Source organism: Heteronotia binoei, chromosome 7 (assembly GCF_032191835.1).
Source record: "Heteronotia binoei isolate CCM8104 ecotype False Entrance Well chromosome 7, APGP_CSIRO_Hbin_v1, whole genome shotgun sequence".
NCBI lineage: Eukaryota > Metazoa > Chordata > Lepidosauria > Squamata > Gekkonidae > Heteronotia > Heteronotia binoei.
Genome location: NC_083229.1, coordinates 12783917 through 12854439, shown reverse-complemented (window position 1 = coordinate 12854439; position 70523 = coordinate 12783917). Strand labels below are relative to the sequence as shown.

Below are 70523 nucleotides of genomic sequence, written 5' to 3'. Positions count from 1 at the left end.
AAACATACTTCCTGGAGCTTGCCACTAACTCACTAACCCTGAATGCCCCAAAAAAGGCCACCAAAGAGGCTGCATGAAACAAAACAGCCTCAAAATGAGATGCACAAACTGCACTCCAAACCCCTTTCAAACCCCTAAGAATCCCAGGAGACATAGGGCATCGGGTGTCAGGATTAGGCCCAACCTCTCTGGACCACCCTTCCAGCATCTTTCGAACACGAAAATCTGTGTTTCCTCCTTATACTCCAACACCTTGCTAGCAAAAGCCAGCGCAGACAGGCGTCCCCTAATCGATCGCATGGCCAATCCCTTACCATTTAAGGAAACACAGTAATGGAGCAACTGCTCCACCGGGAGGGGCCAAACAATGTGATACCCTTCCTCGGCCCTAAAGTCTTCAAACTGCCGCACAGCACGTTCGTAAGACTGGTGCTAGGCGCAATGGCTAGGCCTATCGCTCAGCAGGCCTCGGCTCTCCAATCAGCCATAGCTCCTGGGGCATTGGCGCCACCTCTTGATCGGCGTCCGGGGCCAGCTGACGAAACTTCTCCATCTATTTACGAGAGAGAGCGTCAGCCACCCCATTATTCACCCCAGGAACGTGCTTGGCCAAAAACAAAATATTAAGCCGCAGGCAACGCAGAGTGAAGGCCCTCACCAACCTCATAACCCGTCGCGATTTGGATGAAAGGGACTTAATAACATGAACAACTGCCATGTTACCACACCAAAAATGAATGGTGCGATCAACCATATTGCTCCCCCACAACCAAACCGCAACTAAAATGGGGAAAAATTCTAAAAAAGTGAGATCCCTGCACACGCCAGCCAGCACCCATGAATCCGGCCACACTTCCATGCACCAGTAGACCCCAAAACCCAATGACCCAGCAGCATCGGACATGACCTGAAGTCTCATGTCCTCCCTCCAAAAAGAAACCCCGTTAAAGGCTTCCAAAAACTCCTGCCACACCTGCAGGTCCTCCCTCATGCTGCTGGTAACCCTAGTCCTATGCTGGGGCAAACGAAGGCCCGCCATAGCATCACAAAACCTGCGCAAAAAGGCCCTTTCGGGGGTAACCACTTTGCAAGCAAAATTAAGGTGCCCCACTAACTGCTGAAGCTCAAGAAGCGTAACCTTCTTCTTGAGGAGGAAAGTCCTAATCTTACCCCTTAAATCCTCCAGCTTCTGACCAAGAATCCTGGACAATTGCGTTAGGGTGTCCAACTCAATACCCCAAAAACACAAGGCATTGGGCCGGGCCTTCCGTTTTCTCCTCGGCTAATGGCACACCCAACTCAGTGGCCAGCTCTATAAAACCAGACAACAACTGAGCGCAACGTCCAGTACCAGCAGGACCCACAAACAGGTAGTCATCCAAATGATGAACAACATCCTGCAAACCCACTTTCTCACGCGCAGCCCATTCAAGGAATGTGCTGAAACACTCGAAAGCTGCACATGATACAGAGCAGCCCACAGGCAAAGCCCTGTCCGTGTAAAATTGCCCTGCAAAAGAAAAACCCAAAAGCGCGAAATCATCCGGATGGACAGGGAGAAGGCGAAATGCAGATTTGATATCGCATTTTGCCAGCTCAGCCCCCTGACCACAGCGTCGAGCGACGCCCATGGCCTGATCAAAGTATACCTAAATGAGCAAAGCTCCCTGGGGATCCCATCATTAGCAGAAGAACCCTTGGGGTAAGAATGGTGGTGAATCAAACAAAATTCACCAGGCGCCTTCTTCGGGACCACCCCCAAAAGGGAAACCCTAAGGTTAACCACCGGAGGACTAGCAAATGGGCCCAAAATCCTGCCCTCAGACAGCGCCTTGGCAATCTTAGCCTCCACTATATGTTCTAAACCATTAACCGAACTAAGGTTCCGAGACCAAGTTGAAACCTGAGAACCCTGAAAAGGAATTCTAAAACCCAATGTAAAACCCTGCAACAGATATAAACTATCGGCCCTACGTGGGTACCTGAGTAGCCACCGTTCAAGAGGTCCCAGATTTATCGGGCTGGGGCCCTTTTCCAACTTGGGAAGAACCCCCACTCCCTCTCTGTCTCTTCTGACCCTTCCGTGGCCGAACTCTTGGACAGTTATTAAAGGAGTGTGGGCCGGCGCACAGGGGGCATTCATGCTTGAACTGGCAAGCTTTCCGGTTACACACCCCCTGTGAGCCAAACTCCCAACAAAGCAAGCGGGGTTGAACCGCCTGCCCCGCCGAACCGCGGGAAGATGAAGAAGAAGAAGAAGCCTGAGAGGAGGAAGCCTCAGCAACTAAATGGCTGCTGTCAGAGCGGTTGCCCAAGTTAGGCCAAGCTGGTGACATCACCTACAGCCACAACTGCTGATGTATCCGATCCCAGGGAAGGGAAGGGTACAAGGCGGCCCTCATCCTGAATTCCTGGTCATATTGAATCCAGGCCGGGCTGCTGAACATCGTATACCCTTTGTATATGATGTCCATGTACTGGATTAGCGCTGCCGCCCGCCAGGGCTGAGCATGCGCTATCACCCTTGCATAAATAAAAAAAACCCCGGAAGCCAATTGGCCCAGGTCCGATCAACCTTCCTCTTCCTTAGCTTCTCCTTCTCCTTATTGTCAAGTTCCTCGACTTTTTTTTCCAACGCCCGAAATAAAAGGGAGAATATATCTACATATTCACCTTTTAGTATCTTATCTCTTGTGGCCGGCAAAAGGTGAAACTGAACCATACGGGGAAGGTAAACCCCAACCCCCGGCTAAGGGAGGTGTGACCCCCAACTGCCCTGCCCCCGGCCAATTCCCCCACGATCCAAACTGACCCTGCAACCAAGCCCAGCTAGTCTGAGGCCCCGCACCTCCAGCAGAAGTGGCTGCACTCTCAGAAGCCACACCAGCGCCAGCAGGTGTAGCTGGACCCCAGGCCCACATGGCCAGACAAGCCCTGTGCAAGCCTCAGCACCATCACCAACCTTACCTGGAAGTCCGCCAGGTACCAAAGCGGTACTTGCACCACCCGCTCCAGAAGAAGTGCCAGCTCCAGCATCCAGAACACCAGAACCCAAAGTTCCTCCGGGAGCAGCCGTGGACCTGCCTTCTAAAATAGATAAATGAGTCAATATATCGGCCTGAAAAGCCATCTTTGAAACAAGCCCCTTCTTAGAACCGGACGATGGTGGTAACCCAGACACCTGTTCAAGGGCACACAGCCTCGCAAGAATAGCCGCATTCACCGGTTTGGTGTGGCGAGCCGGTTTGGTGTAGTGGTTAAGTGTGCGGACTCTTATCTGGGAGAACCGGGTTTGATTCCCCACTCCTCCACTTGCACCTGCTAGCATGGCCTTGGGTCAGCCATAGCTCTGGCAGAGGTTGTCCTTGAAAGGGAAGCTGCTGTGAGAGCCCTCTCCAGCCCCACCCACCTCACAGGGTGTCTGTTGTGGGGGAAGAAGGTAAAGGAGATTGTGAGCTGCTCTGAGACTCTTCGGAGTGGAGGGTGGGATATAAATCCAATATCATCATCATCATCATCATCATCATCATCACTTCATCCTCCCCCTCCTCATCAGAAGATGAAAGAGGTGGGGGACGTTTCTGCGGAGGCTTAGGAGCCTTACGTGCAGGCTGCTTGCCCTTAGACTTTCCTACTCCTTTACGTCCAGACATTCCCCTAATTAAAAAGGAATGCCAGCAAAAGAGGAAACAAAAAACACAGACCCTAAGATGGCCACCCCTAAAATCACCACTAAAATGGCCGCCGCCCTGGCACAGGCTGAGAGCCTGTAAAATGGCCACCCCAAAGAAGAAGGAATGGATAAAAAATGGCCTCTCAAACCACCACCTAAGATGGCCGCCGCCTTAACACAAACTTAAATGTTTTTATAAAAATGGCCGCCCCGCTCCCACCAAGAAGAAGGAGCAATGGCCGCCAGCAGAAGACTCACCAGGAAGATCACCTATCCACCCCAACCTTAACAGCAACCGGAGAGGCTCTAGCTTTGAGGATGATTCCTTCAGTAAAGAATCAGACCCTAGTGGTCTCACCTCTGCCTACCAACTAATGCAGCCCTTGCTTAGCCTCTAATCACCAGTAACTTTAAAGAACGGGGGGTGTGTGTGTGTTTGGCGGGGAATAAAATATTACCGCTCCACCTACAACAAAAGAGCCCCCCAGCCTTCGCAAAGCAAAGGCAAGATAAGCCCCCCCCCCCCCCCCCGCTATCAACACGACCACACCAATCAATCCGACAACGCTCCTTTAACAATCTGCAGATCAAAAGAACCAGGCCCCAAACGGCCTTGCCTGAATCCCTCATTGCTGGCACGGAGCGATAGAAGCACGCTCCTTTACTGCTGAGCAACGTCGAGGGACTGACAAGAGGGGGTGGAGGGCCTCAAGAGGCACGTTCAAACCCCGCCCCCTAAAGTCACACCTGAAGCACGCGCGAAAGTCCACTCTCCCGTCCTGGGAGGCAAATGGCCCTCAGCAGCCAAGCCGCGAGGCGGCAGGCTACCGAAGACTCAATTTTTATCAGATATCATTAAGTATTTTATTATATTTTATCAGGGGTTTTTTTTGTGTGTAGCAGGAGCTCCTTTGCATATTAAGCCACACACCCCTGATGTAGCCAATCCTTCAAGAGCTTATAGGGCTCTTAAGACAGAGATTCTGTAAGCTCCAGGAGGACTGGCTACATCAGGGGGCATGGCCTAATATGCAAAGGAGTTCCTGCTACAAAATAGCCTTGTATTTTATGCATTATTTTAAAATATATATATATATTTTAAAAAATCATTATGCTACCTGCTCTGGATACATTAGGCTTCCCAACCCTCCCGCCCTGGCGGGGGACCCCAGGATTTCCAGCCTCTTCCCCCACTCCCCAAAAAAACGGAAGCGGGGGGAGGGGGAAACGGCACCAAGGAGCATGGCGAGCCGCCCTATCCCGGAGCGGGAGACGCCGCCGCGCCGCTGCTGCCCCCTCCCCGCCCACCGCAGCTGCTCCTCCGAGATGGGCCCAAGCTGAGCCCAGCTCGGAGGAGCAGCCACGGCGAGCGGAGAAGAGGCGGCAGCTGCGCAGCAGCATCGCCCGCTCCGAGACGGGGCGGCTCGCCACACTCCCCGGTGCCGTTTCTCCCCCCTCCCCCCTAGCTCCACCCCAGTGTCTCCTGGCTCCACCCCCAAAGTCTCCCGGCTCCACCCCCAAAGTCCCCAGATATTTTTGGAGTTGGACTTGGCAACCCTAGGATACATGGAGACCAGGATACAGACCCAATAAACAGGCTAGATGGCCATCTGACAGTAATGCTGATGCTGTGAACTTAGATCATGAGAAGGAGGGCAGGAGAGGTTGCATCAATGCTCAGTTCTCGTGGCCTGTTCTTATACTCACAGGCAGGGGTCGTTTTGTAGAAAAAAATAGGCGGTGGAGCTCATTAGCATAGCTCATTAGCATATGCTGCCCCCCCCCAGCCAAAAGCAACCTAATGCAAGAAAGGAGAGCTCTGGGTGAGGAAGGCCTGCAGGCCTCGCTTGCCTGGGGCTCTCCTTGCCAGTCAAAAGGCCAGCAAGGCCACTTGGCACCCCAAATCACATAAGAAACGGAGAAGGTGTGATGTGGGCTTCTGCAGGGATTAATGAGGGCTGCTGGGGGGCGTGGCAAAGCCCCTGGTGACTGGCTGGCTGCCCACTCTCCTAATCCAGGGACCATTATGCGGCTCCACCTACTATTCAATGGACAAGGTAGGTAGGTGGGGAGGAAGAGGGGGGACCTTCAGAAAGGTTCAGGAGCTGCGCTCCTGTGAGCTCCTGCTGAATCTGAGGCCTGCTGACAGGGAAATGCCAATCACCACTTTGGGATCAGGCAGACATTTTTCTCCAAGTCAGTTTGGCCAGGGATCCTGAAGATTTTTTTTGCCATCTTCTGGGCATGGAGCAGGAGTCACTGGGTGTTTGTGTGTTGGGGGGGGGGAGGTGTTTGTGAATGTCCTGCATTGTTAGGCGATTGGTATAGATGACCTTGGAGGCCCTTTCCATTTCTATGATTCTATGATTTTAAATCTATCACCTAGGAGATTATTCTAAATCTTAAGCAAATGGGTTCATACTGGGTCAAGAATGTCCAACAGAAGCGTGGAGTTTTCAGCTTTGATCGGGCAAATCACCTCTGGGGCTATGGGGGCCAAAGTAAATGCCAGCCTTTTCATTAGGGTTGCCAAGTCCAATTCAAGAAATATCTGGCGACTTTGGGGACGGAGCCAGGAGACTTTGTGGGTGGAGCCAGGAGCAAGGCTGTGCCAAGCATCATTGAACTCCAAAGGGAGTTCTGGCCATCGCATTTAAATGGACCGCACACCTTTTAAATGCCTTCCCTCAATTGGAAATAATGAAGAATAGGGGCACCTTCTTTCAGGGCTCATAAAATTGAGTCCCCTAGTGCAGTCTTTTTAAAACTTGGAGGGTATTTTGGGAAGATGCATTGGATGCTATGCTGAATATTTGATGCCTCTACCTCAGAAAACAGCCTCCCCAGAGCCCCAGATACTCGCAGATCAATTCCCCATTGTACCCTATGGGAATCGATCTTCATAGGGAATAATAGAGTGCCCAGCAGATATTTCCCCACCACCACGCTTTCTAATGACCATGAAGCGGGGGGAGGGCCTCCAAACGGGGGGATCCCTTGCTTCCACCTGGGGATTGGCAACCCTACTTTTAATCCATCATTGCTGAACAGGTGTTTAGCACTTTAAAAGGTAAAGGAGATGACCTGGTACATTCATGAGGATCTTAGAGCCGTGCCCATAGCTATTCAGCATCGTTAGATTTAAAACTTAAGAGTTCTGAACGCTAGATTAATATGCCACAAACCATCCATTTTGCAGCACAGGGGGAAAAAATGAATTCCCAAGATTTCAGTCCTCAAGCTACATTAGACGGCCAGGCCCTCACTTGAAAACATCTTTGCACTCTTTACAAATATAAAGCTCAACTTTCTCTTGAGACATAAGACCTTAGAAGCAATTTCCTCCCCACTTAAGGGCTTTCAGGAATATTTTGGGAGAAGTGGAGGATTTCCAATGCTAATGGATGCCCCCTCCTGGATGTCTGGTCAGTGCATCTTGATGCAGAATCTGTGCCCCACCCTGTTGAATCAAGCCAAGTATCTCTTCATTATTCTCTAGCTTGGATTGGATAATCTGCACTGGATGGAGAAATTCAGAAAAGCGATCGAGACCAAGATCTTAAAATTCTGAAGGGAATGCCTGAAATCCTTTTTTATCCATTGCGAGACAGGGGTTTCAACTGGAAAAAGGTAGGAGCTGGAAGCTTTTGCTTGGTTTTGGATTCTTCTTCACCATCTTTCTTTCTTCAGCCTTTTCTTTCTAAGTTAAAGTATACTGTTCAGTCCCTGAGTTTTAAGATAAACCTGAGAACACAGGGATAGTTCTCCTTCTATGCAAATTGAAGTCTAACCCTTCCTAAATGCATTCATTTCCATGCCTCCCTTGAAGGTTCCATTTCCATTCTTTTTGTTATGGCCCTCCACTTCCAAAACTTCCACTGGAAATTTCTCACAAGTTCCTTATTCAGCGATGAATTCCTTTGACAGATTCTAGAGTAGATCCAATTCATACTGAACATTCTGGAAGTTTCTCTACATCATTTGTGCATGTATATCTTACTATTCTTGCAGTGTAAGAAGAGGAGAAAGATCTGAAATGTGGGATCTAAGATGAGTATCAAGCATCGATATTTCGAATAAACAAGCTTTTGTTTAAATCAGACTCATTTTATTGATAATCCAATACTTGCTCCAAGGAACGATACCTTGGAAGTGATACAGAATTTCACACAACGCACAGTCTTATAGGCGACTTCAAAGGCAAAGTTGCAGATAGCTTCAAAAGCATCACACACTGATGTGAATTGCATAGAAGGTTCAAAGGGTACTATCAACTATTCATTTGGGTACTACAACTTCTCTTGGCTCCCACACATTCCTTGCTTGCTGATAAGACATATGGATGGGAACTCGTGGGAGAGGCATTTTACTTACAATGACAAGGTTACTTGTATATCCTGAATCACTGAGAGTTACCAGGTGCGGGGAAGGCTTTGAAGGAGAGTCTTTATGCAGAAAAGGAAAAGAGTGCAGAGAGGGGGGATAGATGAGTATAGAATGAATATCGATTCAAGAACCAGAAATATCATGCTTGACAATGAGCCCCCTTGCACCATGCACTTACTGGTTTGTGAAAATCTATAAAAGGGAAGTATTTCGAAGGCTTTGAATAACAGAACAATTGATATTGAAGAAACCATCTTCAGATCCTACAGGACTGAAAAATTATGAAATCAAAGGAATTAAAAATGGTGCAGTGGGGGGAAAGAATAGTTCTACTCCATTACGCTGCCCCTGTACATTTTACCTCCACTTCTTCAGTAACAGATAATAGTATCAAGCAATTCCCATAGCAACAGAATTTCTCTCCACCATCTCCAGTTCAAAGGACCAGGCAGTAGATGATGGGAAAGACCTTTGCCTGAGACTCTGAAGAACTGAGGCCACTCTGAGTTGACAATACTGACCCTTAAGGACCCTGATTTGGTATAATGCACCTTCATGTGTGGGGGAAAAAAAAATCAGCATTTTCTCTGATACCGGATTTTCATCTGATCATCCTCAGCCTATCATTGCTTCAGTCTGGCATAGGATATTCATGTTTCTGTAGGAGGATAATTTTGATCCCAATTGAAAATGTATTGTTATATTCATTCATATAGATGGAAAAGCACAATAACAAAATAATTAAGAACATACAGAATGAAACTCGTCAATTAAAACCTAGATAGGGTTGCCAATCCCCAGATGGGGGCAGGGGATCCCCTGGTTTGGAGGCCCTCCCCCCACTTCAGGGTCATTGGAAAGCAGTGGGAGGGGGGATAGAAATGTTTGCTGGGCAATCCATTATTCCCTATGGAGACCGATTCCCATAGGGTATAATGGATAATTGATCTGTGGGTATCTGGGTCCCTAGGGGGTGTTTTTTAAGGTAGAGGCACCAGATTTGCAGCATAGCATCCATCGCCTCTTTTCAAAAGACCCTCCAAGTTTCAAAAAGATTGGATCAGGGGGTCCAATTCTGTGAGCCCCCAAAGAAGGTGCCCCTATCCATTATTTCCAATGGAGGGAAGGCATTTAAAAGGTGTGTGATCCCTTTAAATGTGATGGAGTTCAGTTATGCTTGTCACAATCTTGCTACTGGCTCCATCTCCAGTGTCTCCTGGCTCCACCCCCAAAGTATCCCGGCTCCACCCCAAAAGTCCCCAGCTATTTCTTGAATTGGATTTGGCAACCCTAAATCCAGACCACCATGAAGGAACAGGGCTTGTAAGCCTTTTCCTATACCTTGAGGTCGGCCCTTGAGGTGGGAGTGGAGTTTGGAAAACCTTGCAGTCCTCCAGTGTCTCTGGTTGGTGCCTAGGCCTCTTTCCCTTTGCTTGCTGCAGGGACTCCAAAACAAACTTCTGCTGCCACCAGTGACTCAGAGGATACATCCTGCAAAACAGGGTCGTACCGGGTTGCGGTGTCTTCCCACATCAACCTGCCCGCTAGCAAGGAGCTGAATTCCCACAACCCTACATTTCCAAGTTATCACACTGCAGAGATGGTGAGCTGACCGACTTCCCCTCCAAGTTGCTCTGCTTTTTGTAGCAAGACTGAATAGGTGTGTTGCTGTTGCTGTCAGCTTGTATGCCTTGAAGTTTGCTTTATTACCTGAAAGGTTTATTTACTGTGAACTAACCCTGCAAATCCTTACTTTACTAACACCAGTGTTACAGGGGAATGTGAAGGGTGGACGGGGAGGGGTGATGAAGGTGCCAAAGGCCTTTGAAGTAGAAAACATCTAGCTAGTTCCCAGGCGCCTGGCCGGGACGAGCAAGGCCACAGCAGGGGAGGAGAGACAGGCTGTGTATGTGGGAAGATAACAGATATGGGAACTGGTTACTTTCAGCAGAAAGGCCCCAACTTTATTATGAGAAGTGATTTAAAACCCCTATGCTTTGATGCATGCCAGTAAATGCCTATGCCTGTGTCCATTTTGCTATTAGTATCAATGAACCTGCGTAGTGAGTAGTATTGCTGTATCTCAATAAATGGAAACTTTGTTTTGAACAAAGACAAGTGTATTCCTTCTTGGAACTTCAATGCCTCTGCGCTGACAGTTGCCAAGATCCAATAAAGCATTCAAAGTACGTTAAAATGTACTAAAAATTAATCAATTGATTAAAAAAACCCTGACCTGGATAACCTAGCCAAGCCCAATTTTATCATATCTGAGCTTCAGTAGGAAGCAGGATCGGATCTACATGTTTTTGAGGGAGGGGGGCAAAATTAAAAAAACGATGCCCCCTTTTGGGCCATTCTATATTATGGTCCCATAGAATACAATGGACTCCATACCCAATTTGGCACCCCCCTCTCCGTTGGCTCCTGGGGCAAGCACCTCCCTCTGCCCCCCCCCCTAGATCCGGCTCTGGTAGGAAGGTTCAGTAGGATCAGAGTCCCATGATGGGGCTGTGAATACTGGGATTGGGCTGTAAATACTCCATGCGATGGTCCTGAATGTCCAGACCCTGCAACAATTCCAGAACCGCCTAAGCCAGAATGGTGCTTTCACTTCTCAGATCAAAAAGACCTGTAAGCACGGACCTGTTCATAGCAGTCAGGGAATCGGGGGCAAAATAACTGCATCCCTGTCGACTTGGGAACGTTCAGTCTGGAGAACAGGATGCTGAAGGAGGACATCATCGCTCTCTTCCAGTATTTGAAAGGCTGTCGCTTAGAAGAGGGGCAGGGAGCTGTTCCTGATAGCACCGAAGAACAGGACTCACAGTGACGGGTTTAAATTATGGGTGGAAATGGATGTGGGGGTGGGAGAGATATACAGAAATAGTAGTTCAGCAGTGGAGCTGGCTGCCTAGGGAGGTGGTGAGCTTTCCTTGATGGGCAGGGTTCAAGTAACAGCTGGATGAATGCTTGTCAGGGATGCTTTAGGCAGATTCTGCATTGATCAGGGGGTTGGATTACATGGCTTGCAGAGAAGAAGAAGAAGATATTGGATTTATATCCCACCCTCCACTCCAAAGAGTCTCAGAGCGGCTCACAATCTCCTTTACCTTCTCCCCCACAACAAACACCCTGTGAGGTGGGTGGGGCTGGAGAGGGCTCTCCCAGCAGCTGCCCTTTCAAGGACAACTTCTGCCAGAGCTATGGCTGACCCAAGGCCATTCCAGCAGGTGCAAGTGGAGGAGTGGGGAATCAAACCCGGTTCTCCCAGATAAGAGTCCACACACTTAACCACTACACCAAACTGGCTCTCCACATAGAGAGTCCTTCCAGCTCTATGATATTATGATATTATGAAATTAACCTCACCAGTAACCCATTTTCAAATCGAATGATCTTCAGCTGTTTATTCACAAAGCAAGATTTTAATCTCCCGTTGTCTCCTTTCTCCTAGGAGAAGTGTAAAGACAAGAATTAAAAACAAGAATGCACAAAGCCAAAATTGAGCATCACAACCAACATCAACATGTCAACTCTTTCCATGATGGGTGCTGCCCTGGAACATTTTAAAAACTGTAATTATACTTACCCTTCTTTCCCAAATGTCAGTAAAAATTACGATTATATTTCAGAAAACATTTCAACTCATAACTTTTCTGAGAATGGAAGAGAAGAGAGTTTTGTCGTTCACGTTCCAGAAGTTATTTCTATCCCTTTATTGGTCATCTGCATTTTCGGAGTCTTGGGGAATGGAATTGTCATCTGGCTTCTCGGCTTCCGCATTAAGAGGAATCCTTTCATCACCTACATCCTGAACTTGGCTGTGGCTGATTTTGGAGTCCTCCTGTCCGTTATAGTTGAGCTTCTTAGCTTGCGGTTTATATCTAGTTCTGTTTTTCTTAACATTTACAAGGTCTTCTTTTTCCTGTCCCTAGCAATGTACAGCGCTAGTCAATTTCTCCTGACGGCCATCAGCATTGACAGGTGTGTGGCCGTCTTCTTCCCTTTTTGGCATCAGTGCAAGCGACCGCCGCGTTCTTCCACCATTGTGTGTGCGCTCACATGGGCCCTCTCCATCCTGCTTACTGCAATGACCATCGCTTTCACACATTTTAATCCATGGGAAAAAAATATCGGAAGCTTCTGCCAGTTGATTTTGAATGCCGTGCTTTGCCTCCCAGTCATGACTATTGCTGCCATGGCCCTGTTCCTCAAAGTGTGTTTGAAAGAACAACAGCACCGGAGGGGAAAGCTTTTGACCGTCGTCTGCCTCACCCTTCTCTTCTTCCTCCTTTTTGCTTTTCCATATAATGTCATCTCCATCCTCAGTGGTTTCAATCATGTATCAGTGAACATAAAACGTGTCGCAGCTCTATTAATCTGCTTAAACAGTGGCGTCAACCCAGTCGTTTATTTCCTGGTTGGGAAACCATGGAAGTCTAGAAGTAGGGAGAGCATGAAGATAATCCTCCAGAAGGTTTTCAAGGAGGATAAAAGCTGTACTGAGGATACCCAACTTGAAAGCTGGGTATGATGCCATTCCAAGAGCCAAAAGCTTCTTAAGAACATAAGAGAAACCATGTTGGATCAGGCCAATGGCCCATCCAGTCCAACACTCTGTGTCACACATAGGAACGTAAGAGAAGCCATGTTGGATCAGGCCAAATAGCCCATCCAGTCCAACACTCTGTGTCACACATAAGAACCTAAGAGAAGCCATGTTGGATCAGGCCAATGGCCCATCCAGTCCAACACTCTGTGTCACACAGTGCCCAGACAACCCAGGTGCCATCAGGAGGTCCATCAAGACACTAGAAGCCCTCCCATTGTGCCCTCGCAAGCACCAAGAATACGGAGCATCACTGCCCCAGGCAGAGAGTTCCAACAATACCCTGTGGCTAATAGCCACTGATGGACCTCTGCTCCACATATTTATCCAATTTCCTCTTGAAGCTGGCTATAAGAACATAAGAGAAGCCATGTTGAAATTCTTCCTTTGTCACAGGCAGGTTCCAATGTGGTGTTCAATTGCAAAATGCACAAAGAAAACCTGTAGGGTGGACACATTCCGTTGCAAAGTCTTTTTAAAATTAAAAGTCCTTCTCTAGACAGTGCCTGGCATCTTTTGAAGAAGAATCACACCACTGCAACTGGAAAGAAAAGGGTTAGCATGACAGCAGGGCTCTTTGGCAATCCCTTTTCTCTTCCAAAAACACCTGAAACCTTCTCTCTGAGTTGAAACAAGCAATCCTCCTACAGCCATGTAGAAATGTTCTGTTCCATAAGGTAATGGAGCAGAGGTCCATCAGTGAATATTAGCCACAGCGTATTGTTGGAACTCTCTGTCTGAGGCAGTGATGCTCTGTATTCTTGGTGCTTGGGGGGGGGGGGCACAGTGGGAGGGCTTCTAGTGTCCTGGCCCCACTGATGGACCTCCTGATATGAACATATGAAGCTGCCTTATACTGAATCAGACCTTCGGTCCATCAAAGTCAGTATTGTCTACTCAGACTGGCAGCGGCTCTCCAGGGTCTCAAGGTGAGGTTTTTCATGCCTACCTGCCTGGACCCTTTTTATTTGGAGATGCCGGGGATTGAAACTGCTTACCAAGCAGATGCTCTACCACTGAGCCACCGTCTCTCCCAAATGGCACTTTTTTGGGGGGGGGCACTGTGTTACAAAGAATGTTGGACTGGATGGGCCACTGGCCTGATCTAACATGGCTTCTCTTATGTTCTTTCTCCTATATTTTTATGTTCTTCTCTTACATTCTTACATTTTGTAAGACAAAACTATTTTAAAAATAAGAAAGAAGCTGAGATGTCAGACTTGAGCCTCATCAATGAAGTCAATCACTTCCCATTTCCAGAAATTCACAGTCCCCCTGAGGGAAAAAGGTGACCATAAATTGGTTATCCTTTGAGGTGCTACAGGATTATAAAAAGTGGCCAAACATGGGGAAGAGCTATGGTTTGGTGGTAGAACACCAAACTCAAGGGCCTCTTGATGGCACTTGGGTTTTTTGGCCTCTGTGTGACACAGAGTGTTGGACTGGATGGGCCGTTGGCCTGATTCAACATGGCTTCTCTTATGTTCTTATGTTCTAACTCTACTTGCCCTTTGTGGCTAGAGCTACATGTAGGACCAGTCCTGAAGAGAACCAGTTTGGTGTAGTACTTAAGAGTGGCAGCACTCTAATCTGGAGAACCAGGTTTGATTCTCCACTCCGCTTCCACATGAAGCCAGCTGGGTGACTATGGGTCAGTCACAGTTCTCTCAGTACTCTCTCACCCCCACCTACTCAACAAGGTGCCTGATGTGGGGAGAGGAAGGGGAGGTAATTGTAACTGCTCTGAGAAGCTGTTTTGAAACTCTGTCAGGTAGTGAAGGGCAGGGTATAAAACTAACTCTTCTTCAGGTAGTGGAGGGCAGGGTATAAAACCTCCTCTTCTTCTTCTTAAATCTTTATAGAATTCCGTTTATCTGCATTTCTGCACTGTACCACCAGGGATGCAAAATCATCACCAATCTATATTGGATGTGTACAGTTTTATTATGCAAAGGAACTAACCATATATGCCCTGGCTATTGACAGTCCCCATCATTGATATCTAAAATTTACAGCTCAGCTAACATCCCTGTTATTGTCACTCCTTGCTGAATTGGTTGATCATTTTTTTAAATGTTTGTTATGTTTTTGTCTGTATTTTCAACTGATGCATTGCCTGTGCAAAATACTTGATTGAACATATGTGAGTTGTGCATGACTTCTTTTGGAACCTTGAATAAAACTTCGTTGGACTCAAACTTTATTCTAGGAAAGGGTATACTGTTGTTTTAACCGAGTAGATTCACCTGGGGTCAATAAGGTCAAAGAAAAGAACGGAGTTTTCAGCTTTGATCACACAAATCACCTCTTGGGCTATGGGGGCCAAAATAAGTTCCAACCCTTAATCTATCATCACTGAACAGGTGTTGGGCGCTTTAAAAGGTAAAAGAGATGATGCTGTGCGTTCACGAGGAACTTAGAATCTGTGCTCATAGCTGTTCAGCGCCAATAGATTTAAAACTTTGGGTTAAGAACATCAGATTAATATGCCACAAATCATCCATTTTAGAGCACAGAAAGAAAAATGGAACTCCCAAGATCTCCATTCTCCCAAGATCTCCATTAGACTCCCAGACAATCGCTTGAAAATACCTTTGCACTGTTTACCAATGCAAAAAGCAACTTTCCCTTGAGACATAAGATCTTAGATGCAATTTCCTCCCCTCATAAGGGCTTTCAAGAACATCTTGGGAGAACTGCAGAATTTCCTATTTTTAATGCATGCTCCTTCCTGGGTATCTGGTCAGTGCATTTGGATGTAGACTCTGTGCCCCACCCTGTTGAATCAAGTCAAGTATCTCTTCGTTGTTCTCTAGCTGGGGTTGGGTAATCAGCACTGGATGGACAAATTCCTTTAAAATCAAAAAAGTGATCAAGACCAAGATCTCAAAATTCTGAAGGGAATATCTGAAGTTTCTTTTCCAAGTCTCTCTTAGTTGTTCTCTAGTTGGGGTTGGATGATCAGCATTGGATGGACAAATTCCTTTAAAATAAAAAAAGTGATCATTAAATTTTTTCTAAATTCTGAATAGAATGTCTGAAGTATCTTTTCGTCTATTTTGAGACGGGATTTGGACTGGGAAAAGGTAGAAGCTGGAATCTTTTTCTTTGTTATCAATTCTTCTTTCCCATCTTCTTTCTTCAACCTTTTCTTTCTAAGTTAAAATATACTGTTCAATCCTTGAATTTTATGGTAAACCTGGGACCAGTTTTGCACTATGCTTGTTCTGGGGTGGAGAGCCCTTTTGCTACCGGGGCTTCTCTCTGTTGTTGCACAAATTGCTCTGGAAGAAGAAGAAGAAGATGACATTGGATTTATATTCCGCCCTTCACTCAGAGTCTCGGAGTGGCTCACAATCTCCTTTATCTTCCTCCCCCACAACAGACACCCTGTGAGGTGGGTGGGGCTGGAGAGGGCTCTCACAGCAGCTGCCCTTTCAAGGACAACCTCTGCCAGAGCTATGGCTGACCCAAGGCCATTCCAGCAGCTGCAAGTGGTGGAGCGGGGAATCAAACCCGGTTCTCCCAGATAAGAGTCTGCACACTTAACCACTACAGGGGAAGAAGGTCTATGAGAGCTATGGCTGAACCAAGGCCATGCCAGCAGGTGCAAGTGGAGGAGTGGGGAATCAAACCTGGTTCTCCCAGATAAGAGTCCGCACACTTAACCACTACAGGGGAAGAAGGTCTATGAGAGCTATGGCTGACCCAAGGCCATGCCAGCAGGTGCAAGTGGAGGAGTGGGGAATCAAACCTGGTTCTCCCAGATAAGAGTCCACACACTTAACCCCTACAGGGGAAGAAGGTCTATGAGAGCTATGGCGGACCCAAGGCCATTCCAGCAGGTGCAAGTGGAGGAGTGGGGAATCAAACCCGGTTCTCCGAGATAAGAGTCTGCACACTTAACCACTACAGGGGAAGAAGGTCTATGAGAGCTATGGCTGACCCAAGGCCATACCAGCAGGTGCAAGTGGAGGAGTGGGGAATCAAACCCGGTTCTCCCAGATAAGAGTCCGCACACTTAACCACTACACCAAACTGGCTCTAGAGCTGCAAGTTGGTGTGCCTCTATTCTGCAGCAAGTGGAATACATTTATCAGCGTATCCGCTTGCTGCAGAATAGCAGCATGCCAACTCGCAGCTCCGGGGCAATTTGTGCGAAAACGGAAAGAAGTCCCAGTAGCAAAAGGGCTCTCCATCCTGGAACAAGCATAGTGTGAAATCGGTTTAAGTAAACAGGGATAGTCCTCATTCTATGCAAAATGAAGTCTAACCCTTCCTAAATGCATTCACTTCCGTACTTCCCTTGCAGGTTCCACGCAATTTGCAAAAAAAGCCCACCCCTCAATTTCCATTACATTTGTTATGATCCTCCACATCCAAATCTTGTTGGGAATTTCTTGCAAGTTCCTTTTTCAGGGATGGGATGTCTCGCAAGACATGAAATCCGAGAATCCATTTCCTCCACACTTAAGGACTTTTTATGGCAACCTCTGGAATAATAGGTTTTGCCCATCTCTAATGGGTTCCGGTTATGCATTTATGGGCCGTGCATCAAGATGGTCCATCTGTACTTCACCCACGCTGCCAGAAGAAAAAACTATTCCTTACAATGAAGGGATCTTTGAGTCTTTGAAGCTTAAACCGTGAGGTCTTGTTTGTCTCTAAGATGTTATCGGACCTGAATATAACTGTTCTCTTGCAGACCAACATGGCTTCCTTCTGAAACGATTTCTCAGACAGGTGCGTTTTTGGAGATGTGACTAATGCTTGATGGGGAAATTTTCTTCAGTCCAGAGGAAAGAACATGATGGAGATGCCATGTAGACCATCTTCTGTCTCTCACTGAGACCCAGGAAGTCCTAGAAGCTTCTTCAGCACTATGACAACAACCTGAGTTCAAGGATACAGAGGTGTCTACTGGGTGGAATGGTGTACTTGATGTGGGTTCTTCCACAGCAATCATAGCTTGCGTGGAATCAGAGTCCCATGACGGGGCTGTGAATTCTCCTTGTGATGGTCCTGAATGTTCAGAACCTGCAACTTTCTCAGAATTATCTAAGTCAAAGATAACAACAGAAGGACTGCTTTCACCTCTCAGATCAAAAAGACTCAAGAAGCAACCTGTAAACCTGGACCTGTAGATAGGAGCAGCCAGGAAATCCCGGGCAGAATAAGCACATCCCTATCAATGACTCAGATTCGGCAGACTGCCTGATACAGATCACTGGTGAGTTGTTCATTCTGTTTGGTAGGCTTTTTTTTTTGGGGGGGGGGGTGGAGGGGTAACTTAAGAGTATTTCTGCTGCTCTGTGGGAGATATACCAGACAGTTGTGTGTGGGGTTAGAACATTTAGCCTCCGTCCCTAGTAAAAGGCTGTGTCCAGTTTCTTTCGAATATCTGGTGAAGAAGGTAAGACTCTGCATGCGATCCCTTTATGTTGCTGAATTCATCTCCTTGGGTGCTCTACATGTTCCTTTTTCTTTTCTTTTTTTACCCTATTCCCCCGAGTGTACACAACAATGACTACTGCAGATTTGTTCCCTCCCCTTCTCTCTGAATCAGAGACTCAGAGCGGCTTACAATCTCCTTTATCTTCTTACCCCGCAACAGACACCCCATGAGGTGGGTGGGGCTGAGAGAGCTCTCACAGCAGCTGCCCTTTCAAGGACAACCTCTGCCAGAGCTATGGCTGACCCAAGGCCATTCCAGCAGCTGCAAATGGAGGAGCGGGGAATCAAACCCGGTTCTCCCAGATAAGAGTCTGCACCCTTAACAACTACACCAAACTGGCTCTCACTTCCTATAAGTTCCTCAGCTTCAACCCGTAAGTCCTTATAGTAACCAAAACAAAGCCCTACCATTTCTAGATTTATCTGCTCCTCTTCCTCCCTTGCTTCTTTCTGTTGTCTGTACTCTGCTTCTCCTTTTCCACTCCTTTTGTCACGTGCCTCTGCTTGAAACATTTATGTTTTGTATGTGCATTGTGAGTTCAGATGCCAATATTTGTGTTTATTTGTGTTTGATGTGACCTATAGTCAGATGCCAATATTTGTGTTTATTTGTGTTTGATGTGACCTCTGGACTCTTCCCTTTAAGCAGGTCCTGAAGCCTTGATTGCGGGGACAGCAAGCAAGAGGGAAGGATAAAATCATAGTGACCAAGCTTCTGAAAAGGGGAAGAGGTGAGTGAGCAATTATGAGAATTTATTCAGCCACAGAGAAAGGAAACTAGGGAGGTAGACTCTGTCCAGAGTACTGGATATCTACATAGATAGATGTTCACTTTAACTTACAGAGATGGAAAGTGCAGCTGACTACAGTGACTCTTGCATGTTTTCCAGGCATTTGCCTTTTTAGCCACCGCATCACACTGTTGACTCATGTTCAGCGTATGATCCACTAAGATCTCTAGATCCATTTCGCACATACCACTGCTAAGACAAGTCTCCCCCATCCTATAACCTTGTTGTGCATATTCAAGGTGAAGAATGATGCCCTTTGATTCAAATTAAATTCATACTAGCCAGAGTACTGTGTGCAGTTCTGGAGGCCTAATCAGTTCCAGATTAAATCCTGTGGCGACTCGTAAGCAGTCAAAATCTTGGGGGGGGGGGTGTTGCAAATTATCTCAGAGTCTGAGCACTTGCCCCCTCCACGGCCCCTCCCCCTGCAGCCTGCAGGCACCTTCTCAAAAGCCTCTTTGACAAAGCTGCGGGGGAGAGGCAGAGAGAGGCAAACTTGGCCACAACGCCAGCAGCAGCCTCACCAGACAAGTTAGGCAAAGAGTGGCTCCAGATGCTGGCTGCACATTCAGGCTCAGATGGCTAAAAGTAGGGGGGGGAACAGGGGGAAAGCTGGCTTGTGGCCCCTAAAGGCGTGGGGGGGCCCATAGGCAAGTGCCTCCTTGGCCTGTTAATCCAACCCTGGGTCTAACTTCAAAAACGACATGGACAGAATGGAGCAAGTGCAGAAGAGAGTGACAAGGACAATCAGGGGCCTGGAGTCCAAGCCCTTGAAGGAAAGGCTGAGGGATTTGGCGATGTTCAGTCTGGAGAAGAGGTGGTTGACGGAGGATAGGATTGGTCTCGTTCAATATTCGAAAGGCTGTTTCTTAGAGGAGAGCAGAGAGCTGTTCCTGTTAGCATAGGGTTGCCAAGTCCAATTCAAGAAATATCTGGGGACTTTGGGGGTGGAGCCAGGAGACTTAAGGGGTGGAGCCAGGAGACATGGGGGTGGGGCCATAAGCAAAGTTGTGACAAGCACACTTGAACTCCAAAGGGAATTCTGGTCATCACATTTAAATGAACCACATACCTTTTAAATGCCTTCCCTACATTAGAAATACTGAAGTATAGGGGTACTTCTTTTGGGACTCTTAGAATTAGACCCCCTAGTCCAATCGTTTTGAAACGTGTGGAGCTTTTTGAGAAGAGTCATCAGATGCAATGCTGAAAATTTGGTGTATCTACCTCATAAAACAACTCCTCCAGAGCCCCGATCAATTCTCTATTAAACCCAATGGGAATCGATCTCCATAGGGAATAATGAAGTGCCCGGCATTCATTTCCCTCCCCCCCCCCCATTTCTGATGACTCTGAAGCAGGGAAGGGCCCCCTCCCACCTGGGGATGGGCATCTCTACTCTTGAGTTGCTGAACTTCCAACTTCTTCAAAGAGACAGAGCAACCAAAGGTTCAAGTTTACCTTTCCTATGCAAACGACCTCTAACAAGATTGTGCTACCAACAGAGGTTCTGGGCTGCTTTCACAGGCACTCCCCTGTGCTGCATAGGGTGGTGGTGGGCTCCCCTCATGGGCAGCCATCGAGCAGCAGCTGAATGAACCCTTGTCTGGGATGCTTTAGGCAGATTCTGCATTGATTGGACTGCACGGCTTGTAGGGCCCCTTTCAACTCCAGGACCGATTTCGCACTCACCGGAAGCCGCTCTCACGTTTGTCTTCTCAGCGCGGCTTCCTTCCCACTATCTGCCCCGGGGCTGCAACAAGCGTCGGAGTTTTTGTGCAGCAAAGAGAAACTGGTTTTTAGCGGTTTCTCTTTGCTGTGCGAAAACGCCGATCCTTGCTGCAGCCCCGGGGCAGATCGTGGGAAATCGGAAGGAAGCCGCGCTGAGAAGACGGACGTGAGAGCGGCTTCCGGTGAGTGCGAGATCGGTCTTTGATTCTATGAAATTAACCTCACTAGTAACTCATTGTCAAATAGAATGAAGTCACGCTGAAAACCTCAGCTGTTTAGTCACAAAACAAGATCTGAATCCCCTCCCTTTCCTTTCTCCTAGGCGAAGTGTAAAGGCAAGCATTGAAAACAAGAATGCACCAAGCATCACAACCAACCTCCATGGCAACTCTTTTCATGATGGATGCAGTCCTGGAAAATTTTAATAACTCTAATTATACTTACTCTTTTTTCCCAAGTGTCAGTGAAAAATATAATATTTCAGAAGGTATTTCATCTCATAGCTTCATTGACAATGGAAGAAAACGTTTTTTTGAAATCCATATTGCAAAAGTTATTAATATCATTGTATTTGTCATCTCCATTTTTGGAGCAGTGGGGAATGGAATTGTCATCTGGCTTCTCGGCTTCCGCATTAAGAGGAATCCTTTCATGACCTACATCCTGAACTTGGCTGTCGCTGATTTCGGGTTCCTCCTGTCGCTTTCAGTTCTGCTTCCTTGCTTGAGCTTTCTATTTTATTTTGGCTTTGATAAAACTTCTCTGTCATTCTTTCTTCTGGCCATATTAATGAACGGTGCTAGTCAATTTCTCCTGACGGCCATCAGCATTGACAGGTGTGTGGCCGTCTTCTTCCCACTCTGGCATCAATGCAAGCGGCCCCCGCGTATGTCCACCATTGTCTGTGCGCTCATATGGGTCCTCTCTGTCTTGCTTACTGCAATTACCATCACTCTCGTATTTTTTAATACAAACGAACAACCAATTGAAAACTTCTACCAGTTTATTGTGAATGCTGTGCTTTGCCTCCCGGTCATGACAATTGCCACTGTGTCCCTATTCATCAAAGTGTGGTTGAAAGAACAACAGCGTCGAAGGGGAAGGCTTTTGACCATTGTCTTGCTCACTCTTCTCTTCTTCCTCCTCTTTGCTTTTCCAGCAAATGTCATTTTCATCCTCGCTCATTTTGATTATTTACCAGAATATATGTCAACTGTTCCAGCTCTATTAGACTGTTTAAATAGCAGCGTCAACCCATTCATTTATTTCCTGGTTGGGAGACCATGGAAGTCTAGACACAGGGAGAGCATGAGGGTGATCCTCCAGAAGGTTTTCAAGGAGGAAAAAAGCTGTACTGAGGAAACCCCAGCTGAAACCCAGTTATGATGCCATTCCAAGAGTCAAATGCTTCTTCCTTTGACAGGCAAAGTCCACTCTGGTTTTCAATTGTAACATGCATTTAAAAAAAAAACACAAAAACAGTATGGTTAGGACACATGCTGTTGCAACATCTTTTTAAAATGAAATCTCCTTCTCTGGACGGTGCCTGACATCCTTTGAAGAAGACACATACCACTGCAACCAGAAGGAAAAGGGTTCCAACTACACAAGGGCTCTTTGGCAATCCTTTTTCTCTTCCATAAACACATGAAACCAAAATGTATTCCTCTCTCTGAGTTATTATTATTACCTTTAATTTATACCCCACCCTCTCTGCAAGCGGTCTCAGGGTGGTTAACAATCAATTCTTGAAACAAGCAATCCTCCTGCGGCCATGTAGAAAAGTTCTGTTCCCTAAGGTGCTTTTTGAGATGAAACTCTTTTTAAAAATAGCTAGAGGCTGAGATGTCAGACTTGAGCCTCACCACTGAAGTCTGCTTCTAGAAGCTTACAGTCCCACTGAGGAAAACAGGTGACCACAGATTCAACTGCTACAGTACAAAAAAATAATGGGCAAACTCTTACACGTCTTTTGTGGCTAGAGCTGCATGTAGGACCAGTCCTAAAGAGAACCAGTTTGGTGTAGTGGTTAAGAGTGGCAGCACTCTAATCTGGAGAACCAGGTTTGATTCCCCACTCCTCTTCCACATGAAGGCAGCTGGGTGACTTTGGGTCAGTCACAGTTCTCTCAGAGCTAATTCACCCCCACCTACTCAACAAGGTGCCGATTGTGGGGAGAGGAAGGGGAGGTAATTGTAACTGCTCTGAGAAGCTGCTTTGAAACTCTCTCAGGTAGTGAAGGGCAGGGTATAAAACTAATTCTTCTTCAGGTAGTGGAGGGCAGGGTATAAAAACTCCTCCTCCTTTTCTTCTTCATAAACCTTTATAGAATTCCTTTTATCTACATTTCTGCACTGTACCACCAGGGATGCAAAATCATCACCAATCTATATTGGATGTGTACAATTTTATTTTGCAAAGGAACTAAGCATATATGCCCTGGCTATTGACAGGCTCCATCATTGATATCTAACATTTACAGCTTAGCTAACATCCCTGTTATTGCCGCTCCTTGCTGAATTGGTTGATCATTTTTTTTAAATGTTTGTTATCTTTTTGTCTGTATTTTCCACTGATGCATTGCCTGTGCAAAATAATTGATTGACCATGTGTGAGTTGTGCATGACTTCTTTTGGAACCTTGAATAAAACTTTGTTGGACTCAAACTTTGTTCTAGGAAAGGGTATACTGTTGTCTTAACCGAGTAGATTCACCTGGGGTCAATAAGGTCAAAGAAAAGAACGGAGTTTTCAGCTTTGATCACGCAAATCACCTCTCGGGCTATGGGGCCCAAAATAAGTTCCAACCCTTAATCTATCGTCACTGAACAGGAGTTGGGCACTTTAAAAGGTAAAAGAGATGATGCCGTGCGTTCACGAGGAACTTAGGATCTGTGCTCATAGCTGTTCAGCGCCAATAGATTTAAAACTTTGGGTTAAGAACATCAGATTAATATGCCACAAATCATCCATTTTAGAGCACAGAAAGAAAAATGGAACTCCCAAGATCTCCATTCTCAAGCTACATTAGACTCCCAGACAATCGCTTGAAAATACCTTTGCACTGTTTACCAATGCAAAAAGCAACTTTCCCTTGAGACATAAGATCTTAGATGCAATTTCCTCCCCTCATAAAGGCTTTCAAGAACATCTTGGGAGAACTGCAGAATTTCCTATTTTTAATGGATGCTCCTTCCTGGGTATCTGGTCAGTGCATTTGGATGTAGACTCTGTGCCCCACCCTGTTGAATCAAGTCAAGTATCTCTTGGTCGTTCTCTAGCTGGGGGTGGGTAATCAGCACTGGATGGACAAATTCCTTTAAAATCAAAAAAGTGATCAAGACCAAGATCTCAAAATTCTGAAGGGAATATCTGAAGTTTCTTTCCCAAGTCTCTCTTAGTTGTTCTCTAGTTGGGGTTGGATGATCAGCATTGGATGGACAAATTCCTTTAAAATCAAAAAAGTGATCATTAAATTTTTTCTAAATTCTGAATAGAATGTCTGAAGTTTCTTTTCATCTATTTTGAGACGGGGTTTGGACTGGGAAAAGGTAGAAGCTGGAAGCTTTTTCTTTGTTATCAATTCTGCTTTCCCATCTTTTTTCTTCGACCTTTTCTTCCTAAGTTAAAATATACTGTTCAGTCCTTGCGTTTAACGTAAACCTGGGACCAGTTTTGCACTATGCTTGGGTTAGACTTCATTTTAGATGGGTTAGACTTCATTTTGCATAGAATGAGGACTATTCCTGTTTACTTAAACCAATTTCACACTATGCTTGTTCCAGGATGGAGAGCCCTTTTGGTACCGGGGCTTCTCTCTGTTGTTGCACAAATTGCTCTGGAAGAAGAAGAAGAAGATGACATTGGATTTATATTCCGCCCTTCACTCAGAGTCTCAGAGTGGCTCACAATCTCCTTTATCTTCCTCCCCCACAACAGACACCCTGTGAGGTGGGTGGGGCTGAGAGGGCTATCACAGCAGCTGTCCTTTCAAGGACAATCTCTGCCAGAGCTATGGCTGACCGAAGGCAATTTCAGCCGGTGCAAATGGAGGAGTGGGGAATCAAACCCGGTTCTCCCAGATAAGAGTCTGCACTCTTAACCACTACAGGGGAAGAAGGTCTATGAGAGCTATGGCTGATCCAAGGCCATTCCAGCAGCTGGAAGTGGAGGAGTGGGGAATCAAACCCGGTTCTCCCAGATAAGACTCTGCACACTTAACCACTACAGGGGAAGAAGGTCTATGAGAGCTATGGTTGACCCAGGGCCATTCCAGCAGGTGCAAGTGGAGGAGTGGGGAATCAAACCCGGTTCTCCCAGATAAGACTCTGCACACTTAACCACTACAGGGGAAGAAGGTCTATGACAGCTATGGTTGACCCAGGGCCATTCCAGCAGGTGCAAGTGGAGGAGTGGGGAATCAAACACGGCTTTCCCAGATAAGAGTCCGCACACTTAACCACTACACTAAACTGGCTCTGGAGCTGCAAGTTGGTGTGCCTCTATTCTGCAGCAAGTGGAATACATTTATCAGCGTATCCGCTTGCTGCAGAATAGCAGCATGCCAACTCGCAGCTCCGGGGCAATTTGTGCGAAAACGGAGAGAAGTCCCAGTAGCAAAAGGGCTCTCCATCCTGGAACAAGCATAGTGTGAAATTGGTTTAAGTAAACAGGAATAGTCCTCATTCTATGCAAAATGAAGTCTAACCCTTCCTAAATGCATTCACTTCCGTACTGTGACGATGACAATCAATATGGACTGTCCGCCAGAGTCTCGAGGCGGCAGGAGGAAGGTGGCGGGCCTAGCTCGCCTGGAAAATTATAGATGTTTGTATGCAAATGCTAGAAGCATTCGAAGTAAAATTGGTGTATTGGAATGTTTAGTGTTGGGAGAAAACATAGACATTGTGGGAATTTCAGAAACTTGGTGGAATGAGGAGATTCAGTGGGACACGATGATTCCTGGATATAAGTTATATCGGAAGGATAGGGAGGGAAGGGTTGGAGTTGGGGTGGCTCTGTATGTCAGAGAGGGTATACGGTCCAGTAAGACTGAGGTCAGAGAATTAGATTCACTTTTAGAGAATTAGATTCACTTTTAGAAATGCTTTGGGTTGAAATAGAGGGCCCAAAAGGAAATTTAACTATGGGAGTTTGTTATCGCCCACCAAATCAAAAGAGAGAGGACGATTATAATATGATGGAAGGCTTAAAGATAGCGGCTAAACGTAAAAACTGTGTCATAATAGGTGATTTTAACTACCCGCAGATTGATTGGGTCAATATGTGTTCTGGTCGAGAGAAAGAGATTGAGTTTCTTGATGCTCTCAATGACTGTGCTATGGAGCAGATGGTCTCAGAACCTACCAGGGGTGGGCCGATCCTGGATTTGGTCCTAAGTAATGCCAAGACTTGGTGAGAGATGTTAAAGTGATTGCGCCACTTGGGAGCAGTGACCATAATGTTATTGATTTCACCGTTTGTATAAATAGGGAGTTGTCCAAAAAGACCGCCACAACCACGTTTAACTTTAAAAGGGGTAAATACACTGAGATGAGGAGGCATGTGAGGAGGAAACTGAAAGGAAAGGTACATACGGTCAAAACCCTTGGGGAAGCTTGGACGCTATTTAAAACTATAATCCTAGAAGCTCAGATAACATACAAGTTAGGAAAGGCACAAACAAGCATAAGAAAAGGCCTGCGTGGTTAACAAACAAAGTATTGGAAGCTGTAAAAGGTAAGAAAGACTCCTTTAAGCGGTGGAAAACCAGTCCAAGTGAGACTAGTAAAAGGGAACACAGGCTGTGGCAAATCAAATGCAAGACTGTGATCAGGCAGGCAAAAAGGGACTATAAGGAGCATATTGCAAAAAACATAAAGACCAACAATAAAACTTTCTTCAAATATATTAGAAGTAGGAAACCAGCCAGGGAGGCAGTGGGGCCCTTGGATGACCATGGGGTAAAAGGATTACTGAAGGAGGATAGGGAAATGGCTGAGAAGCTAAATGAATTTTTTGCCTCCGTCTTCACTGTGGAAGACGAGAACGTTTTGCCCACCCCAGAACCACTAATTTTGGAAGGGGTGTTGAAAGACCTGAGTCAGATTGAGGTGGCAAAAGAGGAGGTCCTACAACTGTTAGACAAATTAAAAACTAATAAGTCACCGGGTCCGGATGGCATACATCCGAGAGTTCTGAAAGAACTCAAAGTTGAACTTGTGGATCTTCTAACAAAAATCTGTAAACTTTCATTGAAATCTGCCTCCGTTCCTGAGGACTGGAAGGTAGCAAATGTCACCCCCATCTTTAAAAAAGGTTCCAGAGGAGATCCAGGAAATTACAGGCCAGTCAGTCTGACTTCAATACCGGGAAAGTTGGTAGAAACCATTATCAAGGACAGAATGAGTAGGCACATTGATGAACACGGGTTATTGAGGAAGACTCAGCATGGGTTCTGCAAGGGAAGATCTTGCCTCACTAACCTGTTACATTTCTTTGAGGGGGTGAACAAACATGTGGACAAAGGAGACCCGATAGATGTTGTTTACCTTGACTTCCAGAAAGCTTTTGATAAAGTTCCTCATCAAAGGCTCCTTAGAAAGCTTGAGAGTCATGGAGTAAAAGGACAGGTCCTCTTGTGGATCAAAAACTGGCTGAGTAATAGGAAGCAGAGAGTGAGTATAAAAGGGCAGTCTTCGCAGTGGAGGACGATAAGCAGTGGGGTGCCGCAGGGCTCGGTACTGAGTCCCATGCTCTTTAACTTGTTCATAAATGATTTAGAGTTGGGAGTGAGTAGTGAAGTGGCCAAGTTTGCAGATGACACTAAATTGTTCAGGGTGGTGAGAACCAGAGAGGATTGTGAGGAACTCCAAAGGGATCTGTTGAGGCTGGGTGAGTGGGCGTCAACGTGGCAGATGAGGTTCAATGTGGCCAAGTGCAAAGTAATGCACATTGGGGCCAAGAATCCCAGCTACAAATACAAGTTGATGGGGTGTGAACTGGCAGAGACTGACCAAGAGAGAGATCTTGGGGTTGTGGTAGATAACTCGCTGAAAATGTCAAGACAGTGTGCGTTTGCAATAAAAACAGCCAACGCCATGCTGGGAATTATTAGGAAGGGAATTGAAAACAAATCAGCCAGTATTATAATGCCCCTGTATAAATCGATGGTGCGGTCTCATTTGGAGTACTGTGTGCAGTTCTGGTCGCCGCACCTCAAAAAGGATATTATAGCATTGGAGAAAGTCCAGAGAAGGGCAACTAGAATGATTAAAGGGCTGGAGCACTTTCCCTATGAAGAAAGGTTGAAACGCTTGGGACTCTTTAGCTTGGAGAAACGTCGACTGCGAGGTGACATGATAGAGGTTTACAAGATAATGCATGGGATGGAGAAAGTAGAGAAAGAAGTACTTTTCTCCCTTTCTCACAATACAAGAACTCTTGGGCATTCGATGAAATTGCTGAGCAGACAGGTTAAAACGGATAAAAGGAAGTACTTCTTCACCCAAAGGGTGATTAACATGTGGAATTCACTGCCACAAGAGGTGGTGGCGGCCACAAGTATAGCCACCTTCAAGAGGGGTTTAGATAAAAATATGGAGCACAGGTCCATCAGTGGCTATTAGCCACAGCGTATGTGTGTATATAATTTTTTTTTGCCACTGTGTGACACAGAGTGTTGGACTTGATGGGCCGTTGGCCTGATCCAACATGGCTTCTCTTATGTTCTTATGTTCTTACTTCCCTTGCAGGTTCCATGCAGTTTGCAAAAAAAGCCCACCCCTCAATTTCCATTACATTTGTTATGATCCTCCACTTCCAAACCTTGTTGGGAATTTCTTGCAAGTTCCCTTTTCAGGGATGGGATTTCTCACAAGACATGAAATCCGAGAATCCATTTCCTCCACACTTAAGGACTTTTTATGGTAACCTCTGGAATAATAGGTTTTGCCCATCTCTAATGGGTTCCAGTTATGCATTTATGGGCCATGCATCAAGATGGTCCATCTGTACTTCACCCACGCTGCCAGAAGAAAAAACTATTCCTTACAATGAAGGGATCTTTGAGTCTTTAAAGCTTAAACCCTGAGGTCTTGTTCGTCTCTAAGATGTTATCGGACCTGAATATAACTGTGCTCTTGCAGACCAACATGGCTTCCCTCTGAAACGATTTCTCAGACAGGTGCATTTTTGGAGATGTGACTAATGCTTGATGGGGAAATTTTCTTCAGTCCAGAGGAAAGAACATGATGGAGATGCCATGTAGACCATCTTCTGTCTCTCACTGAGACCCAGGAAGTCCTAGAAGCTTCTTCAGGACAACCTGAGTTCAAGGATAGAGAGGTTTCTACTGGGTGGAATGGAGTACCTGAGGTGGGTTCTTCCACAGCAATCATAGCTTGCGTGGAATCAGAGTCCCTTGATGGGGCTGTGAATTCTCCTTGTGATGGTCCTGAATGTCCAGAACCTGCAACTTTCTCAGAACTATCTAAGTCAATGGTAACAACAGAAGGACTGCTTTCACTTCTCAGATCAAAAAGACTCAAGAAACAACCAGTAAACCTGGACCTGTAGATAGGAGCAGCCAGGAAATCCTGGGCAGAATAACCACACCCCTATCAATGACTCAGATTCAGCAGACTGCCTGATATGGATCACTGGTGAGTTGTTCATTCTGTTTGGTAGTCTTTTTGTTGGGGGGTGGGGGTGGAGGAGTAACTTAAGAGTATTTCCGCTGCTCTGTAAGAGATATACCAGACAGTTGTGTGTGGGGTTAGAACATTATTAGCCTCCGTCCCTAGTAAAAGGCTGTGTCCAGTTTCTTTCGAATATCTGGTGAAGAAGGTAAGACTTTGCATGCGATCCCTTTATGTTGCTGAATTCACCTCCTTGGGTGCTCTACATGTTCTTTTTTCTTTTCTTTTTTTTTACCCTATTCTCCAGAGTGTACACAACAATGACGACTGCAGATTTGTACCCTCCCCTTCTCTCTGAATCAGAGACTCAGAGCGGCTTACAATCTCCTTTATCTTCTTATCCCGCAACAGACACCCTGTGAGGTGGGTGGGGCTGAGAGAGCTCTCACAGCAGCTGCCCTTTCAAGGACAACCTCTGCCAGAGCTATGGCTGACCCAAGGCCATTCCAGCAGCTGCAAATGGAGGAGTGGGGAATCAAACCCGGTTCTCCCAGATAAGAGTCTGAACGCTTAACAACAACACCAAACTGGCTCTCACTTCCTATAAGTTCCTCAGCTTCAACCCGTTAGTCCTTATAGTAACCAAAAGGAAGCCCTACCGCTTCTAGATTTATCTGCACCTGTTCCTCCCTTGCTTCTTTCTGTTGTCTGTACTCTGCTTCTTCCTTTCCACTCCTTTTGTCACGTGCCTCCGCTTGAAACATTTATATTTTGTATGTGCATTGTGAGTTCCTTAGTCAGATGCCAATATTTGTGTTTGATGTGATCTCTGGACTCTGATCTCTGATGTGATCCCCTTTAAGCAGGTCCTGAAGCCTTGATTGCGGGGACAGCAAGCAAGAGGGAAGGATAAAATCATAGCGACCAAGCTCCTGAAAAGGGGAAGAGGTGAGTGAGCAATTATGAGGATTTATTCAGCCACAGAGAAAGGAAACCAGGGAGGTAGACTCTGTCCAGAGTACTGGATATCTACATGGATAGATGTTCACTTTAACTTATGGAGATGGAAAGTGTAGCTGACTTACAGTGACTCCTGCATGTTTTCCAGGCAAAAAACGCTTGGAGGTGGTTTGCCTTTGCTTGCTTCTGAGGCACAACCATGGATTTCCTTGGTGGTCTCCCAACCATGTACTAGCGAGGGCCAGTCCCACTTAGAAGCCAAGATTTCGTGAGATTGGGTGAGCCTTGGCCATCCAGGTGCAGACAGCTTTAACATATATGACTCTGAAAATTGAAAATAATCATCAGATGCAATGCTGAAAATGTGGTGCTTCTACCCCAAGAAACAACCCCTCCAGAGCCCCAGATACCCCCAGATCAGTTCGCTATTAAACCCTATGGGAATCGATCTCCCTAGGGAATAATGAAGTGCCCGGCATTCGTTTCCCTCCCTCCCCCCCCCCCATTTCTGATGACTCTGAAGCAGGGGAGGGCCTGCTCCCACCTGGGGAAGGGCATCTCTACTCTTGAGTTGCTGAACTTCCAACTTCTTCAAAGAGACAGAGCAACCAAATGTTCAAGTTTACCTTTCCTATGCAAACGACCTCTGAAAAGATTGTGCTACCAACAGAGGTTCTGGGCTGCTTTCACAAGCACTGGGAGCAGCCGTGTTGTTCTGCCTGCTCCCCCCGCCCCCGTTCAGCCTTAAAGACACAGACACACCATCCCAAGAGGAAGCCTCGGGAGGTGGAAAGGCACATGGTAGCTGAGGGTGGGGCTTCCCCCCGCCGGCCAGCTGACTGGGAGCGGGAAGCAAAAGTGGGAGACCCCCTCTGGAACCTGGGGATTGGCAAGCCTATGTTAGCAGCAGATGACAGGACTCAAAATAATGGGTTTAAATTATGCATGGATGGATATTTGGGGGGGGGGGGTTCAGAAAGAGCAGTTCAGCAGTAGAATCAGCTGCATAGGGAGGCGGGCTCCCCTCATGGGCAGCCTTCAAGCAGCAGCTGAACAAACCCTTGACTGGGATGCTTTAGGCAGATTCTGCATTGATTGGACTACAGGGCTTGTAGGACCCCTTTCAACTCCAGGACCGATTTCACACTCACCGGAAGCCGCTCTCACGCTTGTCTTCTCAGCGCAGCTTCCTTCCCACTATCTGCCCCGGGGTTACAGCAAGCGTCAGAGTTTTCATGCAGCAAAGAGAAACTGGGTTTTAGCGGTTTCTCTTTGCTGTGGGAAAACACCGATCCTTGCTGCAGCCCCGGGGCAGATCGTGGGAAATCGGAAGGAAGCCGCGCTGAGAAGACGGACGTGAGAGCGGCTTCCGGTGAGTGCGAGATCGGTCTTTGATTCTATGAAATTAACCTCACTAGTAACTCATTGTCAAATAGAATGAAGTCACGCTGAAAACCTCAGCTGTTTAGTCACAAAACAAGATCTGAATCCTCCCGTTTCCTTTCTCCTAGGCGAAGTGTAAAGGCAAGAACTGAAAACAAGAATGCTCCAAGCAGCACAACCAACCTCCATGACAACTCTTTTCATGATGGATGCAGTCCTGGAAAATTTTAATAACTCTAATTATACTTACTTTTTTTTCCCCAAGTGTCAGTGAAAATGATAATATTTCAGAAGGCATTCCATCTCATAGCTCCTCTGATAATGGAAGAGAAGAGAGTTTTGAAATTCATATTGCAAAAGTTATTGATATCATTGCATTGGTCATCTCCATTTTTGGAGCAGTGGGGAATGGAATTGTCATCTGGCTTCTTGGCTTCCGCATTAAAAGGAATCCTTTCATGACCTACATCCTGAACTTGGCTGTCGCTGATTTTGGGGGCCTCCTATCACTTTTGGTTCAGATTCTTTCCTTGATTAGATTTATTTTTTTACCATTCTTTTTCCTGGCCATATTAATGAACAGTGCTAGTCTTTTCCTCATGGCGGCCATCAGCATTGACAGGTGTGTGGCCGTCTTCTTCCCACTTTGGCATCAATGCAAGCGGCCCCCGCGTTTGTCCACCATTGTATGTGCACTCATATGGGTCCTCTCTGTCTTGCTTACTGCAATTACCATCACTCTCGCATTTTTTAATACAAACGAACAACCAATTGAAAACTTCTACCAGTTTATTGTGAATGTTGTGCTTTGCCTCCCGGTCATGACAATTGCCACTGTGTCCCTATTCATCAAAGTGTGTTTGAAAGAACAACAGCGTCGAAGGGGAAGGCTTTTGACCATTGTCTTGCTCACTCTTCTCTTCTTCCTCCTCTTTACTTTTCCAGCAAATGTCATCTTCATCCTCGCTTATTTTGATTATTTACCGATATATATGGCATCTGTTCCAGCTCTATTAGACTGTTTAAATAGCAGTGTCAACCCATTCATTTATTTCCTGGTTGGGAGACCATGGAAGTCTAGACGCAGGGAGAGCATGAGGGTGATCCTCCAGAAGGTTTTCAAGGAGGAAAAAAGCTGTACTGAGGAAACCCCAGCTGAAACCCAGTTATGAAGCCATTCCAAGAGCCAAATGCTTCTTCCTTTGACAGGCAAAGTCCACTCTGGTTTTCAATTGTAACATGCATTTAAAAAAAAAACGGTATGGTTAGGACACATGCTGTTGCAACATCTTTTTAAAATGAAATCTCCTTCTTTGGACAGTGCCTGACATCCTTTGAAGAAGACACATACCACTGCAACCAGAAGGAAAAGGGTTCCAACTACACAAGGGCTCTTTGGCAATCCTTTTTCTCTTCCCTAAACACATAATAATAATAATAATAATAATAATAATAAATTTTATTTATACCCCGCCCTCCTCGCTGAGGCAGGCTCAGGGCGGCTTACAGGACATGGCAAGAGCCATATTAAAACAATAAAACAAGATTATACAGTTCAATACAGTTAACAATTAAGTATTTAAATAATATAAAAACAGCCTAAAAATATAATCTAACAGTGCTACTATCTCAGTTATATTAATGATGGTGTGATGTTTATTCCAAGCTCCATCTTAGAAGGCTAGCCGGAAGAGGGCGGTTTTGCAGGCCCTACGGAATTGGCCAAGATCCCGCAGGGCCCGCACCTCTTCCGGCAGCTGGTTCCACCATTGGGGTGCTTTTATAGAGAAGGCCTGTTCTCTAGTTGTTTTTAGTTTGGCCTCTAAACCATGAAACCAAAATGTATTCCTCTCTCTGAGTTATTATTATTATTATTACCTTTAATTTATACCTCGCCCTATCCGCAAGCGGACTCAGGGTGGCTAACAATCAATTCTTCAAACAAGCAATCCTCCTGCGGCCATGTAGAAAAGTTCTGTTCCATAAGGTGCTTTTTGAGATGAAACTCTTTTTAAAAATAGAGGCTGAGATGTCAGACTTGAGCCTCACCACTGAAGTCTGCTTCTAGAAGCTTACAGTCCCACTGAGGAAAATAGGTGACCATAGATTCAACTGCTACAGTACAAAAAATAATGGGCAAACTCTCACACGTCTTTTGTGGCTAGAGCTACATGTAGGACCAGTCCCAAAGAGAACCAGTTTGGTGTAGTGGTTAAGAGTGGCAGCACTCTAATCTGGAGAACCAGGCTTGATTCCCCACTCCTCTTCCACATGAAGCCAGCTGGGTGACTTTGGGTCAGTCACAGTTCTCTCAGAGGTCTCTCACCCCCACCTACTCAACAAGGTGCCGCTTGTGGGGAGAGGAAGGGGAGGTAATTGTAACTGCTCTGAGAAGCTGCTTTGAAACTCTCTCAGGTAGTGAAGGGCAGAGTATAAAACTAATTCTTCTTCAGATAGTGGAGGGCAGGGTATAAAACCTCCTCCTCCTCCTCTTCTTCTTAAACCTTTATAGAATTCCTTTTATCTACATTTCTGCACTGTACCACCAGGGATGCAAAATCATCACCAATCTATATTGGATGTGTACAATTTTATTATGCAAAGGAACTAACCATATATGCCCTGGCTATTGACAGTCTCCATCATGGATATCTAACATTTACAGCTTAGCTAACATCCCTGTTATTGTCACTCCTTACTGAATTGGTTGATCATTTTTTTTAATGTGTGTTATCTTTTTGTCTGTATTTTCCACTGATGCATTGCCTGTGCAAAATAATTGATTGACCATGTGTGAGTTGTGCATGACTTCTTTTGGAACCTTGAATAAAACTTTGTTGGACTCAAACTTTGTTCTAGGAAAGGGTATACTGTTGTCTTAACCGAGTAGATTCACATGGGGTCAATAAGGTCAAAGAAAAGAACGGAGTTTTCAGCTTTGATCACGCAAATCACCTCTCGGGCTATGGGGGCCAAAATAAGTTCCAACCCTTAATCTATCGTCACTGAACAGGAGTTGGGCACTTTAAAAGGTAAAAGAGATGATGCCGTGCGTTCACGAGGAACTTAGGATCTGTGCTCATAGCTGTTCAGCGCCAATAGATTTAAAACTTTGAGTTAAGAACATCAGATTAATATGCCACAAATCATCCATTTTAGAGCACAGAAAGAAAAATGGAACTCCCAAGATCTCCATTCTCCCAAGATCTCCATTAGACTCCCAGACAATCGCTTGAAAATACCTTTGCACTGTTTACCAATGCAAAAAGCAACTTTCCCTTGAGACATAAGATCTTAGATGCAATTTCCTCCCCTCATAAGGGCTTTCAAGAACATCTTGGGAGAACTGCAGAATTTCCTATTTTTAATGGATGCTCCTTCCTGGGTATCTGGTCAGTGCATTTGGATGTAGACTCTGTGCCCCACCCTGTTGAATCAAGTCAAGTATCTCTTGGTCGTTCTCTAGCTGGGGTTGGATAATCAGTACTGGTTGGACAAATTCCTTTAAAATCAAAAAAGTGATCAAGACCAAGATCTCAAAATTCTGAAGGGAATATCTGAAGTTTCCTTTCAAGTCTCTCTTAGTTGTTCTCTAGCTGGGGTTGGTTGCTCAGCACTGGATGGACAAACTCCTTTAAAATCAAAAAAGTGATCAAGACCAAGATCTCAAAATTCTGAAGGGAATATCTGAAGTTTCTTTTCCAAGTCTCTCTTAGTTGTTCTCTAGTTGGGGTTGGATGCTCAGCATTGGATGAACAGATTCCCTTAAATTCAGAAAAGTGTTCATTAAAATTTTTCTAAATTTTGAACAGAATGGGCGTTGTCGCACTGACCTTAATCCGGAGCGACGTCCCTCTTCACTGCGCAGCGTCTGCGCGGATTTCGCACTAATTGCTCCGCAGAACCCGGAAGAGCCGCAAAGTCCCACGGCTTTTGCATCGCAAATGTAAACTGGTTTTTGGCAGTTTACATATGCGACGCAAAAGCTGGAGGACTTTGCGGCTCTTCCGGGTTCTGCGGAGCAATTAGTGCAAAATCCGCACAGAAGCTGCGCGGTGAAGAGAGACGTCGCTCCGGAATAAGGTCAGTGCGAAAACGCCCAATGTCTGAAGTATCTTTTCATCTATTTTGAGACGGGGTTTGGACTGGGAAAAGGTAGACGCTAGAAGCTTTTTCTTTGTTTTCAATAATTCTTTCCCGTCTTTTTTCTTCAACCTTTTCTTTCTAAGTTAAAATATACTGTTCAGTCCTTGCGTTTTATGGTAAACCTGGAACCAGTTTTTCACTATGCTTGTTCTGGGGTGGAGAGCCCTTTTGCTACCGGGGCTTCTTTCTATTGTTGCACAAATTGCCCTAGAAGAAGAAAAAGAAGTTGACATTGGATTTATATTCCACCCTTCACTCAGAGTCTCAGAGTGCCTCACAATCTCCTTTATCTTCCTCCCCTACAACAGACACCCTGTGAGGAGGGTGGGGCTGAGAGGGCTCTCACAGCAGCTGCCCTTTCAAGGACAACATCTGCCAGAGCTATGGCTGACCCAAGGCCATTCCAGCAGGTGCAAGTGGAGGAGTGGGGAATCAAACCCGGTTCTCCCAGATAAAAGTCTGCACACTTAACTACTACAGGGGAAGAAGGTCTATGAGAGCTATGGCTGACCCAAGGCCATTCCAGCAGGTGCAAATGGAGGAGTGGGGAATCAAACCCGGTTCTCCCAGATAAGAGTCCGCACACTTAACCACTACACAAAACTGGCTCTGGAGCTGCAAGTTGGTGTGCCTCTATTCTGCAGCAAGTGGAATACATTTATCAGCGTATCCGCTTGCTGCAGAATAGCAGCATGCCAACTCGCAGCTCCGGGGCAATTTGTGCAAAAACAGAGAGAAGCCCCAGTAGCAAAAGGGCTCTCCATCCTGGAACAAGCATAGTGTGAAATCGGTTAGAGTAAACAGGGATAGTCCTCATTCTATGCAAAATGAAGTCTAACTCTTCCTAAATGCATTCACTTCCGTACTTCCCTTGCAGGTTCCATGCAGTTTGCAAAAAAAGCCCACCCCTCAATTTCCATTACATTTGTTATGATCCTCCACTTCCAAACCTTGTTGGGAATTTCTTGCAAGTTCCTTTTTCAGGGATGGGATGTCTCACAAGACATGAAATCCGAGAATCCATTTCCTCCACACTTAAGGACTTTTTATGGCAACCTGTGGAATAATAGGTTTTGCCCATCTCTAATGGGTTCCGTTTATGCATTTACGGGCCGTGCATCAAGATGGTCCATCTGTACTACAGCCACGCTGCCAGAAGAAAAAACTATTCCTTACAATGAAGGGATCTTTGAGTCTTTAAAGCTTAAACCCTGAAGTCTTGTTCGTCTCTAAGATGTTATCAGACCTGAATATAACTGTTCTCTTGCAGACCAACATGGCTTCCCTCTGAAACGATTTCTCAGACAGGTGCATTTTTGGAGATGTGACTAATGCTTGATGGGGAAATTTTCTTCAGTCCAGAGGAAAGAACATGATGGAGATGCCATGTAGACCATCTTCTGTCTCTCACTGAGACCCAGGAAGTCCTAGAAGCTTCTTCAGGACAACCTGAGTTCAAGGATAGAGAGGTGTCTACTGGGTGGAATGGTGTACTTGAGGTGGGTTCTTCCACAGCAATCATAGCTTGCGTGGAATCAGAGTCCCATGACGGGGCTGTGAATTCTCCTTGTGATAGTCCTGAATGTTCAGACCCTGCAACTTTCTCAGAATTATCTAAGTCAATGATAACAACAGAAGGACTGCTTTCACTTCTCAGATCAAGAAGACTCAAGAAACAACCAGTAAACCTGGACCTGTAGATAGGAGCAGCCAGGGAATCCTGGGCAGAATAAGCACATCCCTATCGATGACTTAGATTCGGCAGACTGCCTGATACGGATCACTGGTGAGTTGTTCATTCTGTTTGGTAGGCTTTTTTTGGGGGGTTGGGGTGGAGGGGTAACTTAAGAGTATTTCTGCTGCTCTGTGGGAGATATACCAGACTGTTGTGTGTGGGGTTAGAACATTATTAGCCTCCGTCCCTAGTAAAAGGCTGTGTCCAGTTTCTTTCGAATATCTGGTGGAGAAGGTAAGACTCTGCATGCAATCCCTTTATGTTGCTGAATTCATCTCCTTGGGTGCTCTACATGTTCCTTTTTCTTTTCTTTTTTTACCCTTTCCCCCCGAGTGTACACAACAATGACTACTGCAGATTTCTGAATCAGAGACTCAGAGCGGCTTACAATCTCCTTTAACTTCTTACCCCACAACAGACACCCTATGGGGTTAGAACATTATTAGCCTCCGTCCCTAGTAAAAGGCTGTGTCCAGTTTCTTTCGAATATCTGGTGGAGAAGGTAAGACTCTGCATGCAATCCCTTTATGTTGCTGAATTCATCTCCTTGGGTGCTCTACATGTTCCTTTTTCTTTTCTTTTTTTACCCTTTCCCCCCGAGTGTACACAACAATGACTACTGCAGATTTCTGAATCAGAGACTCAGAGCGGCTTACAATCTCCTTTAACTTCTTACCCCACAACAGACACCCTATGAGGTGGATGGGGCTGAGAGAGCTCTCACAGCAGCTGCCCTTTCAAGGACAACCTCTGCCAGAGCTATGGCTGACCCAAGGCCATTCCAGCAACTGCAAGTGGAGGAGTGGGGCATCAAACCCATTTCTCCCAGATAAGAATCTACACCCTTAACAACTACACCAAACTGGATTTCACGTCCTGTAAGTTCCTCAGCTTCAACCCATTAGTCCTTATAGGAAGCAAAACGAAGCCCTACCGTTTCTAGATTTATCTGCTCCTGTTCCTCCCTTGCTTCTTTCTGTTGTCTGTACTCTGCTTCTTCCTTTCCACTCCTTTTGTCACGTGCCTCCGCTTGAAACATTTATATTTTGTATGTGCGTTGTGAGTTCCTTAGTCAGATGCCAATATTTGTGTTTGATGTGATCTCTGGACTCTGATCTCTGATGTGATCCCCTTTAAGCAGGTCCTGAAGCCTTGATTGCGGGGACAGCAAGCAAGAGGGAAGGATAAAATCATAGCGACCAAGCTTCTGAAAAGGGGAAGAGGTGAGTGAGCAATTCTGAGAATTTATTCAGCCACAGAGAAAGGAAACCAGGGAGGTAGACTCTGTCCAGAGTATTGGATAGCTACATGGATAAATGTTCACTTTAACTTATGGAGATGGAAAGTGTAGCTGACTTACAGTGACTCTTGCATGTTTTCCAGGCAAAAAATGCTTGGAGGTGGTTTGCCTTTGCTTGCTTCTGTGGCACAACCATGGATTTCCTTGGTGATCTCCCAACCATGTACTACTGAGGCCCAATCCCACTTAGAAGCCAAGATTTCGTGAGATTGGGTGAGCCTTGGCCATCCAGGTGCAGACAGCTTTAACATATATGACTCTGAAAATTGAGAAGAGTCATCAGATGCAATGCTGAAAATGTGGTGCTTCTACCTCAAGAAACAACCCCTTCTACCTCAAGAAACAACCTCAAGAAACAGATACCCCCAGATCAGTTCGCTATTAAACCCTATGGGAATCGATCTCCATAGGGAATAATGAAGTGCCCGGCATTCGTTTCCCTCCCTCCCCCCCCCCCCCATTTTTTGATGACTCTGAAGCAGGGGAGGGCCTGCTCCCACCTGGGAATAGGCATCACTACTCTTGAGTTGCTGAACTTACAACTTCTTCAAAGAGACAGAGCAACCAAAGGTTCAAGTTTACCTTTCCTATGCAAACGACCTCTGAAAAGATTGTGCTACCAACAGAGGTTCTGGGCTGCTTTCACAAGCACTGGAAGCAGCCGTGTTGTTCTGCCTGCTCCCCCCGCCCCCGTTCAGCCTTAAAGACACAGACACACCATCCCAAGAGGAAGCCTCGGGAGGTGGAAAGGCACATGGTAGCTGAGGGTGGGGCTTCCCCCCGCCGGCCAGCTGACTGGGAGCGGGAAGCAAAAGCGGGAGACCCCCTCTGGCACCTGGGGATTGGCAAGCCTATGTTAGCAGCAGATGACAGGACTCAAAATAATGGGTTTAAATTATGCATGGATGGATATTTGGGGGGGGGGGTTCAGAAAGAGCAGTTCAGCAGTAGAATCAGCTGCATAGGGAGGCGGGCTCCCCTCATGGGCAGGCTTCAAGCAGCAGCTGAACAAACCCTTGACTGGGATGCTTTAGGCAGATTCTGCATTGATTGGACTACAGGGCTTGTAGGACCCCTTTCAACTCCAGGACCGATTTCACACTCACCGGAAGCCGCTCTCACGTTTGTCTTCTCAGCGCAGCTTCCTTCCCACTATCTGCCCCGGGGTTACAGCAAGCGTCAGAGTTTTCATGCAGCAAAGAGAAACTGGTTTTTAGCGGTTTCTCTTTGCTGTGCGAAAACGCCGATCCTTGCTGCAGCCCCGGGGCAGATCGTGGGAAATCGAAAGGAAGCCGCGCTGAGAAGACGGACGTGAGAGCGGCTTCCGGTGAGTGCGAGATCGGTCTTTGATTCTATGAAATTAACCTCACTAGTAACTCATTGTCAAATAGAATGAACTCACGCTGAAAACCTCAGCTGTTTAGTCACAAAACAAGATCTGAATCCTCCCGTTTCCTTTCTCCTAGGCGAAGTGTAAAGGCAAGAACTGAAAACAAGAATGCGCCAAGCATCGCAACCAACCTCAATGACAACTCTTTTCATGATGGATGCAGTCCTGGAAAATTTTAATAACTCTAATTATACTTACTTTTTTTCCCCAAGTGTCAGTGAAAATGATAATATTTCAGAAGGCATTCCATCTCATAGCTCCTCTGATAATGGAAGAGAAGAGAGTTTTGAAATTCATATTGCAAATGTTATTGATATCATTGCATTGGTCATCTCCATTTTTGGAGCAGTGGGGAATGGAATGGTCATCTGGCTTCTTGGCTTCCGCATTAAAAGGAATCCTTTCATGACCTACATCCTGAACTTGGCTGTCGCTGATTTTGGGGGCCTCCTATCACTTTTGGTTCAGCTTCTTTCCTTGTGGCTTAGATTTATTTTTTTACCATTCTTTTTCCTGGCCATATTAATGAACAGTGCTAGTCTTTTCCTCATGGTGGCCATCAGCATTGACAGGTGTGTGGCCGTCTTCTTCCCACTTTGGCATCAATGCAAGCGGCCCCAGCATTTGTCCTCCATTGTCTGTGCGCTCATATGGGTCCTCTCTGTCTTGCTTACTGCAATTACCATCACTCTCGCATTTTTTAATACAAACGAACAACCAATTGAAAACTTCTACCAGTTTATTGTGAATGTTGTGCTTTGCCTCCCGGTCATGACAATTGCCACTGTGTCCCTATTCATCAAAGTGTGGTTGAAAGAACAACAGCGTCGAAGGGGAAGGCTTTTGACCATTGTCTTGCTCACTCTTCTCTTCTTCCTCCTCTTTACTTTTCCAGCAAATGTCATTTTCATCCTCGCTTATTTTGATTATTTACCAGAATATATGGCATCTATTCCAGCTCTATTAGACTGTTTAAATAGCAGTGTCAACCCATTCATTTATTTCCTGGTTGGGAGACCATGGAAGTCTAGACACAGGGAGAGCATGAGGGTGATCCTCCAGAAGGTTTTCAAGGAGGAAAAAAGCTGTACTGAGGAAACCCCAGCTGAAACCCAGTTATGATGCCATTCCAAGAGCCAAATGCTTCTTCCTTTGACAGGCAAAGTCCACTCTGGTTTTCAATTGTAACATGCATTTTTTTTAAAAAAACAGTATGATTAGGACACATGCTGTTGCAACATCTTTTTAAAATGAAATCTCCTTCTCTGGACAGTGCCTGACATCCTTTGAAGAAGACACATACCACTGCAACCAGAAGGAAAAGGGTTCCAACTACACAAGGGCTCTTTGGCAATCCTTTTTCTCTTCCATAAACACATGAAACCAAAATGTATTCCTCTCTCTGAGTTATTATTATTACCTTTAATTTATACCCCGCCCTCTCTGCAAGCGGTCTCAGGGTGGTTAACAATCAATTCTTGAAACAAGCAATCCTCCTGTGGCCATGTAGAAAAGTTCTGTTCCCTAAGGTGCTTTTTGAGATGAAACTCTTTTTAAAAATAGCTAGAGGCTGAGATGTCAGACTTGAGCCTCACCACTGAAGTCTGCTTCTAGAAGCTTACAGTCCCACTGAGGAAAACAGGTGACCACAGATTCAACTGCTACAGTACAAAAAAATAATGGGCAAACTCTTACACGTCTTTTGTGGCTAGAGCTGCATGTAGGACCAGTCCTAAAGAGAACCAGTTTGGTGTAGTGGTTAAGAGTGGCAGCACTCTAATCTGGAGAACCAGGTTTGATTCCCCACTCCTCTTCCACATGAAGCCAGCTGGGTGACTTTGGGTCAGTCACAGTTCTCTCAGAGCTAATTCACCCCCACCTACTCAACAAGGTGCCGGTTGTGGGGAGAGGAAGGGGAGGTAATTGTAACTGCTCTGAGAAACTGCTTTGAAACTCTCTCAGGTAGTGAAGGGCAGGGTATAAAACTAATTCTTCTTCAGGTAGTGGAGGGCAGGGTATAAAACCTCCTCTTCCTTTTCTTCTTCATAAACCTTTATAGAATTCCTTTTATCTACATTTCTGCACTGTACCACCAGGGATGCAAAATCATCACCAATCTATATTGGATGTGTACAATTTTATTTTGCAAAGGAACTAAGCATATATGCCCTGGCTATTGACAGGCTCCATCATGGATATCTAACATTTACAGCTTAGCTAACATCCCTGTTATTGTCACTCCTTACTGAATTGGTTGATCATTTTTTTTAATGTGTGTTATCTTTTTGTCTGTATTTTCCACTGATGCATTGCCTGTGCAAAATAATTGATCAAACATCTGTGTGTTGTGCATGACTTCTTTTGGAACCTTGAATAAAACTTTGTTGGACTCAAACTTTGTTCTAGGAAAGGGTATACTGTTGTCTTAAACGAGTAGATTCACCTGGGGTCAATAAGGTCAAAGAAAAGAACGGAGTTTTCAGCTTTGATCACGCAAATCACCTCTTGGGCTACGGGGGCCAAAATAAGTTCCAACCCTTAATCTATCGTCACTGAACAGGTGTTGGGCACTTCAAAAGGTAAAAGAGATGATGCTGTGCGTTCACGAGGAACTTAGGATCTGTGCTCATAGCTGTTCAGCGCCAATAGATTTAAAACTTTGAGTTAAGAACATCAGATTAATATGCCACAAATCATCCATTTTAGAGCACAGAAAGAAAAATGGAACTCCCAAGATCTCCATTCTCAAGCTACATTAGACTCCCAGACAATCGCTTGAAAATACCTTTGCACTGTTTACCAATGCAAAAAGCAACTTTCCCTTGAGACATAAGATCTTAGATGCAATTTCCTCCCCTCATAAAGGCTTTCAAGAACATCTTGGGAGAACTGCAGAATTTCCTATTTTTAATGGATGCTCCTTCCTGGGTATCTGGTCAGTGCATTTGGATGTAGACTCTGTGCCCCACCCTGTTGAATCAAGTCAAGTATCTCTTGGTCGTTCTCTAGCTGGGGGTGGGTAATCAGCACTGGATGGACAAATTCCTTTAAAATCAAAAAAGTGATCAAGACCAAGATCTCAAAATTCTGAAGGGAATATCTGAAGTTTCTTTCCCAAGTCTCTCTTAGTTGTTCTCTAGTTGGGGTTGGATGATCAGCATTGGATGGACAAATTCCTTTAAAATCAAAAAAGTGATCATTAAATTTTTTCTAAATTCTGAATAGAATGTCTGAAGTTTCTTTTCATCTATTTTGAGACGGGGTTTGGACTGGGAAAAGGTAGAAGCTGGAAGCTTTTTCTTTGTTATCAATTCTGCTTTCCCATCTTTTTTCTTCGACCTTTTCTTCCTAAGTTAAAATATACTGTTCAGTCCTTGCGTTTAACGTAAACCTGGGACCAGTTTTGCACTATGCTTGGGTTAGACTTCATTTTAGATGGGTTAGACTTCATTTTGCATAGAATGAGGACTATTCCTGTTTACTTAAACCAATTTCACACTATGCTTGTTCCAGGATGGAGAGCCCTTTTGGTACCGGGGCTTCTCTCTGTTGTTGCACAAATTGCTCTGGAAGAAGAAGAAGAAGATGACATTGGATTTATATTCCGCCCTTCACTCAGAGTCTCAGAGTGGCTCACAATCTCCTTTATCTTCCTCCCCCACAACAGACACCCTGTGAGGTGGGTGGGGCTGAGAGGGCTATCACAGCAGCTGTCCTTTCAAGGACAATCTCTGCCAGAGCTATGGCTGACCGAAGGCAATTTCAGCCGGTGCAAATGGAGGAGTGGGGAATCAAACCCGGTTCTCCCAGATAAGAGTCTGCACTCTTAACCACTACAGGGGAAGAAGGTCTATGAGAGCTATGGCTGATCCAAGGCCATTCCAGCAGCTGGAAGTGGAGGAGTGGGGAATCAAACCCGGTTCTCCCAGATAAGACTCTGCACACTTAACCACTACAGGGGAAGAAGGTCTATGAGAGCTATGGTTGACCCAGGGCCATTCCAGCAGGTGCAAGTGGAGGAGTGGGGAATCAAACCCGGTTCTCCCAGATAAGACTCTGCACACTTAACCACTACAGGGGAAGAAGGTCTATGACAGCTATGGTTGACCCAGGGCCATTCCAGCAGGTGCAAGTGGAGGAGTGGGGAATCAAACACGGCTTTCCCAGATAAGAGTCCGCACACTTAACCACTACACTAAACTGGCTCTGGAGCTGCAAGTTGGTGTGCCTCTATTCTGCAGCAAGTGGAATACATTTATCAGCGTATCCGCTTGCTGCAGAATAGCAGCATGCCAACTCGCAGCTCCGGGGCAATTTGTGCGAAAACGGAGAGAAGTCCCAGTAGCAAAAGGGCTCTCCATCCTGGAACAAGCATAGTGTGAAATTGGTTTAAGTAAACAGGAATAGTCCTCATTCTATGCAAAATGAAGTCTAACCCTTCCTAAATGCATTCACTTCCGTACTGTGACGATGACAATCAATATGGACTGTCCGCCAGAGTCTCGAGGCGGCAGGAGGAAGGTGGCGGGCCTAGCTCGCCTGGAAAATTATAGATGTTTGTATGCAAATGCTAGAAGCATTCGAAGTAAAATTGGTGTATTGGAATGTTTAGTGTTGGGAGAAAACATAGACATTGTGGGAATTTCAGAAACTTGGTGGAATGAGGAGATTCAGTGGGACACGATGATTCCTGGATATAAGTTATATCGGAAGGATAGGGAGGGAAGGGTTGGAGTTGGGGTGGCTCTGTATGTCAGAGAGGGTATACGGTCCAGTAAGACTGAGGTCAGAGAATTAGATTCACTTTTAGAGAATTAGATTCACTTTTAGAAATGCTTTGGGTTGAAATAGAGGGCCCAAAAGGAAATTTAACTATGGGAGTTTGTTATCGCCCACCAAATCAAAAGAGAGAGGACGATTATAATATGATGGAAGGCTTAAAGATAGCGGCTAAACGTAAAAACTGTGTCATAATAGGTGATTTTAACTACCCGCAGATTGATTGGGTCAATATGTGTTCTGGTCGAGAGAAAGAGATTGAGTTTCTTGATGCTCTCAATGACTGTGCTATGGAGCAGATGGTCTCAGAACCTACCAGGGGTGGGCCGATCCTGGATTTGGTCCTAAGTAATGCCAAGACTTGGTGAGAGATGTTAAAGTGATTGCGCCACTTGGGAGCAGTGACCATAATGTTATTGATTTCACCGTTTGTATAAATAGGGAGTTGTCCAAAAAGACCGCCACAACCACGTTTAACTTTAAAAGGGGTAAATACACTGAGATGAGGAGGCATGTGAGGAGGAAACTGAAAGGAAAGGTACATACGGTCAAAACCCTTGGGGAAGCTTGGACGCTATTTAAAACTATAATCCTAGAAGCTCAGATAACATACAAGTTAGGAAAGGCACAAACAAGCATAAGAAAAGGCCTGCGTGGTTAACAAACAAAGTATTGGAAGCTGTAAAAGGTAAGAAAGACTCCTTTAAGCGGTGGAAAACCAGTCCAAGTGAGACTAGTAAAAGGGAACACAGGCTGTGGCAAATCAAATGCAAGACTGTGATCAGGCAGGCAAAAAGGGACTATAAGGAGCATATTGCAAAAAACATAAAGACCAACAATAAAACTTTCTTCAAATATATTAGAAGTAGGAAACCAGCCAGGGAGGCAGTGGGGCCCTTGGATGACCATGGGGTAAAAGGATTACTGAAGGAGGATAGGGAAATGGCTGAGAAGCTAAATGAATTTTTTGCCTCCGTCTTCACTGTGGAAGACGAGAACGTTTTGCCCACCCCAGAACCACTAATTTTGGAAGGGGTGTTGAAAGACCTGAGTCAGATTGAGGTGGCAAAAGAGGAGGTCCTACAACTGTTAGACAAATTAAAAACTAATAAGTCACCGGGTCCGGATGGCATACATCCGAGAGTTCTGAAAGAACTCAAAGTTGAACTTGTGGATCTTCTAACAAAAATCTGTAAACTTTCATTGAAATCTGCCTCCGTTCCTGAGGACTGGAAGGTAGCAAATGTCACCCCCATCTTTAAAAAAGGTTCCAGAGGAGATCCAGGAAATTACAGGCCAGTCAGTCTGACTTCAATACCGGGAAAGTTGGTAGAAACCATTATCAAGGACAGAATGAGTAGGCACATTGATGAACACGGGTTATTGAGGAAGACTCAGCATGGGTTCTGCAAGGGAAGATCTTGCCTCACTAACCTGTTACATTTCTTTGAGGGGGTGAACAAACATGTGGACAAAGGAGACCCGATAGATGTTGTTTACCTTGACTTCCAGAAAGCTTTTGATAAAGTTCCTCATCAAAGGCTCCTTAGAAAGCTTGAGAGTCATGGAGTAAAAGGACAGGTCCTCTTGTGGATCAAAAACTGGCTGAGTAATAGGAAGCAGAGAGTGAGTATAAAAGGGCAGTCTTCGCAGTGGAGGACGATAAGCAGTGGGGTGCCGCAGGGCTCGGTACTGAGTCCCATGCTCTTTAACTTGTTCATAAATGATTTAGAGTTGGGAGTGAGTAGTGAAGTGGCCAAGTTTGCAGATGACACTAAATTGTTCAGGGTGGTGAGAACCAGAGAGGATTGTGAGGAACTCCAAAGGGATCTGTTGAGGCTGGGTGAGTGGGCGTCAACGTGGCAGATGAGGTTCAATGTGGCCAAGTGCAAAGTAATGCACATTGGGGCCAAGAATCCCAGCTACAAATACAAGTTGATGGGGTGTGAACTGGCAGAGACTGACCAAGAGAGAGATCTTGGGGTTGTGGTAGATAACTCGCTGAAAATGTCAAGACAGTGTGCGTTTGCAATAAAAACAGCCAACGCCATGCTGGGAATTATTAGGAAGGGAATTGAAAACAAATCAGCCAGTATTATAATGCCCCTGTATAAATCGATGGTGCGGTCTCATTTGGAGTACTGTGTGCAGTTCTGGTCGCCGCACCTCAAAAAGGATATTATAGCATTGGAGAAAGTCCAGAGAAGGGCAACTAGAATGATTAAAGGGCTGGAGCACTTTCCCTATGAAGAAAGGTTGAAACGCTTGGGACTCTTTAGCTTGGAGAAACGTCGACTGCGAGGTGACATGATAGAGGTTTACAAGATAATGCATGGGATGGAGAAAGTAGAGAAAGAAGTACTTTTCTCCCTTTCTCACAATACAAGAACTCTTGGGCATTCGATGAAATTGCTGAGCAGACAGGTTAAAACGGATAAAAGGAAGTACTTCTTCACCCAAAGGGTGATTAACATGTGGAATTCACTGCCACAAGAGGTGGTGGCGGCCACAAGTATAGCCACCTTCAAGAGGGGTTTAGATAAAAATATGGAGCACAGGTCCATCAGTGGCTATTAGCCACAGCGTATGTGTGTATATAATTTTTTTTTGCCACTGTGTGACACAGAGTGTTGGACTTGATGGGCCGTTGGCCTGATCCAACATGGCTTCTCTTATGTTCTTATGTTCTTACTTCCCTTGCAGGTTCCATGCAGTTTGCAAAAAAAGCCCACCCCTCAATTTCCATTACATTTGTTATGATCCTCCACTTCCAAACCTTGTTGGGAATTTCTTGCAAGTTCCCTTTTCAGGGATGGGATTTCTCACAAGACATGAAATCCGAGAATCCATTTCCTCCACACTTAAGGACTTTTTATGGTAACCTCTGGAATAATAGGTTTTGCCCATCTCTAATGGGTTCCAGTTATGCATTTATGGGCCATGCATCAAGATGGTCCATCTGTACTTCACCCACGCTGCCAGAAGAAAAAACTATTCCTTACAATGAAGGGATCTTTGAGTCTTTAAAGCTTAAACCCTGAGGTCTTGTTCGTCTCTAAGATGTTATCGGACCTGAATATAACTGTGCTCTTGCAGACCAACATGGCTTCCCTCTGAAACGATTTCTCAGACAGGTGCATTTTTGGAGATGTGACTAATGCTTGATGGGGAAATTTTCTTCAGTCCAGAGGAAAGAACATGATGGAGATGCCATGTAGACCATCTTCTGTCTCTCACTGAGACCCAGGAAGTCCTAGAAGCTTCTTCAGGACAACCTGAGTTCAAGGATAGAGAGGTTTCTACTGGGTGGAATGGAGTACCTGAGGTGGGTTCTTCCACAGCAATCATAGCTTGCGTGGAATCAGAGTCCCTTGATGGGGCTGTGAATTCTCCTTGTGATGGTCCTGAATGTCCAGAACCTGCAACTTTCTCAGAACTATCTAAGTCAATGGTAACAACAGAAGGACTGCTTTCACTTCTCAGATCAAAAAGACTCAAGAAACAACCAGTAAACCTGGACCTGTAGATAGGAGCAGCCAGGAAATCCTGGGCAGAATAACCACACCCCTATCAATGACTCAGATTCAGCAGACTGCCTGATATGGATCACTGGTGAGTTGTTCATTCTGTTTGGTAGTCTTTTTGTTGGGGGGTGGGGGTGGAGGAGTAACTTAAGAGTATTTCCGCTGCTCTGTAAGAGATATACCAGACAGTTGTGTGTGGGGTTAGAACATTATTAGCCTCCGTCCCTAGTAAAAGGCTGTGTCCAGTTTCTTTCGAATATCTGGTGAAGAAGGTAAGACTTTGCATGCGATCCCTTTATGTTGCTGAATTCACCTCCTTGGGTGCTCTACATGTTCTTTTTTCTTTTCTTTTTTTTTACCCTATTCTCCAGAGTGTACACAACAATGACGACTGCAGATTTGTACCCTCCCCTTCTCTCTGAATCAGAGACTCAGAGCGGCTTACAATCTCCTTTATCTTCTTATCCCGCAACAGACACCCTGTGAGGTGGGTGGGGCTGAGAGAGCTCTCACAGCAGCTGCCCTTTCAAGGACAACCTCTGCCAGAGCTATGGCTGACCCAAGGCCATTCCAGCAGCTGCAAATGGAGGAGTGGGGAATCAAACCCGGTTCTCCCAGATAAGAGTCTGAACGCTTAACAACAACACCAAACTGGCTCTCACTTCCTATAAGTTCCTCAGCTTCAACCCGTTAGTCCTTATAGTAACCAAAAGGAAGCCCTACCGCTTCTAGATTTATCTGCACCTGTTCCTCCCTTGCTTCTTTCTGTTGTCTGTACTCTGCTTCTTCCTTTCCACTCCTTTTGTCACGTGCCTCCGCTTGAAACATTTATATTTTGTATGTGCATTGTGAGTTCCTTAGTCAGATGCCAATATTTGTGTTTGATGTGATCTCTGGACTCTGATCTCTGATGTGATCCCCTTTAAGCAGGTCCTGAAGCCTTGATTGCGGGGACAGCAAGCAAGAGGGAAGGATAAAATCATAGCGACCAAGCTCCTGAAAAGGGGAAGAGGTGAGTGAGCAATTATGAGGATTTATTCAGCCACAGAGAAAGGAAACCAGGGAGGTAGACTCTGTCCAGAGTACTGGATATCTACATGGATAGATGTTCACTTTAACTTATGGAGATGGAAAGTGTAGCTGACTTACAGTGACTCCTGCATGTTTTCCAGGCAAAAAACGCTTGGAGGTGGTTTGCCTTTGCTTGCTTCTGAGGCACAACCATGGATTTCCTTGGTGGTCTCCCAACCATGTACTAGCGAGGGCCAGTCCCACTTAGAAGCCAAGATTTCGTGAGATTGGGTGAGCCTTGGCCATCCAGGTGCAGACAGCTTTAACATATATGACTCTGAAAATTGAAAATAATCATCAGATGCAATGCTGAAAATGTGGTGCTTCTACCCCAAGAAACAACCCCTCCAGAGCCCCAGATACCCCCAGATCAGTTCGCTATTAAACCCTATGGGAATCGATCTCCCTAGGGAATAATGAAGTGCCCGGCATTCGTTTCCCTCCCTCCCCCCCCCCATTTCTGATGACTCTGAAGCAGGGGAGGGCCTGCTCCCACCTGGGGAAGGGCATCTCTACTCTTGAGTTGCTGAACTTCCAACTTCTTCAAAGAGACAGAGCAACCAAATGTTCAAGTTTACCTTTCCTATGCAAACGACCTCTGAAAAGATTGTGCTACCAACAGAGGTTCTGGGCTGCTTTCACAAGCACTGGGAGCAGCCGTGTTGTTCTGCCTGCTCCCCCCGCCCCCGTTCAGCCTTAAAGACACAGACACACCATCCCAAGAGGAAGCCTCGGGAGGTGGAAAGGCACATGGTAGCTGAGGGTGGGGCTTCCCCCCGCCGGCCAGCTGACTGGGAGCGGGAAGCAAAAGTGGGAGACCCCCTCTGGAACCTGGGGATTGGCAAGCCTATGTTAGCAGCAGATGACAGGACTCAAAATAATGGGTTTAAATTATGCATGGATGGATATTTGGGGGGGGGGGGTTCAGAAAGAGCAGTTCAGCAGTAGAATCAGCTGCATAGGGAGGCGGGCTCCCCTCATGGGCAGCCTTCAAGCAGCAGCTGAACAAACCCTTGACTGGGATGCTTTAGGCAGATTCTGCATTGATTGGACTACAGGGCTTGTAGGACCCCTTTCAACTCCAGGACCGATTTCACACTCACCGGAAGCCGCTCTCACGCTTGTCTTCTCAGCGCAGCTTCCTTCCCACTATCTGCCCCGGGGTTACAGCAAGCGTCAGAGTTTTCATGCAGCAAAGAGAAACTGGGTTTTAGCGGTTTCTCTTTGCTGTGGGAAAACACCGATCCTTGCTGCAGCCCCGGGGCAGATCGTGGGAAATCGGAAGGAAGCCGCGCTGAGAAGACGGACGTGAGAGCGGCTTCCGGTGAGTGCGAGATCGGTCTTTGATTCTATGAAATTAACCTCACTAGTAACTCATTGTCAAATAGAATGAAGTCACGCTGAAAACCTCAGCTGTTTAGTCACAAAACAAGATCTGAATCCTCCCGTTTCCTTTCTCCTAGGCGAAGTGTAAAGGCAAGAACTGAAAACAAGAATGCTCCAAGCAGCACAACCAACCTCCATGACAACTCTTTTCATGATGGATGCAGTCCTGGAAAATTTTAATAACTCTAATTATACTTACTTTTTTTTCCCCAAGTGTCAGTGAAAATGATAATATTTCAGAAGGCATTCCATCTCATAGCTCCTCTGATAATGGAAGAGAAGAGAGTTTTGAAATTCATATTGCAAAAGTTATTGATATCATTGCATTGGTCATCTCCATTTTTGGAGCAGTGGGGAATGGAATTGTCATCTGGCTTCTTGGCTTCCGCATTAAAAGGAATCCTTTCATGACCTACATCCTGAACTTGGCTGTCGCTGATTTTGGGGGCCTCCTATCACTTTTGGTTCAGATTCTTTCCTTGATTAGATTTATTTTTTTACCATTCTTTTTCCTGGCCATATTAATGAACAGTGCTAGTCTTTTCCTCATGGCGGCCATCAGCATTGACAGGTGTGTGGCCGTCTTCTTCCCACTTTGGCATCAATGCAAGCGGCCCCCGCGTTTGTCCACCATTGTATGTGCACTCATATGGGTCCTCTCTGTCTTGCTTACTGCAATTACCATCACTCTCGCATTTTTTAATACAAACGAACAACCAATTGAAAACTTCTACCAGTTTATTGTGAATGTTGTGCTTTGCCTCCTGGTCATGACAATTGCCACTGTGTCCCTATTCATCAAAGTGTGTTTGAAAGAACAACAGCGTCGAAGGGGAAGGCTTTTGACCATTGTCTTGCTCACTCTTCTCTTCTTCCTCCTCTTTACTTTTCCAGCAAATGTCATCTTCATCCTCGCTTATTTTGATTATTTACCGATATATATGGCATCTGTTCCAGCTCTATTAGACTGTTTAAATAGCAGTGTCAACCCATTCATTTATTTCCTGGTTGGGAGACCATGGAAGTCTAGACGCAGGGAGAGCATGAGGGTGATCCTCCAGAAGGTTTTCAAGGAGGAAAAAAGCTGTACTGAGGAAACCCCAGCTGAAACCCAGTTATGAAGCCATTCCAAGAGCCAAATGCTTCTTCCTTTGACAGGCAAAGTCCACTATGGTTTTCAATTGTAACATGCATTTAAAAAAAAAAAGGTATGGTTAGGACACATGCTGTTGCAACATCTTTTTAAAATGAAATCTCCTTCTTTGGACAGTGCCTGACATCCTTTGAAGAAGACACATACCACTGCAACCAGAAGGAAAAGGGTTCCAACTACACAAGGGCTCTTTGGCAATCCTTTTTCTCTTCCCTAAACACATAATAATAATAATAATAATAATAATAATAATAATAATAATAATAATAATAATAATAATAATAATAATAATAATAATAATAATAATAATAATAATAATAAATTTTATTTATACCCCGCCCTCCTCGCTGAGGCAGGCTCAGGGCGGCTTACAGGACATGGCAAGAGCCATATTAAAACAATAAAACAAGATTATACAGTTCAATACAGTTAACAATTAAGTATTTAAATAATATAAAAACAGCCTAAAAATATAATCTAACAGTGCTACTATCTCAGTTATATTAATGATGGTGTGATGTTTATTCCAAGCTCCATCTTAGAAGGCTAGCCGGAAGAGGGCGGTTTTGCAGGCCCTACGGAATTGGCCAAGATCCCGCAGGGCCCGCACCTCTTCCGGCAGCTGGTTCCACCATTGGGGTGCTTTTATAGAGAAGGCCTGTTCTCTAGTTGTTTTTAGTTTGGCCTCTAAACCATGAAACCAAAATGTATTCCTCTCTCTGAGTTATTATTATTATTATTACCTTTAATTTATACCTCGCCCTATCCGCAAGCGGACTCAGGGTGGCTAACAATCAATTCTTCAAACAAGCAATCCTCCTGCGGCCATGTAGAAAAGTTCTGTTCCATAAGGTGCTTTTTGAGATGAAACTCTTTTTAAAAATAGAGGCTGAGATGTCAGACTTGAGCCTCACCACTGAAGTCTGCTTCTAGAAGCTTACAGTCCCACTGAGGAAAATAGGTGACCATAGATTCAACTGCTACAGTACAAAAAATAATGGGCAAACTCTCACACGTCTTTTGTGGCTAGAGCTACATGTAGGACCAGTCCCAAAGAGAACCAGTTTGGTGTAGTGGTTAAGAGTGGCAGCACTCTAATCTGGAGAACCAGGCTTGATTCCCCACTCCTCTTCCACATGAAGCCAGCTGGGTGACTTTGGGTCAGTCACAGTTCTCTCAGAGGTCTCTCACCCCCACCTACTCAACAAGGTGCCGCTTGTGGGGAGAGGAAGGGGAGGTAATTGTAACAACTCTGAGAAGCTGCTTTGAAACTCTCTCAGGTAGTGAAGGGCAGAGTATAAAACTAATTCTTCTTCAGATAGTGGAGGGCAGGGTATAAAACCTCCTCCTCCTCCTCTTCTTCTTAAACCTTTATAGAATTCCTTTTATCTACATTTCTGCACTGTACCACCAGGGATGCAAAATCATCACCAATCTATATTGGATGTGTACAATTTTATTATGCAAAGGAACTAACCATATATGCCCTGGCTATTGACAGTCTCCATCATGGATATCTAACATTTACATCTTAGCTAACATCCCTGTTATTGTCACTCCTTACTGAATTGGTTGATCATTTTTTTTAATGTGTGTTATCTTTTTGTCTGTATTTTCCACTGATGCATTGCCTGTGCAAAATAATTGATTGACCATGTGTGAGTTGTGCATGACTTCTTTTGGAACCTTGAATAAAACTTTGTTGGACTCAAACTTTGTTCTAGGAAAGGGTATACTGTTGTCTTAACCGAGTAGATTCACCTGGGGTCAATAAGGTCAAAGAAAAGAACGGCGTTTTCAGCTTTGATCACGCAAATCACCTCTTGGGCTATGGGGGCCAAAATAAGTTCCAACCCTTAATCTATCGTCACTGAACAGGAGTTGGGCACTTTAAAAGGTAAAAGAGATGATGCTGTGCGTTCACGAGGAACTTAGGATCTGTGCTCATAGCTGTTCAGCGCCAATAGATTTAAAACTTTGAGTTAAGAACATCAGATTAATATGCCACAAATCATCCATTTTAGAGCACAGAAAGAAAAATGGAACTCCCAAGATCTCCATTCTCCCAAGATCTCCATTAGACTCCCAGACAATCGCTTGAAAATACCTTTGCACTGTTTACCAATGCAAAAAGCAACTTTCCCTTGAGACATAAGATCTTAGATGCAATTTCCTCCCCTCATAAGGGCTTTCAAGAACATCTTGGGAGAACTGCAGAATTTCCTATTTTTAATGGATGCTCCTTCCTGGGTATCTGGTCAGTGCATTTGGATGTAGACTCTGTGCCCCACCCTGTTGAATCAAGTCAAGTATCTCTTGGTCGTTCTCTAGCTGGGGTTGGATAATCAGTACTGGTTGGACAAATTCCTTTAAAATCAAAAAAGTGATCAAGACCAAGATCTCAAAATTCTGAAGGGAATATCTGAAGTTTCCTTTCAAGTCTCTCTTAGTTGTTCTCTAGCTGGGGTTGGTTGCTCAGCACTGGATGGACAAACTCCTTTAAAATCAAAAAAGTGATCAAGACCAAGATCTCAAAATTCTGAAGGGAATATCTGAAGTTTCTTTTCCAAGTCTCTCTTAGTTGTTCTCTAGTTGGGGTTGGATGCTCAGCATTGGATGAACAGATTCCCTTAAATTCAGAAAAGTGTTCATTAAAATTTTTCTAAATTTTGAACAGAATGGGCGTTGTCGCACTGACCTTAATCCGGAGCGACGTCCCTCTTCACTGCGCAGCGTCTGCGCGGATTTCGCACTAATTGCTCCGCAGAACCCGGAAGAGCCGCAAAGTCCCACGGCTTTTGCATCGCAAATGTAAACTGGTTTTTGGCAGTTTACATATGCGACGCAAAAGCTGGAGGACTTTGCGGCTCTTCCGGGTTCTGCGGAGCAATTAGTGCAAAATCCGCACAGAAGCTGCGCGGTGAAGAGAGACGTCGCTCCGGAATAAGGTCAGTGCGAAAACGCCCAATGTCTGAAGTATCTTTTCATCTATTTTGAGACGGGGTTTGGACTGGGAAAAGGTAGACGCTAGAAGCTTTTTCTTTGTTTTCAATAATTCTTTCCGGTCTTTTTTCTTCAACCTTTTCTTTCTAAGTTAAAATATACTGTTCAGTCCTTGCGTTTTATGGTAAACCTGGAACCAGTTTTTCACTATGCTTGTTCTGGGGTGGAGAGCCCTTTTGCTACCGGGGCTTCTTTCTATTGTTGCACAAATTGCCCTAGAAGAAGAAAAAGAAGTTGACATTGGATTTATATTCCACCCTTCACTCAGAGTCTCAGAGTGCCTCACAATCTCCTTTATCTTCCTCCCCTACAACAGACACCCTGTGAGGAGGGTGGGGCTGAGAGGGCTCTCACAGCAGCTGCCCTTTCAAGGACAACATCTGCCAGAGCTATGGCTGACCCAAGGCCATTCCAGCAGGTGCAAGTGGAGGAGTGGGGAATCAAACCCGGTTCTCCCAGATAAAAGTCTGCACACTTAACTACTACAGGGGAAGAAGGTCTATGAGAGCTATGGCTGACCCAAGGCCATTCCAGCAGGTGCAAATGGAGGAGTGGGGAATCAAACCCGGTTCTCCCAGATAAGAGTCCGCACACTTAACCACTACACAAAACTGGCTCTGGAGCTGCAAGTTGGTGTGCCTCTATTCTGCAGCAAGTGGAATACATTTATCAGCGTATCCGCTTGCTGCAGAATAGCAGCATGCCAACTCGCAGCTCCGGGGCAATTTGTGCAAAAACAGAGAGAAGCCCCAGTAGCAAAAGGGCTCTCCATCCTGGAACAAGCATAGTGTGAAATCGGTTAGAGTAAACAGGGATAGTCCTCATTCTATGCAAAATGAAGTCTAACTCTTCCTAAATGCATTCACTTCCGTACTTCCCTTGCAGGTTCCATGCAGTTTGCAAAAAAAGCCCACCCCTCAATTTCCATTACATTTGTTATGATCCTCCACTTCCAAACCTTGTTGGGAATTTCTTGCAAGTTCCTTTTTCAGGGATGGGATGTCTCACAAGACATGAAATCCGAGAATCCATTTCCTCCACACTTAAGGACTTTTTATGGCAACCTGTGGAATAATAGGTTTTGCCCATCTCTAATGGGTTCCGTTTATGCATTTACGGGCCGTGCATCAAGATGGTCCATCTGTACTACAGCCACGCTGCCAGAAGAAAAAACTATTCCTTACAATGAAGGGATCTTTGAGTCTTTAAAGCTTAAACCCTGAAGTCTTGTTCGTCTCTAAGATGTTATCAGACCTGAATATAACTGTTCTCTTGCAGACCAACATGGCTTCCCTCTGAAACGATTTCTCAGACAGGTGCATTTTTGGAGATGTGACTAATGCTTGATGGGGAAATTTTCTTCAGTCCAGAGGAAAGAACATGATGGAGATGCCATGTAGACCATCTTCTGTCTCTCACTGAGACCCAGGAAGTCCTAGAAGCTTCTTCAGGACAACCTGAGTTCAAGGATAGAGAGGTGTCTACTGGGTGGAATGGTGTACTTGAGGTGGGTTCTTCCACAGCAATCATAGCTTGCGTGGAATCAGAGTCCCATGACGGGGCTGTGAATTCTCCTTGTGATAGTCCTGAATGTTCAGACCCTGCAACTTTCTCAGAATTATCTAAGTCAATGATAACAACAGAAGGACTGCTTTCACTTCTCAGATCAAGAAGACTCAAGAAACAACCAGTAAACCTGGACCTGTAGATAGGAGCAGCCAGGGAATCCTGGGCAGAATAAGCACATCCCTATCGATGACTTAGATTCGGCAGACTGCCTGATACGGATCACTGGTGAGTTGTTCATTCTGTTTGGTAGGCTTTTTTGGGGGGGTTGGGGTGGAGGGGTAACTTAAGAGTATTTCTGCTGCTCTGTGGGAGATATACCAGACTGTTGTGTGTGGGGTTAGAACATTATTAGCCTCCGTCCCTAGTAAAAGGCTGTGTCCAGTTTCTTTCGAATATCTGGTGGAGAAGGTAAGACTCTGCATGCAATCCCTTTATGTTGCTGAATTCATCTCCTTGGGTGCTCTACATGTTCCTTTTTCTTTTCTTTTTTTACCCTTTCCCCCCGAGTGTACACAACAATGACTACTGCAGATTTCTGAATCAGAGACTCAGAGCGGCTTACAATCTCCTTTAACTTCTTACCCCACAACAGACACCCTATGAGGTGGATGGGGCTGAGAGAGCTCTCACAGCAGCTGCCCTTTCAAGGACAACCTCTGCCAGAGCTATGGCTGACCCAAGGCCATTCCAGCAACTGCAAGTGGAGGAGTGGGGCATCAAACCCATTTCTCCCAGATAAGAATCTACACCCTTAACAACTACACCAAACTGGATTTCACGTCCTGTAAGTTCCTCAGCTTCAACCCATTAGTCCTTATAGGAAGCAAAACGAAGCCCTACCGTTTCTAGATTTATCTGCTCCTGTTCCTCCCTTGCTTCTTTCTGTTGTCTGTACTCTGCTTCTTCCTTTCCACTCCTTTTGTCACGTGCCTCCGCTTGAAACATTTATATTTTGTATGTGCGTTGTGAGTTCCTTAGTCAGATGCCAATATTTGTGTTTGATGTGATCTCTGGACTCTGATCTCTGATGTGATCCCCTTTAAGCAGGTCCTGAAGCCTTGATTGCGGGGACAGCAAGCAAGAGGGAAGGATAAAATCATAGCGACCAAGCTTCTGAAAAGGGGAAGAGGTGAGTGAGCAATTCTGAGAATTTATTCAGCCACAGAGAAAGGAAACCAGGGAGGTAGACTCTGTCCAGAGTATTGGATAGCTACATGGATAAATGTTCACTTTAACTTATGGAGATGGAAAGTGTAGCTGACTTACAGTGACTCTTGCATGTTTTCCAGGCAAAAAATGCTTGGAGGTGGTTTGCCTTTGCTTGCTTCTGTGGCACAACCATGGATTTCCTTGGTGATCTCCCAACCATGTACTACTGAGGCCCAATCCCACTTAGAAGCCAAGATTTCGTGAGATTGGGTGAGCCTTGGCCATCCAGGTGCAGACAGCTTTAACATATATGACTCTGAAAATTGAGAAGAGTCATCAGATGCAATGCTGAAAATGTGGTGCTTCTACCTCAAGAAACAACCCCTTCTACCTCAAGAAACAACCTCAAGAAACAGATACCCCCAGATCAGTTCGCTATTAAACCCTATGGGAATCGATCTCCATAGGGAATAATGAAGTGCCCGGCATTCGTTTCCCTCCCTCCCCCCCCCCCCCATTTTTTGATGACTCTGAAGCAGGGGAGGGCCTGCTCCCACCTGGGAATAGGCATCACTACTCTTGAGTTGCTGAACTTACAACTTCTTCAAAGAGACAGAGCAACCAAAGGTTCAAGTTTACCTTTCCTATGCAAACGACCTCTGAAAAGATTGTGCTACCAACAGAGGTTCTGGGCTGCTTTCACAAGCACTGGAAGCAGCCGTGTTGTTCTGCCTGCTCCCCCCGCCCCCGTTCAGCCTTAAAGACACAGACACACCATCCCAAGAGGAAGCCTCGGGAGGTGGAAAGGCACATGGTAGCTGAGGGTGGGGCTTCCCCCCGCCGGCCAGCTGACTGGGAGCGGGAAGCAAAAGCGGGAGACCCCCTCTGGCACCTGGGGATTGGCAAGCCTATGTTAGCAGCAGATGACAGGACTCAAAATAATGGGTTTAAATTATGCATGGATGGATATTTGGGGGGGGGGGTTCAGAAAGAGCAGTTCAGCAGTAGAATCAGCTGCATAGGGAGGCGGGCTCCCCTCATGGGCAGGCTTCAAGCAGCAGCTGAACAAACCCTTGACTGGGATGCTTTAGGCAGATTCTGCATTGATTGGACTACAGGGCTTGTAGGACCCCTTTCAACTCCAGGACCGATTTCACACTCACCGGAAGCCGCTCTCACGTTTGTCTTCTCAGCGCAGCTTCCTTCCCACTATCTGCCCCGGGGTTACAGCAAGCGTCAGAGTTTTCATGCAGCAAAGAGAAACTGGTTTTTAGCGGTTTCTCTTTGCTGTGCGAAAACGCCGATCCTTGCTGCAGCCCCGGGGCAGATCGTGGGAAATCGAAAGGAAGCCGCGCTGAGAAGACGGACGTGAGAGCGGCTTCCGGTGAGTGCGAGATCGGTCTTTGATTCTATGAAATTAACCTCACTAGTAACTCATTGTCAAATAGAATGAACTCACGCTGAAAACCTCAGCTGTTTAGTCACAAAACAAGATCTGAATCCTCCCGTTTCCTTTCTCCTAGGCGAAGTGTAAAGGCAAGAACTGAAAACAAGAATGCGCCAAGCATCGCAACCAACCTCAATGACAACTCTTTTCATGATGGATGCAGTCCTGGAAAATTTTAATAACTCTAATTATACTTACTTTTTTTCCCCAAGTGTCAGTGAAAATGATAATATTTCAGAAGGCATTCCATCTCATAGCTCCTCTGATAATGGAAGAGAAGAGAGTTTTGAAATTCATATTGCAAATGTTATTGATATCATTGCATTGGTCATCTCCATTTTTGGAGCAGTGGGGAATGGAATGGTCATCTGGCTTCTTGGCTTCCGCATTAAAAGGAATCCTTTCATGACCTACATCCTGAACTTGGCTGTCGCTGATTTTGGGGGCCTCCTATCACTTTTGGTTCAGCTTCTTTCCTTGTGGCTTAGATTTATTTTTTTACCATTCTTTTTCCTGGCCATATTAATGAACAGTGCTAGTCTTTTCCTCATGGTGGCCATCAGCATTGACAGGTGTGTGGCCGTCTTCTTCCCACTTTGGCATCAATGCAAGCGGCCCCAGCATTTGTCCTCCATTGTCTGTGCGCTCATATGGGTCCTCTCTGTCTTGCTTACTGCAATTACCATCACTCTCGCATTTTTTAATACAAACGAACAACCAATTGAAAACTTCTACCAGTTTATTGTGAATGTTGTGCTTTGCCTCCCGGTCATGACAATTGCCACAGTGTCCCTATTCATCAAAGTGTGGTTGAAAGAACAACAGCGTCGAAGGGGAAGGCTTTTGACCATTGTCTTGCTCACTCTTCTCTTCTTCCTCCTCTTTACTTTTCCAGCAAATGTCATTTTCATCCTCGCTTATTTTGATTATTTACCAGAATATATGGCATCTATTCCAGCTCTATTAGACTGTTTAAATAGCAGTGTCAACCCATTCATTTATTTCCTGGTTGGGAGACCATGGAAGTCTAGACACAGGGAGAGCATGAGGGTGATCCTCCAGAAGGTTTTCAAGGAGGAAAAAAGCTGTACTGAGGAAACCCCAGCTGAAACCCAGTTATGATGCCATTCCAAGAGCCAAATGCTTCTTCCTTTGACAGGCAAAGTCCACTCTGGTTTTCAATTGTAACATGCATTTTTTTTAAAAAAACAGTATGATTAGGACACATGCTGTTGCAACATCTTTTTAAAATGAAATCTCCTTCTCTGGACAGTGCCTGACATCCTTTGAAGAAGACACATACCACTGCAACCAGAAGGAAAAGGGTTCAAACTACACAAGGGCTCTTTGGCAATCCTTTTTCTCTTCCATAAACACATGAAACCAAAATGTATTCCTCTCTCTGAGTTATTATTATTACCTTTAATTTATACCCCGCCCTCTCTGCAAGCGGTCTCAGGGTGGTTAACAATCAATTCTTGAAACAAGCAATCCTCCTGTGGCCATGTAGAAAAGTTCTGTTCCCTAAGGTGCTTTTTGAGATGAAACTCTTTTTAAAAATAGCTAGAGGCTGAGATGTCAGACTTGAGCCTCACCACTGAAGTCTGCTTCTAGAAGCTTACAGTCCCACTGAGGAAAACAGGTGACCATAGATTCAACTGCTACAGTACAAAAAATAATGGGCAAACTCTTACATGTCTTTTGTGGCTAGAGCTACGTATAGGACCAGTCCTAAAGAGAATCAGTTTGGTGTAGTGGTTAAGAGTGGCAGCACTCTAATCTGGAGAACCAGGTTTGATTCCCCACTCCTCTTCCACATGAAGCCAGCTGGGTGACTTTGGATCAGTCACAGTTCTCTCAGAGCTCTCTCACCCCCACCTACTCAACAAGGTGCCGGTTGTGGGGAGAGGAAGGGGAGGTAATTGTAACTGCTCTGAGAAGCTGCTTTGAAACTCTCTCAGGTAGTGAAGGGCAGGGTATAAAACCTCCTCCTCCTCCTCTTCTGCTTCTTAAACCTTTATAGAATTCCATTTATCTGCATTTCTGCATTGTACCACCAGGGATGCAAAATCATCACCAATCTATATTGGATGTGTACAATTTTATTATGCAAAGGAACTAAGCATATATGCCCTGGCTATTGACAGGCTCCATCATTGATATCTAACATTTACAGCTTGGCTAACATCCCTGTTATTGCCGCTCCTTGCTGAATTGGTTGATCATTTTTTTTAAATGTTTGTTATATTTTTGTCTGTATTTTCCACTGATGCATTGCCTGTGCAAAATACTTGATTGAACATCTGTGTGTTGTGCATGACTTCTTTTGGAACCTTAAATAAAACTTTGTTGGACTCAAACTTTGTTCTAGGAAAGGGTATACTGTTGTCTTAACCGAGTAGATTCACATGGGGTCAATAAGGTCAAAGAAAAGAACGGCGTTTTCAGCTTTGATCACGCAAATCACCTCTTGGGCTATGGGGGCCAAAATAAGTTCCAACCCTTAATCTATCATCACTGAACAGGTGTTGGGCACTTTAAAAGGTAAAAGAGATGATGCTGTGCGTTCACGAGGAACTTAGGATCTGTGCTCATAGCTGTTCAGCGCCAATAGATTTAAAACTTTGGGTTAAGAACATCAGATTAATATGCCACAAATCATCCATTTTAGAGCACAGAAAGAAAAATGGAACTCCCAAGATCTCCATTCTCCCAAGATCTCCATTAGACTCCCAGACAATCGCTTGAAAATACCCTTGCACTGTTTACCAATGCAAAAAGCAACTTTCCCTTGAGATATACGATCTTAGATGCAATTTCCTCCCCTCATAAGGGCTTTCAAGAACATCTTGGGAGAACTGCAGAATTTCCTATTTTTAATGGATGCTCCTTCCTGGGTATCTGGTCAGTGCATGTGAATGTAGACTCTGTGCCCCATCCTGTTGAATCAAGTCAAGTATCTCTTCGTTGTTCTCTAGCTGGGGTTGGGCAATCAGCACTGGATGGACAAATTCCTTTAAAATCAAAAAAGTGATCAAGACCAAGATCTCAAAATTCTGAAGGGAATTTCTGAAGTTTCTTTTCCAAGTCTCACTTAGTTGTTCTCTAGTTCAGGTTGGATGATCAGCATTGGATGAACAGATTCCCTTAAATTCAGAAAAGTGATCATTAAATTTTTTTTCTAAATTCTGAACACAATGTCTGATGTATCTTTTTATCTATTTTGAGACGGGGTTTGTACTGGGAAAAGGTAGAAGCTAGAAGCTTTTTCTTTGTTTTCAATTCTCCTTTCCCATCTTTTTTCTTCAACCTTTTCTTTCCAAGTTAAAACATACTGTTCAGTCCTTGCGTTTTTCGGTAAACCTGGGACCAGTTTTGCACTATGCTTGTTCTGGGGTGGAGAGCCTTTTTGCTACCGGGGCTTCTCTCTGTTGTTGCACAAATTGCTCTGGAAGAAGAAGAAGAAGATGACATTGGATTTATATTCCACCCTTCACTTAGAGTCTCAGAGTGGCTCTCAATCTCCTTTATTTAATAAAAATAAATAAAAATACAGAGAATATAAAAATTTAAACATTGGAGATAAAATCAAAATGAAACCAAGCTTACAGATGCATTCATACGTGATCAGATTTAAATTTAAGGATGTCAGCCAAAAATTTTGCCACAGCCTCGCCAACCTCCCCCTCACTATCGTTCAATAAATAATAACAGGGTGTTGCATATGGGGACAACAAAATTATATGCTGCCTTCATCAACTTGAAGGGAGCATTTCATTCAATAGATAGAGCCTTACTATGGATTAAGCTAGGTTACCTGGGAATGGACCCTTGTTTGCTGTTTCTCTTGAGGAAACTTCATTCTAATACTTTTTGCCAAGTGAAATTTTCTTCTAGTGGCGACTTGACTGGCAAAATTCCATTGTTAAAGGGGGTTAAACAAGGTTGTGTGCTGGCCCTGCATCTTTTTAGTTTATTTTTAATTGACCTGGTACAATTTTTGAACCCTATCAATGGCCATCCGCCTAAACTAGCAGGCCCAGGGGTTCCCTTATTACTTTATGCCGATGATACTACCATCCTCTCTTGCACAAGTGTGGGCCTGAAAAAGGTATTAGAATGCCTTCTATGACTACTGTAATTGTAATTCACTCTCTATCAATTATACCAAATCTAAAGTAGTTGTCTTTTCAAATTGCTAGCGCCCACAGAGATGGTTTATTGGCAACTCAACAACTGAGCAAACAAAATGTTTTAAATACTTGAGGGATCACTTTTAAGCACAAGTTAAGCTGGTTTTCACATCATGACAACACCGTCAACTTGGCTAAATGTTCAGTTGCTCAAATTAAACATTTTTTCTTCGCAAGGGGCGACCAATTAGTTCCGGCAGCAATTAAGGTGTTCAAAGCTAAAACGCTACCCCAAATTCTCTGTGGTATCCCTATATGGATCTCAGCATTTACTAGAAAAGCGGAGGGCATTCAAGCCTCATTCTTTAGAAAAATCTTTGGAATGCCAAAATGTGTGTCCTACTTTGCTCTCTGCTCTGAAGTGGGTCAGTCTTTGGTGGAGACAAAAGCCTGGATTGCTGTGTTTAAATTCTGGCTCAAAATTCACTTTAGAACAGAGCTACATGTAGGACCAGTTCTAAAGAGAACTAGTTTGGTGTAGTGGTTAAGAGTGGCAGCACTCTAATCTGGAGAACCAGGTTTGAAAATGACATTGGATTTATATTCCACCCTTCACTCAGAGTCTCAGAGTGGCTCACAATCTGCTTTATCTTCCTCCCCAACAACAGACACCCTGTGAAGTGGGTGGGGCTGAGAGGGCTCTCACAGCAGCCGCCCTTTCAAGGGTAACCTCTGTCAGAGCTATGGCTGACCCAAGGCCATTCCAGCAGGTGCGAGCAGAGGAGTGGGGAATCAAACCCGGTCCTCCGAGATAAGAGTCCTCACACTTAACCTCTACACCAAACTGGCTCTGGAGCTGCAAGTTGGTGTGCCGCTATTCTGCAACAAGCGGGATATATTTGTCAGCATATCCGCTTGCGAAAACAGAGAGAAGCCCAGTAGCAAAAGGGCTCTCCATCCTGGAACAAGCATAGTGTGAAATTGGTTTAAGTAAACAGGGATAGTCCTCATTCTATGCAAAATGAAGTCTAACCTTTCCTAAATGCATTCACTTCTCTAATTCCCTTGCAGGTTCCATGCAATTTGCAAAAACAAACAAACCTCACCCCTCAATTTCCATTACATTTGTTATGATCCTCCACTTCCAGTCCTCGTCTCACAAGGCATGAAATCCGAGAATCCATTTCCTCCACACTTAAGTACTTTTTATGGCAACCTCTGGAATAATAAATTTTGCCCATCTCTAATAGGTTCCGGTTATGCATTTATGGGCCGTGCATCAAGATGGTTTATCATGTCACCCCGCAGTCGATGTTTCTCCAAGCTAAAGAGCCCCAAGCGTTTTAACCTTTCTTCATAGGGAAATTGTTCCAACCCGTTAATATTCTAGTTGTCTTTCTCTGGACTTTTTCCAATGCTATAATATCCTTTTTGAGGTGTGGTGACCAGAATTGCACACAGTATTACAAATGAGACCGCACCATCGATTTATACAGGGGCATTATGATACTGGCTGATTTGTTTTCAATTCCCTTCCTAATAATTCCCAGCATGGCATTGGCCTTTTTAACTGCAATCGCACACCTCTGACTCAACTCAAATCTGAGAATCCATTTCCTCCACACTTAAGGAGTTTTTATGGCAGCCTCTGGGGTAATAGGTTTTGCCGGTCTCTAATGGGTTCCTCATTATTCACATGTGGGTGATGCTTCAAGATGGCCCATCTATACCCCACCCTACTGTCCCAGGATAAAAGTATTTCTCACAACTGAAGGCACCTCTGAGTCTTGAAAGCTTAAGCCCTGGGATCTTGTTGGTCTCTAAAATATTACCAGACTCGAATATAACTGTTCACCCTTAGACCAACATGGCTACCCTCTGAAACTGATTCTCAGACAGAAGCTTTTTTTGGAGATAGGTGAATAATGCTTGATGGGGAGATCCTCATCGGTCCAGAGAACCAATGGAGATGATGGAGAAGCCGTGTAGGCCATCTCCTGCCTCTAACTGAGAGCCAGGAAGCCTTAGAAGCTCCTGCAGCACTATCAGGGCAACCTGAGACCAAGGATGCTGAAGTGAGTACTGGACTGAATGGTGTACCTGAAATGGATTCTCACACAGTCATCATAGCCTGAGTGGGATCAGAGTTCCATGATGGGGCTGTGAATTCTCCATGTGATGGTCCTGAACTCCAGACCCCTGCAACTCTTCCAGAACTATCAAAGTCAACACCAGTCACCGAAGTAGTGTTTTCACTTCTCAGATCCAAAAGACTCCAGAAACAACCTGCAAGCCTGGACCTGTAGACAGTAGCAGCCAAGGGAATCCTGGGCAGAATAACGGCATCCCTGTTGATGGCTCAGATTCAGCAGACTACCTGGTATGGATCACTGGTTAGCTGTTCATTCTGTTGCATAGGCTTTTGGAGGGTAACCTAAGGGTTAGTCTCCTGCCCTGCCAAAGATATACCAGATTGTTGGGGTGGGGGGTAGAACATTATGAACCTTGGTTCCTACCTGAAGGCTCTATCTGGTTCCTTTATGAACCTTGGTTCCTACCTGAAGGCTCTATCTATTCCAAAGAATTGTTGAAGGAGGTAAGACTTTTTCTGCATGTGATCCCTTTATGATTCCCAGTTTTTTTTTTCTCCTTGGGTGTTCCGTGTTCTGCATCTTTTTTCTCCACCCTGTTCCGCACAGTGTACACTCCCTATAAGCTCCTCAACTTCAGCCCATTAGTCCTCATACTAATTGAAATGAAGCCTTGCCTTTTCTGGATTCAACCGTTCTTGCTCGTCACGCTTTCTGTTCTTTGAACTCTTCTCCCTAACCAGCAAGGGAAGAGCGATGGCTCTTTGCCCGGCTTGCCTGGTGCGGCTGCTGCCAGCTTCATTGCCAAGTTTGCCTCTCTCTGCCTCTCCCTGCAGCTTTGTCAAAGGGGCTTTTGAGAATCATAGAATCCTAGAGTTAGAAGGAACCTCCAGGGTCATCTAGTCCAGTGGTGGCCCACAGTAGCTCTCCAGATGTTTTTTGCCTACAACTCCCATCAGCCCCAGTCATCAGCCATGCTGGCTGGGGCTGATGGGAGTTGTACGCAAAAAAACATCTGGAGAGCTACTGTTGGCCACCCCTGATCTAGTCCAACCCCATGCACAATGCAGGAAACCCACAAATACCTACCCCAAATTCACAGGATCTTCATCGCTGTCAGATGGCCATCCAGCCTCCGTTTAAAAACCTCCAAGGCAGGAGAGCCCAAGGAAGGAGCCCAAGGAAGGAGAAGGTGCCTGCAGCCTGCAGTGGGGACTGTGGGTGGCAGGGCAGGCGCTCTGAGATAATTTGCAAGGGGGGCCCTGAAATTTTGACTGCCTAGGGGCCTCCACAGGGTTTAATCCAGCACTGCTTTGTGGGGATGCTTTAGGCAGATTCTGCATTGATCAGGAGGTCAGAAGACATGACCCCTTCCGGCTCTATGATTCTATGAAATTAACCTCACCAGTCACCCATTTTCAAATAGAGTGAAGTTAGGCTGAAAACGTTAGCCATGGGGAGGGACGGTGGCTCAGTGGTAGAGCATCTGCTTGGTAAGCAGAAGGTCCCAGGTTCAATCCCTGGCATCTCCACTAAAAAAGGGTCCAGGCAAACAGGCGTGAGAAACCTTAGCTTGAGACCCGGGAGAGCCACTGCCAGTCTGAGTAGACAAGACTGACTTGGATGGACCAAAGGTCTGATTTGGTATAAGGCAGCTTCATATGTTCATATTTGGAAAACAGGATTTGAAACATTCATTGTTTCCTTTCTCCTAGCAGAAGTGAAAACAAGAATCCACAAAGCAGAAATGGACCGTCGCATATAACATCGTCTCAACAACTCTTTTTAATGATGGATGCTGTACTGAAAAATGTTGATAAACTTGATTATATTGACCCTTCTTTCCCAAATATCAGTAAAAATTATTATAATATTACAGAAAATTATTATAATGTTACCAAATATCCCAGCTATAATCAACCTAGTTTTTATTATTTATTAGATCATCACTCTTCTTTAAAAAGTAAGTTTACAAAAGTTATTTTTATCACTGTATTGGTCACCTCAATTTTGGGAGCCGTGGGGAATGGGATGGTCATCTGGCTTCTTGGCTTCTGCATCAAGAGGAGCCATTTTACCACCTACATCCTAAACTTGGCCATGGCTGATTCTGGGGTCCTCCTATCACTTATGCTTCGTTTTACTTTCTCGTATGTATCTATTTCTTATTTTGCATTTCAGAGGTATTTTGACATTGTTATCTTAGTGCTCGTTTCCCTGTTCCTGTTAATGTACAGCACCAGTCAATTTCTCCTGACGGCCATCAGCATTGACAGGTGTGTGGCCGTCTTCTTCCCGCTTTGGCATCAATGCAAGCGGCCCCCGCGTTTGTCCACCATTGTATGTGCGCTCATATGGGTCTTCTCTCTCTCGCTTACTGCAAGTTCCATCACTCTCGTGCTCCTTAATCCAAATGCAATACTAATTAGAAACTTCTTCCAGTTGATTGTGAATGCTGCGCTTTGCCTCCCAGTCATGACGATTGCCACTGCGTCCCTGTTCCTCAAAGTCCGCGTTAAAGCACGACGGCTTCAGAGGGGGAAGCTTTTGACCGTTGTCTTCCTGACTCTTCTCTTCTTTATCCTCTTCGCTTTTCCTTATAACATCATGAGCATCTTCTATGTTTTTGGCGGTTTATCAGGAGATATAAGAATCCTTGCGCTTCTATTGTCCTGTTTGAACAGCAGCGTCAACCCAGTCATTTATTTCCTGGTCGGGAAGCAATGGAAGTCTGGACATAAGGAGAGCATGAAGATGCTCCTCCAGAAGGTTTTCAGGGAGGAAGAAGGCTGTGCGGAGGAAACCCCGGTTGAAACTCAGTTATGATGCCATTTATTTTTATTTATTTATTTATTTTATTGCATTTTTATCCCGCCCTCCCCTAATGGGCTCAGGGTGGCTAAGAACAGTCAAAACAACATAACGTTAAGATAAAGGTACAGTAAAATCATTAAAACATTTCAAACAGTTCATACAGTTTAAACATGTAGTACAGTTTCAGGTTCACTCCCTAGGATTCAAGATGGCGGATTTTAGTTATTACTGAGCGCTACATATAATGATGTTATAGGATGTTATGATGTAAGATAACTGTTCATTTTTTCCGTATGATTTTGAATTTCTCTCTCTTTTTTAATAAGTAAATGATTATATTCGGGGGAGGGGGGTGGAAATAAAGGAAGACGAAGAACAGTTTCTAAGTTTCTGTGCGTGCGCGTGTATCTAAGTACAGTTGTCAGAATATGCTAGACACATTTCCTATATGAGAAAATCTATGAAAGCTGACAGCTAGCTAATGTGACATTTTTAAAAGCGCTTTCTGAAGCACAGAAGCTTTGAAGTTCCTTGCTTTGCTAGAATGTTTAATCAATAGACCTACCAATAGGGTGAAACTGTGCTGAGGCTGAATCTCGTAACGTTCCACCAGCTTTTCTGTCTTCACACTGGGGAGATCAGGAAGCTTTTCCTGAAGCTGATCAATATTCACCACTTCCAGATGGCTTGTGTGAGTGGGCAAAGCCAAAAGCTTCTTCCTTTGTCACAAGCAGATTCCATTAAAAGTTCTCAGCTTTAAAATGCGCAAGGAAAGCCTGGAAGGTTCGAATAGATTCTGTTGCAAAGTCTCCTTTCAATGACACCCCCTGACATCCTTTGAAGTGGGATAACACCACTGCAACTGGGAAGTAAGGGATTCATAATTACCGTATGGCATTGTGTGTAGTACGGCCAGGAGATCCTAATAGTGTCTGGCAGCCAGAAGTTCTAGCTCTTTCATGTTATCCACACCACTAGGCGGTGAGCTAGACTAGTTTTTAAAGCAAGAGATGTTCCCAGGTGGTTTGCCCTTGCCTGCCTCTGCATCATGACGCTGGTATTCCATGGAGGTCACCCCTCCGCCCAAGGTTAACCCTGCTTAGCTTCCAAGATCTGACAAGATCAGACTCGCTGAATGAATGTGTGTTGAAGATGCACGTAGTTATATGGTAATAAAGTAAAAAAAAACGGAAGCAAAGATTCTGTACTCATTTCATGTGTACTATAGCCATAACAAGCCAGTTCTTCAGAGCATAAGAGAAGGCATGTTGGATCAGACCAATGGCCAATCCAGTCCAACACCTTGTGTCACACAATGGCCAAAACCCCATTGCCAGCAGGTGGTCCACCAACTGGGCCAGAACTGCAGAAGCTCTCCCACTGTTGCCCCCCTCCCAAGCACCAAGAATACGGAGCCTCCCTTCCCCCAAAAATAAACCAATTTTTGAGTCCAGTTGCACCTTTAAGAAGCAGTGTGATGTTGCAGCATGATGACATCCAGGGCCTTTTTTTTAGAGCAGGAACTCACAGGAACGCAGTTCCGGCTGGCTTGGTGTCAGTGGGTGTGGCCTAATATGCAAATCTATCCCTACTGGTCTTTTTCTACAAAAAAAGCCCTGTGCAAAACAACGGCGATGTCAGATCGTGTGGTCTAATATGCAAATGAGTTCCTGCTGGGCTTTTTCTACAAAAAAGGCCCTGATGACATCACTTCTGGATCACATCAGAAGTGACATAGACATGTCACTGCAACATTGGCTGTGCTTCCCCTCCCCACTCCAGGTAAGTCTCCCCTTATCCTTCACAGATAAACTATATTTTCATTCAATAGACCATCAGCGCCTTCTTGAATTCTTGCAGTATCCTATACTAGCGATGAAATATGAACTCAAGCCAAGCACTGAAGAGGTTTTTCCAAATGGGCTGTGGCCTGCCTCAGAGAAAGAAGTAGGGTTGTCAAGTCCCCTCCAGGCTTTGTACCATAGAGCCCCCCCCCGCAAATTGCTAGAGCATCTGGGAAAACCATAGAGTTTTCCTAGAAATGCCTAGAGCGGCTGGCGGGCGATGTCGCCGGAGCGATAACGTCACTCATGGGTGATGTCATCCCGCCAGCAACGTCAGGGGAGGTTCCCCCTTCCAGCGCAGTGTGGGCTGGCAGGTTGGGAACTTCCTGGGCGGGAGAACCCCCACCTGGACTGGGGGCTTG

The 70523-nt window shown here is 45.2% G+C and overlaps 8 protein-coding genes across 8 annotated transcripts in view; all 8 read left to right on the top strand.

Annotated features, from left to right (window-relative positions):
* Positions 1 to 10892, top strand: part of LOC132574849 (mas-related G-protein coupled receptor member H-like) — a 16373-nt gene extending 5481 nt beyond the window's left edge. Inside the window, exons 2-3 of the mRNA XM_060243080.1 lie at positions 9477 to 9662; positions 10719 to 10892. Of these exons, the coding sequence (XP_060099063.1) occupies positions 9477 to 9662; positions 10719 to 10892 (360 nt within the window). The remainder of the gene's footprint in view (positions 1 to 9476; positions 9663 to 10718) is intronic.
* A 711-nt stretch (positions 10893 to 11603) lies between these two features.
* Positions 11604 to 12596, top strand: LOC132574847 (mas-related G-protein coupled receptor member H-like). The gene has a single exon (XM_060243078.1). It carries the CDS (start codon positions 11604 to 11606, stop codon positions 12594 to 12596), a length of 993 nt encoding a protein of 330 aa, XP_060099061.1.
* An 8447-nt stretch (positions 12597 to 21043) lies between these two features.
* LOC132574846 (mas-related G-protein coupled receptor member H-like) lies at positions 21044 to 22033 on the top strand. Its single transcript, XM_060243077.1, has one exon. The coding sequence runs from the start codon at positions 21044 to 21046 to the stop codon at positions 22031 to 22033; it is 990 nt and encodes a 329-aa protein (XP_060099060.1).
* A 9797-nt stretch (positions 22034 to 31830) lies between these two features.
* On the top strand, positions 31831 to 32800 carry LOC132574845 (mas-related G-protein coupled receptor member H-like). Its single transcript, XM_060243076.1, is given in 2 exon segments — positions 31831 to 31887; positions 31889 to 32800. Coding segments are annotated over 2 exon segments (969 nt in total).
* Positions 32801 to 40349: 7549 nt separating this feature from the next.
* Positions 40350 to 41321, top strand: LOC132574692 (mas-related G-protein coupled receptor member H-like). Its single transcript, XM_060242926.1, has one exon. It carries the CDS (start codon positions 40350 to 40352, stop codon positions 41319 to 41321), a length of 972 nt encoding a protein of 323 aa, XP_060098909.1.
* A 9789-nt stretch (positions 41322 to 51110) lies between these two features.
* LOC132574844 (mas-related G-protein coupled receptor member H-like) lies at positions 51111 to 52080 on the top strand. Its single transcript, XM_060243075.1, is given in 2 exon segments — positions 51111 to 51167; positions 51169 to 52080. Coding segments are annotated over 2 exon segments (969 nt in total).
* Positions 52081 to 59430: 7350 nt separating this feature from the next.
* On the top strand, positions 59431 to 60402 carry LOC132574691 (mas-related G-protein coupled receptor member H-like). The gene has a single exon (XM_060242925.1). The coding sequence runs from the start codon at positions 59431 to 59433 to the stop codon at positions 60400 to 60402; it is 972 nt and encodes a 323-aa protein (XP_060098908.1).
* A 5078-nt stretch (positions 60403 to 65480) lies between these two features.
* On the top strand, positions 65481 to 68329 carry LOC132574843 (proto-oncogene Mas-like). Its single transcript, XM_060243074.1, has 3 exons — positions 65481 to 65488; positions 65628 to 65806; positions 67446 to 68329. The coding sequence occupies exons 1-3, from the start codon at positions 65481 to 65483 to the stop codon at positions 68327 to 68329; spliced, it is 1071 nt and encodes a 356-aa protein (XP_060099057.1).
* The last annotated feature ends 2194 nt before the right edge of the window (positions 68330 to 70523 follow it).

Bases quoted from the DNA above. Each gene is read 5' to 3' on its own strand.
- LOC132574691 (XM_060242925.1), top strand. From the start codon at position 59,431: ATGATGGATGCAGTCCTGGAAAATTTTAATAACTCTAATTATACTTAC.
- LOC132574846 (XM_060243077.1), top strand. From the start codon at position 21,044: ATGATGGATGCAGTCCTGGAAAATTTTAATAACTCTAATTATACTTAC.
- LOC132574692 (XM_060242926.1), top strand. From the start codon at position 40,350: ATGATGGATGCAGTCCTGGAAAATTTTAATAACTCTAATTATACTTAC.
- LOC132574847 (XM_060243078.1), top strand. From the start codon at position 11,604: ATGATGGGTGCTGCCCTGGAACATTTTAAAAACTGTAATTATACTTAC.
- LOC132574843 (XM_060243074.1), top strand. The intron at 65,807-67,445 runs GTTAGCTGTTCA...ATTATTTATTAG, and splicing joins CTACCTGGTATGGATCACTG to ATCATCACTCTTCTTTAAAA.